This window comes from Lepisosteus platostomus, chromosome 13, assembly GCF_059453375.1.
Source record: "Lepisosteus platostomus isolate fLepPlt1 chromosome 13, fLepPlt1.hap1, whole genome shotgun sequence".
Taxonomy (NCBI): domain Eukaryota; kingdom Metazoa; phylum Chordata; class Actinopteri; order Semionotiformes; family Lepisosteidae; genus Lepisosteus; species Lepisosteus platostomus.
Genome location: NC_142623.1, coordinates 14106802 through 14165171, shown reverse-complemented (window position 1 = coordinate 14165171; position 58370 = coordinate 14106802). Strand labels below are relative to the sequence as shown.

Below are 58370 nucleotides of genomic sequence, written 5' to 3'. Positions count from 1 at the left end.
TAGAGGCGGCGAGCGGTCGCCGCGACAGACGGGAGGGTCAGGCTGCTTCTCTGCGGTCCCGTTTGAACTTCTCAATTAACTTAATTGATGTAATTACAGATATAATTACTGTTATTAACATTTTTTCAAGGTCTTGGGAAGCTGACAGCTTTAAGGATGAGCTCGATTCACGCAACAGCGGCCGTGAGATATTTCTGTTTCAGTCGGCACATAGATATGTCATGTTCTCTGTCGCCGCAGTACTGAACACTGCGCTGTGTGACTCAGAGCTCTACTGAACACTGCTGTGACTCACAGCTGTACTGAACACTGCGCTGTGTGGCTCAGTGTGTCAGAGCTGTGCTGAACACTGCACAGTGACTCACAGCTGTACTGAACACAGTGCTGTGACTCACAGCTGTACTGAGCACAGCGCAGTGTGACTCAGAGGTGTACTGAACACTGCGCTGTGTGGCTCAGTGTGTCAGAGCTGTACTGAACACTGCACTGTGACTCAGAGCTGTACTGAACACTGCACTGTGTGACTCAGGGCTGTACTGAACACTGCACTGTGTGGCTCACAGCTGTACTGAACACTAGGCTGTGATTCATAGCTGTACTGAACACTGCGCTGTGTGACAGAGCTCTACTGAACACTGCACTGTGACTCACAGCTGTACTGAACACTGCACTGTGTGGCTCCGTGTGTCAGAGCTGTACTGAACACTGCACTGTGTGACAGAGCTCTACTGAACACTGCGCTCTGATTCACAGCTGTACTGAACACTGCGCTGTGACTCACAGCTGTACTGAACACAGCGCTGTGTGACTCAGAGGTGTACTGAACACTGCGCTGTGTGACTCAGTGTGTCAGCTGTACTGAGCACTGCGCTGTGTGACTCAGTGTGTCATGGCTGTACTAAACATTGCTGTGTGTGTCAGAGCTGTACTGAACACAGTACTGTGTGACTCAGCTGTACTGAACGCAGTACTGTGTGACTCAGTGTGTGAGAGCTGTACTGAACACAGTGCTGTGTGACTCAGTGTGTCAGAGCTGTACTGAACACAGTGCTGTGTGACTCAGAACTGTACTGAACACTGCGCTGTGTGACTCAGTGTGTCAGAGCTGTACTGAACACTGCGCTGTGTGATTCGGAGCTGTACTGAACACTGCGCTGTATGATTCAGTGTGTCAGAGCTGTACTGAACACTGCACTGTGTGACTCACAAGGGGAGCTGTGTGTGTCCACCTCTGCTTTTTGAGAGACCTCTGGTCTTCCTAAGAGAGCACCAAGTCTATTAAAACATCCTATCTCCATGCACGCCCAGCCCCCGTCCACAATCTGTCTTCCTGTGAGGAGGGGCAGTGCAGATTAAAAAGCTGGCAGGCTCTGTTTCTGACTTGTGTTTTCTGCCAACCTGCACAGTTTCTGAGTTTCTGAGACCATTCAGCCACTGGGGCAGTTCATCACACTGATAAAAGTGCAGATAAGAAGACAGGGTGATGGATAAACAGAGGAGCAGGAGAGAGGGGAGTCCCGTCTGTCCTCATCACGGTGTGCGAGGAAGCAGGCCGGCTTTGTGCTTAGAAGCAGCAAAACTTTCCAGAGTAATCAGACCGCAATCAATCTACCGACAGCCAGCTATCGGTCCTGGACAGACACTGCTCTACTGAGCATCAGCAGAGAGCTGCCTTCCCTGTGTCTGTATCCTGTATCAGCAGAGGGGTGTAGGACTGTCTGTGTTCATACTGAATCAACAGAGGGGTGTAGGACTGTCTGTGTTCATACTGAATCAACAGAGGGGTGTAGTACTGTCTGTGTTCATACTGTATCAACAGAGGGGTGTAGTACTGTCTGTGTTCATACTGTATCAACAGAGGGGTGTAGTACTGTCTGTGTTCATACTGTATCAACAGAGAGGTGTAGTACTGTCTGTGTTCATACTGTATCAACAGAGAGGTGTAGGACTGTCTGTGTTCATACTGAATCAACAGAGAGGTGTAGTACTGTCTGTGTGCATACTGTATCAACAGAGGGGTGTAGGACTGTCTGTGTTCATACTGTATCAACAGAGGGGTGTAGGACTGTCTGTTCATACTGTATCAGCAGAGGGGTGTAGGACTGTCTGTGTTCATACTGTATCAACAGAGAGGTGTTGGACTGTCTGTGTTCATACTGTATCAACAGAGGGGTGTAGTACTGTCTGTGTACTCGTGTATTCTGTGTACTGTGTATTCATAGCTATACTATTGTCTTATGGCGTTAGTGTGTGTGTCTACACCTTGTATTCAATAAAAGAGCACTCTTCTCTCGCTGTCTCTCAAGTTCTGCTTGCTGTAGTAGTCTGTATGTCAATGTGCGTGCAGGTCAGCACATTCACAGATATCAACAGCAACTGTCCTACAAATGATGACCCAGCCAAAGGCCAACAAAAACAAAGTTCTACATTGTAGAAGCTCACCAAAATACTGAGTAAATTCCTCCATCCCCCTTCCCTTCCGCACTCCCTAGGCCCCCCTTGTTAATTCAGATTAATTAGCCCATGAAGCAATTAGGATAAATGCATCATGTAAATGTCTCTTCCCTCAGCCCAAATGTAAAAGCAGAGAGAAGCATTTTTTTCTTCTTGCAAGCTTGCAGTAACACAGTATAACGTCTGTTAAAACTACAGATGAGCTGGACTGAGTGTCTCTACAGTTACTCTACAGATCTGAGGATGATGATGATGGAGTGTTAATGTGAAGATACAGAGGAGCTGGACTGAGTGTCTCCACAGTTACTCTACAGATCTGAGGATGATGATGATGGAGTGTTAATGTGAAGATACAGAGGAGCTGGACTGAGTGTCTCTACAGTTACTCTACAGGTCTGAGGATGATGATGATGGGGTGTTACTGTGAAGATACAGAGGAGCTGGACTGAGTATCTCTACAGTTACTCTACAGGTCTGAGGATGATGATGATGGGGTGTTACTCTGAAGATACAGTGGAGCTGGACTGAGTATCTCTACAGTTACTCTACAGGTCTGAGGATGATGATGATGGAGTGTTAATGTGAAGATACAGAGGAGCTGGACTGAGTGTCTCTACAGTTACTCTACAGGTCTGAGGATGATGATGATGGAGTGTTAATGTGAAGATACAGAGGAGCTGGACTGAGTGTCTCTACAGTTACTCTACAGACCCGAGGATGATGATGATGGAGTGTTACTGTGAAGATACAGAGGAGCTGGACTGAGTGTCTCTACAGTTACTTTACAGACCTGAGGATGATGATGATGGAGTGTTAATGTGATGATACAGAGGAGCTGGATTGAGTGTATCTACAGTTACTCTACAGACCTGAGGATGATGATGATGGAGTGTTACTGTGAAGATACAGAGGAGCTGGACTGAGATCTAGATCTGATTATCATACTAATAGCAAGCCGTCCCTGTAAAACAGCTGTGCACAATGATAGAGTGTTAATGTGAAGATAGATACAACACTGCTTGTTCTGCATTATTTTGATCTTCTCTTGTAAAAGCCTGTGTGAGATATTAATTTAGTATATTTACAATATTTTTATTGTCTTCTGTTATTAATCCCCTATTACCCCATAAACTACTTATCCTGGGCTCTGCCGGTGTTTTGCTGTTGTATTACTGAAAAACGCCTTTCATTATCTTTTACCTCTGTTGCAATATTAGCTTCCGTCTGGCTCTTGGCAATTCTAATGTCTTCTCCAGCTGGGTCTGAGGCGCAGTGGACTCTTTTTCCATCGTGCAGCCATGAGCCCCTCACACAGCCTGAAGAAAAAGGCGTCTTTCCGATTGTTTGCTTAATTGCTCCGCGCCGCCTTCCCGGTCACGCTTCCCTGGACACGGGCTTGATTGTTTTCGGGATGAGTCTGTGTTTTCACGATCACTGCGACAAAGTCTGACCGCCCTCTGCTCCCGGTTCCTCCGCCGGTCAGGTCCACCTCCTGGCTTCACAGCCTGCTTCCGCGAAGTTAGAAACCTCTCCTTCTAGACGCCGGCTCTCAGGATTGAAACGATGCTGCAGAAGGAAGCTTAGAGCAGTCTGCATGTCCCTGTGATTTTCTCACACCTGCTCCCTTCAGTCTAGCCTGGTGGTCTGAAAAGAGCAGGTCTACGGGGCGGAGCGGTGGCTAAGGATCCGCGCCTGTGGCTGGAAGGTTGCCGGTTCAAATCCTGCAGCCGGCAGAGGAATCCTACTCTGTTGGGCCCCTGAGCAGGGCCAGGGGTTCTGTACAGTGGCTGACCCTGTGCTCTGACCCCATGCTCTTTCCCTGTCTGTGTGTCTCATGGAGAGCAGGCTGGGGTATGCGAAAAGATTATTCCTAATGCAAGAAATTGTAAAGGGTTAATAAAGTGATATTATTATTAAGAGCGTGTTCCCTGGCTGGTGTCTTTAAGCCACCCTTAAATGTCTCAGTCAATGCAGCACCCCAGTTTACGTGTAAACCCCTGAAATTCCCTGGCAATCTGTCATCGTCCCAAACTCACTAAGTCTGCCGAGTTTCCAGTGACACACACACGGCCTGCAGCCTGTAACCTGGGAGCTCACTGGGGCGACCTGGGTGGGGTACCTTTCTCAGGGGTGCACCAGCCACCACTGAACACTGCTACCCCGCCGTAATGCCAGCACCATCTTGCAAGCAAGTGCCATCATCGGGAAATTGTGGGAGGGTAACGCCAGGTGTGAGACATGCCATAACCCCCATTTTCCACTCCGAAGAGCCTGTGCCCCTGAGCTCCAGTTGGGTAGCCGGCAGGTTAGTCTCACACCACAGCCCTCCGCTCCCCCTCCTGTCTTCGCAAAAGAGGCGTCTGCGCCCGGCAGATTTCTATCAGCCCCGGTCGTACTCCAGTGTGCTCCCGACCAGAAGGGAGGCGTCGTCTACGGCTTCTGCTGCCGGATCCCACCCGCCTGCGGTGGTCTGCGGGCCTCTTGGTACCCCTCTGGTTCCAGCTCAGCTCGTCCGACCCGCACAGGCCCTGCTAGGTCCAGAGGGACCTCCCCACCTCCTGTGTCCCATCAGCTACCTGTTAGACCCCAGGATCTCTCATGCTTCCCTGTGCTGCATGTGAGATCAGTTGAGTTCCCGGGCAGATCCCTGTACACCTTGGTGCTCCTTGGTTCCCAAGCTAAACCCTTGAATCTGTTCTGCAGCCCAGGTCTTCCCACAAGTTTTCTCCAAGCACAGACCGTGACTGTCCACACGCTCCAGAAGGTCAGGAACCTGGGTGTCAGGTGGACAGGTGTCTGTACCCCACAAAACTGGGGTCCCCTTCTATCACTGCCTCCTTTTTCCTAGTGGTTCTGTACTCCTCGGTCTGTGCAGCACAAAGATGAGTCCTGTTTCCCTGGCAGTCTAACCCACTGTGGCCCACACGCGGCAGACCTGAAACCCATTTATAATAATATTAAGAAATAATTAAGCACCAATGATAATTGTGTGTAGCAGGATTTACTATCCTATATACTGAGCTAATCTGCATGCTGGCAGACTGGAATACTACATTTGCCAGGTTTGATCTACTTTGACTGCTGTGATTGTATGGTGGAATTAGGGAGATTATGTAGATTATAGTGCTATTTTACTTTTTATACTCTAAACTGTCCCCATATCTGTAACAGATATTCATAAGCAATGTAGAGCTTTAGAGAGAAAAGCTCTATAAATGCACAATTAATCAAAAAGTAAAAAGCATAGTTGTGCACACTCTGACCCAGCCTCCTGCCTCACACTATCCCTTTGTGTGAAACAGCTGTGCACACTGACCCCAGCCTCCTGCCTCTCTCTCCCTGTGCGTGACAGCTGTTCACTCTGACCCAGTCTCCTGCCTCTCTCTCTGTGCGTGTGACAGCTGTGCACACTGACCCCAGCCTCCTGCTTCTCTCTCCCTGTTAGACAGCTGTGCACACTGACCCAGCCTCCTGCCTCACTCTCTCTCTGTGAGACAGCTGTGCACACTGACCCAGCCTCCTGCCTCTCTCCCTGTGTGTGAGACAGCTGTGCACTCTGACCCAGCCTCCTGGCTCGCTCTTTCCCTGTGTGTGAGACAGCTGTGCACTCTGACCCAGCCTCCTGCCTCACTCTCCCTGTGTGTGAGACAGCTGTGCACACTGACCAAGCCTCCTGCCTCACTCTCCCTGTGTGTGACAGCTGTGCACACTGACCAAGCCTCCTGCCTCTCTCTCCATGTGTGTGAGACAGCTGTGCACACTGACCAAGCCTCCTGCCTCTCTCTCCATGTGTGTGAGACAGCTGTGCACACTGACCCAGCCTCCTGCCTCACTCTCCCTGTGTGAGACAGCTGTGCACACTGACCCAGCCGCCTGCCTCTCTCCCTGTGTGTGAGACAGCTGTGCACTCTGACCCAGCCTCCTGGCTCGCTCTTTCCCTGTGTGTGAGACAGCTGTGCACACTGACCCAGCCTCCTGCCTCTCTCGCTGTGTGCGAGACAGCTGTGCACACTAACCCAGTCTCCTGCCTCTCTCCCTGTGTGTGAGACAGCTGTGCACTCTGACCCAGCCTCCTGCCTCACTCTCCCTGTGTGTGAGACAGCTGTGCACACTGACCAAGTCTCCTGCCTCTCTCTCCATGTGTGTGAGACAGCTGTGCACACTGACCAAGCCTCCTGCCTCGCTCTTTCCCTGTGTGAGACAGCTGTGCACTCTGACCCAGCCTCCTGCCTCACTCTCCCTGTGTGTGAGACAGCTGTGCACACTGACCAAGTCTCCTGCCTCTCTCTCCATGTGTGTGAGACAGCTGTGCACACTGACCAAGCCTCCTGCCTCGCTCTTTCCCTGTGTGAGACAGCTGTGCACTCTGACCCAGCCTCCTGCCTCACTCTCCCTGTGTGAGACAGCTGTGCACTCTGACCCAGCCTCCTGCCTCACTTTCCCTGTGTGTGAGACAGCTGTGCACACTGACCAAGCCTCCTGCCTCTCTCTCCATGTGTGTGAGACAGCTGTGCACACTGACCAAGCCTCCTGCCTCACTCTCCCTGTGTGAGACAGCTGTGCACACTGACCAAGCCTCCTGCCTCACTTTCCCTGTGTGTGAGACAGCTGTGCACACTGACCAAGCCTCCTGCCTCTCTCTCCATGTGTGTGAGACAGCTGTGCACACTGACCCAGCCTCCTGCCTCACTCTCCCTGTGTGAGACAGCTGTGCACACTGACCCAGCCTCCTGCCTCTCTCCCTGTGTGTGAGACAGCTGTGCACTCTGACCCAGCCTCCTGGCTCGCTCTTTCCCTGTGTGTGAGACAGCTGTGCACACTGACCCAGCCTCCTGCCTCTCTCCCTGTGTGTGAAACAGCTGTGCACACTAACCCAGCCTCCTGCCCCTCTCCCTGTGTGTGAGACAGCTGTGCACACTGACCCAGCCTCCTGCCTCACTCTCCCTGTGTGAGACAGCTGTGCACTCTGACCCAGCCTCCTGCCTCACTCTCCCTGTGTGTGAGACAGCTGTGCACACTGACCAAGTCTCCTGCCCCTCTCTCCATTTGTGTGAGACAGCTGTGCACACTGACCAAGCCTCCTGCCTCGCTCTTTCCCTGTGTGAGACAGCTGTGCACTCTGACCCAGCCTCCTGCCTCACTCTCCCTGTGTGAGACAGCTGTGCACTCTGACCCAGCCTCCTGCCTCACTCTCCCTGTGTGTGAGACAGCTGTGCACACTGACCAAGCCTCCTGCCTCACTTTCCCTGTGTGTGAGACAGCTGTGCACACTGACCCAGCCTCCTGCCTCTCTCCCTGTGTGTGAGACAGCTGTGCACACTGACCCAGCCTCCTGCCTCTCTCCCTGTGTGTGAGACAGCTGTGCACACTGACCAAGCCTCCTGCCTCTCTCTCCATGTGTGTGAGACAGCTGTGCACACTGACCCAGCCTCCTGCCTCTCTCCCTGTGTGTGAGACAGCTGTGCACACTGACCCAGCCTCCTGGCTCGCTCTTTCCCTGTGTGTGAGACAGCTGTGCACTCTGACCCAGCCTCCTGCCTCACTCTCCCTGTGTGTGAGACAGCTGTGCACTCTGACCCCAGCCTCTTGCCTCTCTCTCCCTGTGTGTGAGACAGCTGTGCCCACTGACCCCAGCCTCCTGCCTCTCTTCCTGTGTGAGACAGCTGTGCACACTGACCAAGCCTCCTGCCTCGCTTTTTCCCTGTGTGTGAGACAGCTGTGCACACTGACCCAGCCTCCTGCCTCGCTCTTTCCCTGTGTGTGAGACAGCTGTGCACACTGACCCAGCCTCCTGCCTCACTCTCATTGTGTGTTAGACAGCTGTGCACTCTGACCCAGCCTCCTGCCTCACTCTTTCCCTTGGGGACGGGGCTCATTTTCATTTAAATGAGAATCGATCCCCATCTCTCACCATGCTGCCGTGGTTACCAGCCAGAGACCACTGCAGTGCACTGCCTCTCTCTACAGTTCCCCTCCCCCTCCACTTTCAGCCTCTGTCTGCCCCAGTCTGTCTGTCCAGCGCCAGTCCTTCAATCTTCATCTTCACTGCATCTCTCACCCTGTATTTACCCCCTTTCTTCCCTTCTACTCCCTCCGTTACTCTACAGATCTGAGGATGAAGATGATGGAGTGTTAATGTGAAGATACCGAGGAGCTGGACTGAGTATCTCTACAGTTACTCTACAGATCTGAGGATGATGATGATGGAGCGTTAATGTGAAGATACAGAGGAGTTGGACTGAGTGTCTCTACAGTTACTCTACAGGTCTGAGGATGATGATGATGGAGTGTTACTGTGAAGATACAGAGGAGCTGGACTGAGTGTCTACAGTTACTCTACAGGTCTGAGGATGAGGATGATGGGGTGTTAATATGAAGACATAGAGGAGCTGGACTGAGTGTCTCTACAGTTACTTTACAGGTCTGAGGATGATGATGGAGTGTCAATGTGAAGATTCAGAGGAGCTGGACTGAGTGTCTCTACAGGTCTGAGGATGATGATGATGGAGTGTCAATGTGAAGATACAGAGGAGCTGGACTGAGTGTCTCTACAGTTACTCTACAGATCTGAGGATGATGATGATGGAGCATTAATGTGAAGATACAGAGGAGTTGGACTGAGTGTCTCTACAGTTACTCTACAGGTCTGAGGATGATGATGATGGAGTGTTACTGTGAAGATACAGAGGAGCTGGACTGAGTGTCTACAGTTACTCTACAGGTCTGAGGATGATGATGATGGAGTGTTACTGTGACGATACAGAGGAGCTGGACTGAGTGTCTCTACAGTTACACTACAGATCTGAGGATGAGGATGATGGGGTGTTAATATGAAGATATAGAGGACCTGGACTGAGTGTCTCTACAGTTACTTTACAGGTCTGAGGATGATGATGATGGAGTGTTACTGTGAAGATACAGAGGAGCTGGACTGAGTGTCTCTACAGTTGCTGAGGCTGTGGCTGTGAGAAGAGTCAACAGCCCCCGTCGCCTTTCCTTTTCTACAACTAAAAACAGCTGCAGCTGCAAAGACACACTGACACAGATGGACAAAATCTGCACATATGGGTAGAAATGTAACAAGGATAGTCACACAGAGAAACTTGTGCCGACACACTCTTCACACACACACACAGATTTCTCCAGGCTCTTTGTACATCACATTAACATAACACAGGGGAGAGTGAGTCACTGGGACAATGTCAGAGCGCCGTTCTGCTTCAGTACCCCTGCTGAGAGCAAGAGGGAGGGAGGGAGGGGAAGAGAGGGATGAGGTCTGAGGAGCTGGTGGGGGTTCTCTGTGTATGAGGAGGTGTGCAGAGGCAGCGAGAGGAGGGGGCTGGAAGGAAAATGCAGAAAGACAGTCTGGGGACAGAAGGAGAGGAGAGCGGAGTGGGGGGCATGCTGGGATTGAGAGACGATGAGAGTGAGGGAGGAAGTGAAGGGAGTGAAAAGGGGTGGCAGGGGGGGAGGGGCAGCCCCACCACTGGTAAAGGTACAGGAGCTCCTGTAACTCCAAGTCCACGGAGGGGAAACACCCACACCACACACACACAGCAGCAGACAGGCCTGCGCTGAAAAACACAGACACACACGGCTGGCTGGGACCCTGGCCTTTCACAACAGGCAGCCCTGACAACGGGTCCACCCAGCACCGAGCACAGAGAGGAGCACGCTCCAACACCACGGGGCTGCAGGTCGGTTCACTGCGGACATGGTGGAGGAAGGCTAGAAAACACAGACAATGTAGCCTCTCTGCCAGCAGGAAAATAGGCTTTTCTGCTGAACTGACCCACCCTGAGCCCCTGCACCCCCCCACCTTGAGACCTTGCAGGCCGCAGAGGCCTTGCCCACCAGCTGATGACCAGTTGCACGTGCCCGAGGCAGGAAGAACATGCAGCATCCTCACACCGGGACAACATGCCAGGAATCCTGGGAGCAGGGCATGTGTGAGGCGTGGTGATGTTCCCATAGGAACTGAAATGCAGGAAGCTAGGAGCCTGGAAGAACTATGCCTGGAGCACAATAAATAATTAGGGTGACCATATATGATGGGAATGGGGGGCAGTCGAGCTGTAAGCAGGTTGGAAGCATTCTGGGATTCGTTCCCTTCGGCTTCAGGGCGAGACATCAAACATGGTTGGGAAGATAAGAGCAGGTGTAGACTCCCAGCCCTTCAGGGAAAAATCCTGAATGATCAGCAGAGCTCTGCACTTCCGCAGGGATCATACAGAGCCCTGCGCCTAGACAGACACTCACGGCAGCGCTTCAGGCTTCGCTGTGAGACACAAGAGGCCGAGAGGTCTGATGATGCTTCGGACTTGCTGCTCTCCTGACGGTCCGACTGCTCCACACCGCGATACTCATCCGGTTCTGTTGGGTACTGACCCACAGATCCCTCTCGCTGCCGCTTGGTGGAGGAGCACGGCCGGGCTTCCACAGGGCAGCCCCGGGTGGCACGGGCAGAGGGGTCTCTCACTCGCTCCAGCGGCGGCTCAGTCCTGTCTCCTGCCACAGACAGCTGCACCAGGAGAAAGTGAGGCTCGGACCCTGGGAAAGCGGCAACAACTGGGAATGAGAGCCCAGGGGCCCGTGGTTCTCGCACACCGGGCCAGGCTGGGCAGAACCCCCCAGCCTGCTTCAGAACCAACCAGACGCTCCTTTGGGATCCTCCTCTGCTCCCAGCAGGCACCACGCCCCTGGGCAGCTCCCCAGAACCCTGGTCACCTCCTCCTCCCCTCGCCAGCAGCTCTTACGGAAGGAAAACCTCAAACCCATCGCTGCAGGCCAAGCTCTCACGTACATGGAGCTGGTGCTGAGAAACTGTTCATCACCCTCAGCACATCCGCATATAACCTTGTTTCAGGCACAGGAGCCCAGACACCTGGCGAACTGTAACTTTCACACTCGGAGTAGTAAGATGAAGCAGGTTTAAATCTTCCCGTCAGCTTCTAGCGTGCGGACACCTCAACTAGGTACTTACTCACAATTCACATACATTTATCCGCGAGAGTGGCGACGGAATAAAGATCAAAGGGGAAAGTGGGAGCTAGGAGGCACAGAGGAGCAGAGAGAAATGTATGCAGGAGAGGAGTGTGTGCAGTACTGAGGAGGAGGAAGGATCGACAGAAGAAATACACTGCAAGAGGAAGGTGAGAAAGCGAAGGGGGAAGAGAGGGAGACTGAGTGAGCTGACAGCGTGTGGAGGGGATGGAGTCAGTTAGCCATGAGAGGCAGGGACAGGGGAGTGTGACAGAGACTGAGAGAGGGAGGTACATTCTGGCTATGCCTCCTTAAGCAGATAATTAATGTCCTGGCTCTCTTTGTCATGTATCATCTGGCATCTGAAAAACAGCGTGTGAGGACCGCTCTCTGCGCCTGGCGCTGTCACCCAGCTACAGCCCCGCTGTCCGCGCCCGGCTGTGTCCCACGGCTACAGCCCCGCTGTCCGCGCCGGCTGTGTCCATAAGCTACAGCCCCGCTGTCTTCACCCGCCTGTGTCCCACAGCTACAGCCCCGCTGTCTGCGCCCGGCTGTGTCACCCGGCAACAGCCCCGTTCTCCGCGCCGGACTGTGTCACACAGCTACAGCCCAGCTGTCCGCGCTGGACTGTGTTACCCGGCTGTGACCCACAGCTACAGCCCCGCTCTCTGTGCCTGGCTGTATCACCCGGCTGTGTCCCACAGCTACAGCCCCGCTCTCTGTGCCCAGCTGTGTCCCACAGCTACAGCCCCGCTGTCCGTGCCCCTCTAAGTCCTACGGCTACAGCCCTGCTCTCTGTGGCCGGCTGTATCACCCGGCTGTGTCCCACAGCTACAGCCCCGGTCTCTGTGCCTGGCTGTATCACCCGGCTGTGTCCCACAGCTACAGCCCCGGTCTCTGTGCCCGGCTGTATCACCCGGCTGTGTCCCACAGCTACAGCCCCGCTGTCCGTGCCCCTCTAAGTCCTACGGCTACAGCCCTGCTCTCTGTGGCCGGCTGTATCACCCGGCTGTGTCCCACAGCTACAGCCCCGGTCTCTGTGCCTGGCTGTATCACCCGGCTGTGTCCCACAGCTACAGCCCCGGTCTCTGTGCCCGGCTGTATCACCCGGCTGTGTCCCACAGCTACAGCCCCGCTGTCCGTGCCCCTCTAAGTCCTACGGCTACAGCCCTGCTCTCTGTGGCCGGCTGTATCACCCGGCTGTGTCCCACAGCTACTGTCCTGCTGTCCGTGCCCCCCAGTGTCCCACGGCTGCAGCCCCGCTCCCTGCGCCTGGCTGTGTGTCACCCGGCTGTGTCCCACAGCTACAACCCCGCTGTCTACACCCAGTGCTGGCATACTGTCCTAACAAATTGATGTATTTTATAATGACTTGGATTACAGCATTTCTGACCCCCTTAGAAAACATAGCGTTTGTTACACACCAATGCCCTCTAGTGGTTGATTAGGGAGACAACAGCTCATCAAAAGAAATAAGTGGATCAAAGGGAAGACTTATAAAAACCTCTTTCAACCTTTATATTAGTTAACCAAAATACAAAGACAAATAAAATTAAAACAATGAGAAGCGTTTAGAGACTAGTAAAGTCATGTAATGAATAATGCACCAGGACTACTCATTATCCTCATAGCAGAGATACCCCACTCCTGGGCCTGGAGGTTTCCAGTCTAGCTGGGCTCTTGATGAGCTGAATTGGACCAGTTTGATGACTTCAGGAGCAGCACTTTCAGAGAGACCTGCAGCACCCGGACTGTGTACCCCCAGGCCCAGAAGAGGGGACCCCTAACCAATTCGTTTTTAAAAAGCAGAGCCAGACCCACAGAGGCAGCTGAGGTTCTGATGACTTGGGAGATATCCCGTAAGGCGTAGTAACATTCCCGACAAACAATGGCGGGTGAAGCGTGCCAGTCGGCTGGGAAGCACGCTGGGAGGACTGAACACCAGTTTAGGGACACAGGCAGGCAGGTGAGACTTGGACCCGGGACAGAGCGTCTCTCGGTAACCTGCCATGCCACCCTCATCCACAGGGAGACAGGAGCCACTGCAGCGTCAGGTGGACATCAGGTGCTTGCAAGAGGCTGGGCACAAACCATGGCAGTCCCCACACCAGCTACTGAAATAATGAGCTGAGCTGTGCGAGAGCACCCCCTGCAGGCCAATGGACAAGGCAAGGTATAACGGTACAGATTACATTTACAGCGGCTCAGTCTTTCCCAGAGCTGCCAGTGTGACAATTCCAACACGCATCTGCAGGGACGTCACAGTTGGACTCCTCTAGCAAAGCAGGCCAATCCACTCCGGGTTTTTTTTTTTTTTACAACCTTTTCAAAGACGCCCAGCATTCAGCTCTCCCACCTCAGAGTCTGCACTGGTGTCAAGTGCAGTGGCTTAGCATTATCTGAATACTGTTCTGGTTGTACCAGGTGCAGGGCCCTTCTACAGAATCCAGCACCCGGTGCTGCAGGTTTACAGCTCGTAATCATATTCGGAGTGAATCTGCACAAAGCCCTTTAGTTCAGCTGGATTTCTGCTCAATCAGTTGTTTGCACGGGGAAGAAGCAGCTTCTAAAACCCGGAATGGATCGGACTGCTGCACAAAGGGAGTACAATCTACTTCGGCGCTACCAAGACAGCCTTCACACAGAACTAGGAACTGGGTCAGGCTCAGCTGAGGAGCTCTTGAACACTTTAAGAATCTTCTTGATGGGTGACTGTTCCAGGTCCCGGAATGCACTGGAAGCTGAAATAAAAAAAAAATATAAGTACATGAGTTTCTCAAAGCCGGAACAATCAACTCTATCTTTCAGAGTGAGTGTGTGTCTGTGTGCGCGCTGGCGTTGGTGTATTAATGACCAGCTCTCTCAGGGTGTTCAGGCTGGCGTTGGTGTATTAATGACCAGCTCTCTCAGGGTGTTCAGGCTGGCGTTGGTGTATTAATGACCAGCTCTCCTCGGGGTGTGTGAACTGGCATTGTTGTATTAATGACCAGCTCTCTCGGGGTGTGAGAGCTGGCGTTGGTGTATTAATGACCACCTCTCTCGGGGTGTGCGAGCTGGTGTTTGTGTATTAATGACCAGCTCTCTCAGGGTGTGCGAGCTGGCGTTGGGGTATTAATGACCAGCTCTCTCAGGGTGTTCAGGCTGGCATTGAGTTATTAATGACCTGCTCTCTCAGGGTGTTCAGGCTGGCGTTGGGGTATTAATGACCAGCTCTCTCAGGGTGTTCAGGCTGGCGTTGGGGTATTAATGACCAGCTCTCTCGGGGTGTGTGAGCTGTTGTTGGTGTATTAATGCTAATCCTTGGATTATAATCCAATTCTTGTCACTCCTGCTTGCTTTTCCGTTTAGCACGGTCCTTTTCTGACATCACTCTTCACAGCCATTTTGAGATCATCTCCTAGGTCAGCTCATTCTTAAGCGGCACACTGGCCCAACCTGAATAGCTGCTACATAGCAGTAACTCGAACCCGGGCACAAGCCTTGTTCAGGACAATGCTATATTATTCTCCCGCTGTGCCACTGCAGGGGTGGGTTCAGCGATCCGCTTAGCAAATCTGGCACCAACCTCTTTAGGCCAGTTCGGCCTGAATTCTCACAGCATCAGAATTAGAAACATCATTTACACCAGCAATGAGAAGCATCAGAAAAAGAAACGACCGAAAGTGCCCCAGTCCCCCCTCAGGCGGAGAGCTCTCACTTAGTTTTGCGCTGGCCTTCTTCAGAAAGCCCTCTGCTTCCTGCTGGAAGGACAGCAACATCTGGTTGAGCTTGCAGTGATTGTCCACCTGCAGAGGAACAAGAGTCCAGTCAGCACGAATATCTCTCCCAGAGAAACGGGACGAACTGGGAAACTCTAATATCTCCACACGAGAACGAAAATACAGGACGCGGGAATTCTTCAAGCCACAGCGAGGTGACAGCTGTGCCCAGGGGAACTGTAAAAACAGGACCGTCCTGTGGAAAGGGCACTAACATCGCTATTGGTTTTGTGAGGATATGAATGATGAGCACAGGGGATGTCAGAGTCCTCCGGCATTTCATGTTTCCACATGGCCCTGATCTGCCATTGCTCTGCCTTCACCCTACAGATATCTAAACAGCCCAGCTAACATTGCATGTAGTGTCATGGGAAGTAAGGCTACGTCTGGTACAGCTGCCCTACAGCTCTTCTGATTTAAGCTCACCAGCAGCTCCATGAACTGCAGTGCTGGGGTCTGCCTCTGGAGGACGCTGCGGTAGTCAGGCTTGCCGAGAATGACTTTACTCTGGGAAGACTGGGAGAGCAGGCCCGGGTCCAGAGGAACGCCGTGCTCCTTCCCCTCCGACACACGCCTGGAGAGAGAGGGAGGGACACACGGTTGGCACGAGAGAGGAAAAGAAACACCAAGGCAGGAAAAGAGATGAGAGAGAGAAGAAGAGGATGAGAGAGAGAGCTGAGCTGTCCAGGTCCCTCAGACAGAGAGAGCAGAGCCGAACAGATCACTGACCTGGCCATCTCCTCGGCTCGGCAGCGGTGCTTCTGCAGCAGTGACTCCCAGGCTGAGCACTCTGCAGTCAGGCTGGAGGAAAACCAAAGACATGGCACAGTCGCACAAGAGTGGTCACAGAACCTCACACAAGAATTCATACTCTGAAAGTATGCAAAAGAAAAGGCAAAAATAAGACCAAACGCAAGCCTTACATCTCAATGGATCTCTTCATTTCCTCCACAGTCTGGGACGCCTCTGGCTTTTGGGGATTACTAAGGGATACATGAGCTGGCATTAGGCACTTTACTACAACAGCTGTCTTCCCTCCCCCAGGAACTCCAACGAAAGTGAAAGAGAAACTCAGGATTTCCACACACAAGGGGGCTGCCAACCAGTGAAGGCGTTTGCTCTAGACCAGACCTTACTGGTTCGAGCCTATGTTGTGCAACTGGTCCCCAACAGCCAGGAGATACAGCCGAGCGCTGCTGGGGATTGGCTTGGAAACAGCTCCCCCTTGTGGCTGGCCGAGGAACAGCGTAGGCTTCCAGTTATGAGTCTCTACGAGCTCAGCCTGCTGTCGGCACGGGGCTCACAGGGCAGGAGGGTGGCTCAATCCAATCGAGACAACGAGAAAAGATACACGCACAGGCTCACCTTTCAGATAATAATCTCACCAAGACAGGAGTCCCCCAAGGCAAACTCCAGGGAAAGGGACAGAGAGATGGAGACAAAGACGGGCGTGCGATGCAGAAGCTGAGAAAGGCAGCAGGTGAGGTGGCGATGAAGACCAACAAGCCGTGGGGCTGCGAAGTGGAGAGAGGCCAAGCTTACCTGTCAGGGGGCTTGGTGTCCACAGAGGGTCCCTCCTGACTCGGCCCAGCGGAGCGCAGCAGGCTCACCTCCTCGCACACAGAGGACACTGGAGGGCAGAGGGCAGAACGGAGTGAGACTGGTGCACAGACCAGCAGGCCGCACTGCTCCTTCACCGGGGAGAAGCTCACCTTCAGACTGCAAGAGCTCCAGGTCCGCCCCCGGCACGTGTAGGAGAGACTGCTGCAGCTTCGTCAGCGCAAACTGCAGGCAGACGACACCAGAATGTACAACAACATGCTAGACTTCAAGAAGCGCAAGGACACTAAATACCTGACCCTCTCCTCTCACGCTCCCCCTGAATTCACACACTGACTGGACTGGAGACACTGCTGTCCCTCTCCTCTCACACTCCCCCTGAATTCACACACTGACACACCCCTGACTGGACTGGAGACACTGCTGTCCCTCTCCTCTCACACTCCCCCTGAATTCACACACTGACACACACCTGACTGGACTGGAGACACTGCTAGAGACACTGCTGTCCCTCTCCTCTCACACTCCCCCTGAATTCACACACTGACACACCCCTGACTGGACTGGAGACACTGCTGTCCCTCTCCTCTCACACTCCCCCTGAATTCACACACTGACACACCCCTGACTGGACTGGAGACACAACAGAACTCGTGAATTCATGGGGAGATGTACCTTGACTGAAGCCTCCAGCAGTTTTGTGAGTCTCTCGTTTTCAGGGAGATCTTTACTGATCTCTTTGCACAGCCCTGTGGAGAGGAAGCAAGCGAGAGGGGGGTGGAAGGACAGTTAGAGGGTGGCTGAGGGTTAGAGAAGGCAGCGTATGAAACGACAATCATGGCAGGAGACAAAATGAAACCAGGTTCAGTTTCATGATCCACTCCAGGTTTTACAGCAGTCGGGCCGCTGTAAAACCTGGAGTGGATCAGGCTGCTGTGACCTAGGAGTGAGTGACAATGCATAAGAGCTGGAGTGGATCAGACTGCTGTACTGACCATCAGACTCTGTGGGGAGGGCAGGCAGCGACTTCCGTCCTCTCGCCGATTTTCTCCATGATTTCCGGCGGCTGAAAGGACTCAGGGCCTGGCTCCCCCTGGCTGTTGCCCCTTCGTGCTCCCTGGCGCCTGGATCCTCGCCCCCCACACCTGCATCTTCCAGAGGGGGCAGCCCTACAGGGGAGAGAGAGGTGCGGGGGGACTTCGACTGGGGCTCCCTGGGGCTGGGGCTCCTACAGGGAGCTCTCTTCACCCCCCTTGGGGTATCTTCTGTGGGGGGCAAGCGGTGACCCTCTGGGTTGGGGTCTGACAGGACCTGGACAAGGGGAACCTAGAGGAGATACAGAGGAGACATTACTGCTTCAGGACCTGTTTCAATACAAATCCAAGTTCTCTGGATTAAGTGCACCAGCTGGAATGTTGGAATGGAGCTCCTCTTGTCCACAGCCCGGCAAATCATAAACTGAAAGCACAGCGAGATGACTAACAGGAACAATACTTTGCAGACAGGCTATGTTGGTTTTTCCAAACGCTTTAGAAAAACAAACATGATTTTTTTAAACAGGACTGTCTACAGTTGCTCTTGAACTGGTTTCTGGAAAAGCCCACAAAGGTCTGAGCAAAGAGGTGCTGTAAACCAAGGTACCATGTCGATTCTCAAATGCAAGAAACGGAAACAGCCTTGCATCTTAAGGACAGTATTTCCAACAATCTGTCCTTTAGACCTCTGCTTAATGTCTCATATGACATCTCCTACAGCGCAGTGTCTCCAAGCACCAGCTTGGTGCATTAGCTGTGGAAACTGTGATCGTGGGGAAAGACCGCCACCTACTGGTCCACCAGCACCACTGCCTGTACTGATCAGGCCCCGACGTACTGAGTTAAACGAGGTCAGTGCTCTGATCATTTGATCAAAGAGATCCCCAGCGCAAGCAGGCCTCAGCTATTGAATACATAACTGATCACCATTAAAGGGGAACTGCAGTCCCAGTTTCTCAGACCAGTTAGTTTGTTACGGGCAGGTAACAAAATAAATTCACTGACGGTATGGAAAGAAATTTTGAATTAAGCAAAAAGTCATGAACTTTGTGAAAGTACTCCAAGTCGCCATGTTGTCGCAAAATGAATACAGGCTGTGCAGCAGACACCCCCTGCAGAAATGTTTCGACGTGATCTGGACAGAGTTAACAAGTACGGTTTGACGGCAAGACTGTCTCGAACCCGAGAGCAATATTTCTATTGGATTAAAAGAGCTGGATTCACAGGCCTGCTTGTTTACAATGTGACAGGGCTGCACACCTCACTGGAAGTTCTGTGGCCTCGTTCTGAATCACAGAACATGGCGCTGCTCATACCTGGAAATATTGTGATGTAAATCGGATATTTCACAAGTTGCTATGTACATTTTACTGCGCTTTGAAATGCACTCCTCAGTGCCGATTCTTTCTAACCCTGAAATATAAAAATAGCATTGCGGTTCCCCTTTAAGTAAAATGTTCCAATATAAACACCACCGCGTGCTCCTGATTTATTCCCATAAATTACCAGTCACCGCGGAGATGGGCAGGTCCAGTCGGTGCATTGATCACAGGCACACCCACCTCCTGGAAACCTATGGTCCCCTGGTGGATCAGAACCAGCTCGGAACCTCGTCTTACCTCCCCGTCCTGGACCCGGTCGTCCCGCTGTTGCCCGCACCTTCGGGAAAACCGAGAGAAAAGAGACATCAAGACAGCGGACAGACGAGGAAAGAACATCAGCTCCCGGTTCCTGCTGTAAGCCAGGGCAGCTGCCCAGTCAGTCACCCGGAGAGCACCTTCTTTGGCGCTGGCAGAGTCCGAGGCAGGGGGGATTAATGACAGTTTTCCCACTTCTCGATTCCCAATCCATGATTGCAAATGAAAAAGTGGAAAAGAACTGAAGAGAAGCACAAGATCCACATTTGACGTCCCGATCTCCCGTAACGGTCTGTAGTTGTGAAGAAGGGTGACTGGCTGGGGGTAAGGAGAGACCACAGCAGTGAACTGTTACCCGCCCCCCCCGCACACACACCAGCACCCTATTAGTGCTCTCCGGACTCCAGCCCCCTTTCAGCACCCCATTCCAGGCTCCGAAACGCCCTTTCCATTCTAGCTCCCAGTGCCACGGACTCACCGCCCCGATCACCCCAACCTGACGCGACGGACTTATTGGACAGCACCTACCAGTCCGACGACCCTGTACTGCGCAAGGCGCACTATAAATATAACATTAAAAATAAAGAGCAAACACTGCTGGGGTGCAGCTGAGTGGAGGTCTGAAATGAGGTTTAATTTGTTCTGAGGACACTTGAGAAGATACACACACAAGGTGCATCTCCTGTGGTGCTCTGAGTCCAGGCAGCTCTGGAGGATGTTTTATAGTCTGATTACAGCTCCAGTCACTCTCTGTGATTACCATGAGTGGGTGTTCAAAAGTGATCATTGCATATGCTTTAGGACTATATAAGAGACTCCCACACATGGTACAGTGTCTGTTTCTGATAGGGTCATCCCTGAAAATGTCTTCCTGAAATGTCACGGTCAGAGATCAGGTCCGACGCCTTGGTTGCTGCGGTACCACCACCAGAAGCCGGTCCCACACCGTGATTACTAACAGGAGGAATGGAGTAACCGTTCTCGGTCAGACTGAGTCGCCCACTCGACTAACCGGTCTAAACGACACAATGCTGTCGCGATTAAAACCTAACGAGCGCAGTAGCGCCGTTTCTTACTCCGTGCTCTGCGGTTCACAGCTCAGTCTGCCTGTGCGCGAATCCGGCGGCCTGCCTGTGCGCGAATCCGGCGGCCTGCCTGTGCGCGAATCCGGCGGCCTGCCTGTGCGCGAATCCGGCGGCCTGCCTGTCCGTGTACCGTCCATTCCTGTCAGCACCTAACGCACACACTCAGAAGAAGGAACTCAAGTTCACTGTTTTGAAGTTGCTCTAATCCTGTCGGTCCGTGACGTTCACAACCCTGCTATTCGAAACGGGGACGAGAGCCTCACAAGCACTTTCCTTGACATGCTATCTTAGAAAGATAATCCCCTCCACTCTGGCTGTATCTACTTTTAAAGTGAGATTTTAAACCGAAACGAAACAGACGAGAAGGTTACCTTTTCCCGTCATCAACGGGCAATCCCTGCCCATCCTGTAATAAATCGGACGCCACAACACTTTCCGCCATTTTCCCCCCCGAGTTTGTTTTTTAAATTCTTCCCGCCCGGCGCGGCAGGGCGAGGAATTCGGCGCATGCGTAAAATCACAAGCGCGCAACGAGTCACTGGGAAGTGTAGTTTTGTCATTCCAGGTGCAGAACGAAGCGTACGCTGTGCGCAGGCGCGTCCGACTAAAGCGTATGTGGCGGTGGTTCGGGGGGAGGAATCATGGGATTTGAAGTTTTTGGAGTTAACTTCCTGCAGCAGTATCGAGCGAAGACTCAAATTCGTCCAAGCACTAGAAGCCGGGCAGAGTGCGTTCTCACGAAAGATCATATCTGTGAATTAATTCCGTGGGTTCCGCGTGTCAGAGTGAGTCTTTCTCTTTTCGTTGGTGGTGGTTAATGAAATAAATAAAGTCTAGATCTTGGTTGAAGAAGCGAGTGATCTTAGTTCCTGTTGCTGAACAGGTAACAGCCGAAAACTTCGTGTGGAAAAACTGGCTCAGGACTGGGAAGTCTGGCGTTTCCTTGATAACTGTTTAATACGAGTTTCTAACTAAAGAGACTAGTTCGTGACACCAGGGGGTTTGAAGAGTTTAGGGACTCGCTTTGCTGGAGCGTTATGAACTATTTTGTTCTGGGTGAGGTGTGTATCGTGACGCACGCAGGTGCCGCACCGTGCAGTAAAAATACTGCCGTTTGTTGTAATTTTTCCGACATGGAGCTCGCCTGGGCACGGTGGCCTGAAATACGGAGACGCAGTTTAATTCAGCACTGGAACCTTTCCTAGAAGTAATTGAACTTGCTCAACTGCATGTAACCTGGTGCTTTTGAAAGACGTTTCTCTGCCGGTTTGAGCGTGCTGGACCGGTCCGAGCGTGCTGGACCGGTCCATACCGTTTCAGTGCGTCACCGCTGGAGTCTCTCCTGCTCCTGCCCCAGGCGGCCAGGCGTGAGAGCACACACTGGAACCAGCTAACCAGAAAGACTCCCACGACCCATTTCGACGTCTGCTGCAGAATTCTACTATTTACCATAATCCTTACACAGGAAGTCCTCCTCCGTCCATAGTCTTGCCGGTTCCTCCAATCAATTCGGGGTCACGGGGGAGCCAGAGCCTACCCAGCAAGCAGCGGGCACAAGGTGGGGTACACGCTGGACGGGACGCCGGTCCATCGCAGGACGCACACAGACACACACTCGCACCAGGGCCAATGCTCCCAGAAGCCACTAGTTAGCCCACTAGTGTGTCTCTGGACCGTGGGAGGAGTCCGGAGCATCTGGAAAACCCATGTGAACCGGGGACGAGCGCACACGCTCTGCACTATTGGAGCGCAGAAAGCAGGAATTGCAGCCGGAGCTCCCGCTGCATGCTGGGATGGTAGGCTCCGGCTCCTCCATGACCCCGGCCCTGATAAAGCAGTGAGAGGAGGGTGGATGAATTGATGAGAATACCGCTGACTGCCCCGCCCTCCTGCTGTGCCCTTTCCCGCAGATGTCGTTCCCGGTGCAAGCCCCGCCCACGCCCCCTGTCATGGCAGTGGCCTGGACCTCCAGCGCGAACACGTGTCCCCCGGAGTTCAGACTGGTAAGACTGGGGCTCAGCCTGCTGGAATCCCGGGCTGCACGGCTCTTCACCGGCCCCCGCAGAGGCCCCTAGGAGGGTGTGGCCCGGTCCAAAGGGCCGTGGTGCTGGAGGAGGGACTGGCGCACAGCTCGTCTGTCTGCTTGGCTGCACGTTGGCGCCCCCTGGTGTGTACCGCCAGGCAGGCCTGCTGAGCTGCACGTTGGCGCCCCCTGGTGTGTACTTCCCAATGGGCTCAGACTCACCAGGTTTAATTCCTCTACACTGCAGTTGAGGGGGGTAACCAGAGCCACGGTGGGAACCCTACCCTGTACTTCCATATGTCTATGTGCTAGTCCATACTGCTGATCTGTAACTCCTGTATTCTGATTCAGTACATCTATGAACTGTATCCTGGTCCTCTATAGCCTGTACACTCTGCCCCCTCTATCCTGGTCCTCTATACCCTGTACACTCTGTCCCCTCTATCCTGGTCCTCTATACCCTGTACACTCTGTCCCCTCTATCCTGGTCCTCTATACCCTGTACACTCTGTCCCCTCTATCCTGGTCCTCTATACCCTGTACACTCTGTCCCCTCTATCCTGGTCCTCTATACCCTGTACACTCTGTCCCCTCTATCCTGGTCCTCTATACCCTGTACACTCTGTCCCTCTATCCTGGTCCTCTATACCCTGTACACTCTGTCCCTCTATTCTGGTCCTCTATACCCTGTTTTCTGTCCTCTATATTCTGGTCTATACCCTGTAGACTCTACACCCTCTCCCCTATACCCTGGTCTATACCCTGTAGACTCTACACCCTCTCCCCTTTACCCTGGTCTATACCCTGTAAAATCTATACTCTATCCCCTATACGCTGGTCCCCACTATCCTATATTCTCTGTACCCCATATCCTTATTATACGTACTGTAGCTGTGGTCCCCTATACCTTATACAATCCATACCTCAATTAGTGATGTCCGTATTTTGTCTTCTACACACCCCTGATCGATTCACCCCAAGAAACCTGGTGCCTCTCTCCTCGGCCTTTCTCCCGGCAGATCACCATGACGCACGAGGGGTCGGCGGCCCACTTCGCCAAGGGGTTCGGGCTGAAGTCGGGGTACTACCTGTGCTTCAGCACGGTGAGGAGCCAGGCGGATATCTCCGGGAGAGTTGTTCGCGCCCTCTTCCGAACTCCTGGGAGCTCCATGCTGAAAGATCTGGCGTTCGTTTTTGGAGATAGTCTGTCTCTTCATATTATTATTATTATTATTATTGTTGTTTTTATTATTAATAATAGTAAGTCCTTACTCTTATATAGCGCTTTTCTGGACACTCCACTCAAAGCTCTTTACAGGTAGTGTGAACTCCTCTCCACCACCACCAGTGTCCAGCCCCACCTTAATGATGTGCCAGAATGCTCACCACACACCAGCTAGCAGTGGGGAGGAGAACAGAGTGATGTAGCCAGTTCAGACATGGGGGTTATTAGGAGGCCAGTGGGGGACATTTGTCCCGGGCACCGGGGTTACACCCCTACTCTTTTTGAGAAAGACCCTGGGATTTTTAATGACCATAGAGAGTCAGGACCTCGGTTTTACGTCTCATGTGAAGGATGGCACCTTTTTACAGTATAGTGTCCCCGTCACTATACTGGGGCATTAGGACCCACACAGACAGCAGTGTGAGCGCCTCCTGCTGGCCCCACTAACACCACTTCCAGCAGCAGACTTGGCTTTCCCAGGAGTCTCCCACCCAGGTACTGGCCAGACTCACACCTGCTGAGCTACAGCGGGCTGCCTGCTGTGAGCTGCAGGGTGATAGAGCTGTGGGCCATGTGCCCTGCGGTATGTGGGTTGTAAGGAGCCTGGTCCAGATTCTCACTGCCCGTACCAGCTTTCTGACTTATCGGTATTGTACACGGACATAACGATCTAGATGGGCCATATGGCCTCCTGTTATCTGTCACCTTTCCTGCGTTCTTATGGGGAATCTTAACATTAAGAAGCTGAACTTGGATTCAAACCCCATGTCTCTCTCCCTCTCTCCGGCAGAGCATGACTGCAAGTATGGTGGTGCAGGACATTCGGATTGTCTTGGACAAGGAGACCATCCCTCATGGGTACTGCTACATCCCAGAGTACCTGGATAACAGTGAGTTCTCCACAGCAGCAGGGGGCGATAGGGGATTGCTACAGAACCCTAAACAGAAAGTACACACTAGCTGAATGCCTGACCAGGAAACAGCAAAGTGAAACAGACCCTGAAGAAGGACAGGCTCAATTACCACAATCTGGCCATAGAAACTGGACACAGGCAGACCTGGCTGCCTAGAGGGGACAGGCTCAGTGATACTAGCCAGGCCATAGAAACTGGACACAGGTAGACATAGCTGTCCAGAGAGGAGAAGTTCAGTGATACCACCTTGGCCATAGAAGCTGACCTGACTGCCAAACAAAGACAGGCTATGCTCCCACTGACAGCAAAGAAAAACAAAGACAGAGATGCACAGTGAGAAATACTCTGCGATTAGACCAATATTATTCCCCCAAATAACAAATCTAATCCCAGAATTCCCACATCTGCCAGAATCAGAACAGGTCCCAATCCTACTGGGAGAGGGAGAGTCATCTCCTGTCACAGCCTGAGGAGCAGCGAGCCTGTCTCTCAGTAGTGTTCTTGTGTTGTATGTTGTATGTAAATGTCCCATGATGTGTTTATGTTGTCATCTACATGTCTGTAGACGTTGTATTGAATGTATCTGCTTTGGCAACACTGTAGTTCATCGGTCATGCCAATAAAACTGAATTAGAAATTTAAGAGGACAGTAAGCACCCCCAAGCACCAGGGGGCGATAGAGAGCAGTAAGCACTCCAAAGCACCAGTGGGTGATGGAAGCAAATAAATACTTTCGAGTACCATGGGGCAGTAGAGAGAGGGCAGTGAGTTACTGTGGTATGTGATGGAGAAAATTGTCCTCTGTGACCTTATTTTACTGAATTACTTTTACGATTATTTTTTTCGGAAATAGTGATTAAAGTTCTGCTTGTTTAAAACACGGTGAGCTGTCTCTGACCTCTGTCCGTCCCTCTGTCCAGAAGTGTCAGTGCTGAAGAAGAAGCGACTGTGTGTCAAGACTGTGCCGTGGGGCAGCACAGACACGGCTGTCCTGGACATCAAGCTGACGAGCAAGAGCAGAGTAATTCTGCCACACTACACCTGCCTGGGGTACGAGTCACCCCACTCCTCCCTCTCTCAGTACAGTGTTAATGTACTGTAGTGTCCAGTCAGTGTGTCTGTATTAACCCCTCTCTCTCTCAGTGCAGTTTTAATGTACTGTAGTGTCCAGTCAGTCAGTGTGTGTGTATGAACCCCTCTCTCTCAGTGCAGTGTTAATGTACTGTAGTGTCCAGTGTGTCTGTATGAACCCCTCGCTCTCAGTGCAGTGTTAATGTACTGTAGTGTCCAGTCAGTCAGTGTGTCTGTATGAACCCCTCTCTCTCAGTGCAGTGTAAATGTACTGGAGTGTCCAGTCAGTGTGTCTGTATGAACCCCTCTCTCTCAGTGCAGTGTTAATGTACTGGAGTGTCCAGTCAGTGTGTCTGTATGAACCCCTCTCTCTCAGTGCAGTGTTAATGTACTGGAGTGTCCAGTCAGTCAGTGTGTCTGTATGAACCCCTCTCTCTCAGTGCAGTGTTAATGTACTGTAGTGTCCAGTCAGTCAGTGTGTCTGTATTAACCCCTCTCTCTCAGTGCAGTGTTAATGTACTGTAGTGTCCAGTCAGTGTGTCTGTATGAACCCCTCTCTCTCAGTGCAGTGTTAATGTACTGTAGTGTCCAGTCAGTGTCTCTGTATTAACTGTTCTCCTTGTGTTCTGTGCAGTGACATGCATGGCTATGTACTGTGGTGTAAGAAGGGACCATTCAACTCTCCTGGCCCCCAGGTCAAACCACGCAGCATCAGTGTAGACATGGGAAAATTGTTGCTGGACGAGAACTCTTCTGCAGAGCCCCTGCACCAGAGGTAACCCTCTCAGCCTCCGGCCTACACACCACTCACTGCCCTGCAGGCTCCCTGTAGATCTGCACTGAGTGTCTCTAGAGGTTACTCTATAGACGATGATTGAGTGTGAAGATACAGAGGAGCTGGACTGAGTGTCTCTACAGTTACTCTACAGATCTGAGGATGATGATGATGAAGTGTTAATGCGCAGTGGCCCAGAAGTGAAAAACAAAAATAAAAATGTGTTCAAAACTGAAACAGGTTCTCACGACGGACATGACGTTGTTGTTAGGTGAGAGGTCAGTGCTGAGTGGAGTGCACATGTTGAGTTCTTGATGCGGCGTTTTTGTGAATTTTCTAAAATCTTCAAAAACCCCACGACAGTGGGATGTGCTGTCCTTGTTGTGGAGGGTAGATTCGTGAAAACCATCCGTTTTACCCACATTGTGGCAAATCTGTAGGATTTCTGCTTCACTAAACCCTCGACAGGGCTCCAGGTCGTTGTGCTGGTGCGCTATAATCTGCAGCAGTATATATTGAAATGCTGTACAGTAAATAGTATAGAAGAAGTACTTCACAACCTTTCTTTTTTCTGCTAGATGAAGGGAAAACCTCTACACTTTCCCAGTTCACACACTTCAGAGACCAAACGAGACAAGAAAGACCTCAGTGGTCTACATCCAACGGGAAAAGCATGAAATCAATGAAATCAAGTCATTCTAAAGGTCTTGCTTTGTCCTTGTTGCCTGTCGTGTCCCTCCCTCTCTCTGCATGCAGGAACTCGAGCCATGGCCACCCCTTGGGCAAGTTAACTCGTCGCCGCAGCAACCTGGAGGTGATAGACACGCCCATTTACGACACCAGCAACATCTACGGCATCTCAGGTGGGCAGCGGTGTGGCCACGCCCCCTGCCCCGCCCCTGCAGGGCAGGCACGCATTCATACACTGGGGGCCCTGTGACGAGGAGGGGCGTCAACCCGGGAGTCAATGTGGCGGGGGCACAACACTAAGCACAAAAGGGAGCAGACGCAAGCACGCTGACGCAGACGCTTCAGCGGGAGGCTGTTGGTCACACAAACAGACTAGCTAACAGTCCAACACGGCGGTCCTTGGGCTTTAGAGGCATGACTGCCCTTTGAAAAAAGTGGCCGGTGGTTCATTTAGCTGAGAAAATGCAGGTGTGCCTCACGATCTTTTAACTGAACTGTGACCGAAAAGGAAGGACAGGAGCTGGCGCCTTGCCGCCTGATCTCGCCAGGTGAGCGAGAGCTCAGCCCCTTTCCTTCCTGGTCCCCATCGCTGCGTGTTGCGGTGGTGTGCGCCCTGGTTCTGGGGGGGCGCGAGTGAACTGGCAGGCTGCTGCACTTGTCTGACTGCGCCCCTCTGCTCTCCCTCAGCCATGGACGGGGTGCCGTTCGCTCTGCATCCCAAGTTTGACACCCAGATGGACGGCGCTGTGAGTATCTGTTTCTCCCCAGATACAAGTAGTGTCCAGTCAGTGTGTCTGTATGAACCCCTCTCTCTCAGTGCAGTGTTAATGTACTGTAGTGTCCAGTCAGTGTGTCTGTATGAACCCCTCTCTCTCAGTGCAGTGTTAATGTACTGTAGTGTCCAGTCAGTCAGTGTGTCTGTATGAACCCCTCTCTCTCAGTGCAGTGTTAATGTACTGTAGTGTCCAGTCAGTGTGTCTGTATGAACCCCTCTCTCTCAGTGCAGTGTTAATGTACTGTAGTGTCCAGTCAGTCAGTGTGTCTGCATGAACCCCTCTCTCTCAGTGCAGTGTTAATGTACTGTAGTGTCCAGTCAGTGTGTCTGTATGAACCCCTCTCAGTGCAGTGTTAATGTACTGTAGTGTCAGTGTGTCTGTATTAACACACCTCTCTCTTTCAGTGTAGTGTTAATGTACAGCTGACCAAACTAAACAACATCCGTATCAAGTCTCTCCAGGACATTGAGAACGAGGTGAGTGTTGTGTTACAGCTGTCACATGCACATTTCATGCCTGTATTGGTGTCCTTCTGCAGTTTTGTTACAGTGTTGTCTTGTTGTGTTGCAGTACGACTACACCTTCAGTGTGGAGAAATCTGCCGCCAGCCGGACCAGTCCTATGCTGTCACAGGCCTAGAGCACAGCGCGAGGGCCATGTTTGTTACGCACACTACCCATCTACCTTTACCAGGAGAACAAGCCCAACCTCCTAGTGCACTGCAGTCTGTTCCACTCCAGGTTTTACCATCTGTAAACCTCCTGCATAGAAGTGACACCTAAACCGGAACATTTCTGGCTTGTCATGGAACTTGGAGTGACTATGCACGGATGTGTGCGATTAAATTAAAAATACAGCCTATATTATTCTGTTTCCTTGCACCAGCAAAGCTTTTACAGCACCCTCCTGCCATTGATAAAACCTGGAGCGGATTAGGCTGCTACGCACTAAGAGTCTGATTCTCACAGTTGTGAAAACCTGCTGAGAACATTTTTGGAATTCCGTGCAAAGAAGAGGTAGAGATGGAAGGGGTAGTTCTCAGTGGAGTTAGAATATAAAAAGCAGGCCTGCACAGCTAGTTTCTGTCTAGAACAGTTGATGCTGGGGCTGTGTGAAACCCAATCCTGACCTCCTGTTACAGCCCCCTGTCACAGCCCCCTTACTCTTTCTGTGCCCGGGACCCTATTCTCCCCTTCCCAGCTGATGGCTGCTGCTCGATGGCATGCCCGGGTCGGATGGTGCATCAAATTCTGTTTCGAGTCTCAGGACGCCGCTGTCCCCCAGCCTGCCGGGCCCACGTGGGGGTGTGGGCTGATCCCCTCATGAGACTCCTGCCCCCCCCCCCCATCCCAATCAGGGTCTCCTGGAGGGATGAGTATCTCCCCTATTAGCCTCTTCGGCATCGTGCTTCCCTTTGCCGGTTTTCCAGATGGTTTTTAAAGTCGCTCTACCTGCGCCCCTGCTACTCGGCTCCTGCAGCCAGGAACGATTTGCAATTTTGCCCCCCTCCCTCGAGCCAAACGCTAGGAAGTAGCTGCACTGCTGGGATCCAGTCAAGTCCGATCCCAGCCTGTCTGCATCCTGGACCGATAGCAGTGCAGCTGGTCCTGTTCAGAACTGGTTTGTGTAGAAGTGCCAGTGAGACCATTGCACTCCGAGTTCTGGGCACCCTGTGCAACAGACAGCGCAGCAGGCAGAACCCGAGACTTGAGGCCCGTCATGCTGGCCCATCTGCCCTGATCTGTAGTTAACATCTAATTGATCTGAGGATCTCCAGTCATTTCATATAGGAAACTGGGCAAGTTTGTACCACACTCCCACAACTCTTTGTGTAAAGAAAAGCCTCCTGTTTTCAGCTGGAACAGGTGCTGTTTGTCAAAAGTATGACAGTTGTTTTATTATTTAAAAATGGGAACATAAGTTAATTTTTGTCTTCATGAAGTTGTTTTAACCTGCAGTCAAGAGAGTGTTTCTGCAATGTATCCTTATATACGTTAGATTTCTATTGTATAGAATTTACTTGTATTTCACTTTGAGGTTTTCGGAACTCAAGCTAAAATAAGTGTTTTAACAGGTAAGAATTTAGTTACTGGTATTTAAACTAGTCTTTACTGGTTATAAAACTATTGGAAAATGAAGGAGTTAAACCTGGTTCTTTCAGTGAAGTAGCAGACGGAGTATGCACTGGCCTGTACCCTTTGTGCTGACCCTAGACGCAGAAGGATTAGATGGGCTGTGATGTCATTGTGATGCACGTTCTGTCCGTAGCAATACGGCCGCCCTGCGCCAGACAATGTGTTGCTACACTGCTAAGGAAACACCACAGCGAAATGACATCACCAGCTCCCATCTGGTCTATCTGTGTCTACAGTCCTGCTCCTCTGGTCTCTGTCTTTTCAATGTAAATACAGCTTGTTCTGGGGTTAATAAAGTTGCATAGACCAAGCAGAGTGGTGCCTCTCTCTCTCTCTATATTTTCCCCACATCGTGACCTCTGCGCACGCACATGCACACACGCACACTTGATAACTCGGACTGAAAGGAGTAGACGCTCGGCGCCAGTGCCCCTCCTATACGGACAGTGGGTATCGGCAACCCCTTGGGTAGAAATATAACTGGTCATCATACCACTCCCGGCCCAGGGGCCACAGAGGCCAGGGCTTCAAAAAAACCCAGCAGCTGCCACCCCCTTGGTTCCACAGCTCAACCAGCTGTTCCTTCCGGGCTTTCGCTCAGTTTTCTTAAATAGAACTATTCAAGCAGCTACAGTCGAGTAACCCCCCAGTGCCCCCCGCCCAGAATCCCAGCACATCCCCGAGGGCCTAGGGAAGGCCAGGTGAACGGAGGAAGCAGACGCGCGGACGCCAGCCCAGTTCTTTTTCTCCTTTATATTCTCTGCGGTCACAGTTCTGTCTTTACAAAAACAAGTGTTAAAAAAGTCTTCGGTTCTGGGTGAAACACTTGAGGACGTGCGCTGGAGCCCTCGGGTTCACCACACGCAATACTCTCCTGCGGTCTTGGCTCATGGTCAGGGGCGAGAGAGGAGGGGGAGACGTGATGGGAGAGGAGACGGGAGAGGGAGAGATGGGAGAGGAGACGAGAGAGGGAGAGATGGCGGAGACTGAGGAAGAAGAAGGGATGGGAGAGGGTTTGTGTCACAGAAGGGAAACGGGGACAGGCGCGGCAGAGGGCAGGCGGTCAGTTAACAGGTCCGTCTCAAGACTGCTGCTTGAAGTTGGACGCCACCACCTCCTCATGCTGCCCCCCTCTGCTCCGGGCCAGGTCCCTGCAGGCCCCGCTGCATGGCTGCCAGGCATTGCTCAGCAAGGCATCCTCAATGCCCCCTTGCCCAGCAGGAACTGCAGTATTCTGTCCACCAGCAGGGCGGCGACAAAATCCAGTACTAGGACCTGGGCTATCACCAGCTTGAACTGGGCAAGAGGGAAAGAGAGGGATAAGCAGGTTAATGCGATCAGGCCTCCTGCCTCTCAACTTCACCCCCTCCTGACTCCCGCTCATCCTCTCCTACCTCAGTTGGAATGTCCACCAGCGCAAACTGCTCATTGAACTCGGGAGAGGAGCCGGACAGCAGCCCTGCGATAGCCAGGCCAGACAGTACCAGACTCCACAGTAGCGGCCTGTTCTCTGACAGAGACTCCATGAAGGGATGACCCTGTGAGAGCAAGGGAGAGGTGAATCTGCAGGCTGGACAGTACAGTGTGCTGGCAGACAGACAGGGTGAGAGAGAGAGGTGAATCTGCAGGCTGGACAGTACAGTGTGCTGGCAGACAGACAGGGTGTGAGAGAGGTGAATCTGCAGGCTGGACAGTACAGTGTGCTGGCAGACAGACAGGGTGAGAGAGAGGTGAATCTGCAGGCTGGACAGTACAGTGTGCTGGCAGACAGACAGGGTGAGAGAGAGAGGTGAATCTGTGCAGGCTGGACAGTACAGTGTGCTGGCAGACAGACAGGGTGAGAGAGAGGTGAATCTGTGCAGGCTGGACAGTACAGTGTGCTGGCAGACAGACAGGGTGTGAGAGAGGTGAATCTGCAGGCTGGACAGTACAGTGTGCTGGCAGACAGACAGGGTGAGAGAGAGGTGAATCTGTGCAGGCTGGACAGTACAGTGTGCTGGCAGACAGACAGGGTGAGAGAGAGAGGTGAATCTGTGCAGGCTGGACAGTACAGTGTGCTGGCAGACAGACAGGGTGAGAGAGAGGTGAATCTGTGCAGGCTGGACAGTACAGTGTGCTGGCAGACAGACAGGGTGTGAGAGAGGTGAATCTGCAGGCTGGACAGTACAGTGTGCTGGCAGACAGACAGGGTGAGAGAGAGGTGAATCTGCAGGCTGGACAGTACAGTGTGCTGGCAGACAGACAGGGTGAGAGAGAGGTGAATCTGCAGGCTGGACAGTACAGTGTGCTGGCAGACAGACAGGGTGAGAGAGAGGTGAATCTGCAGGCTGGACAGTACAGTGTGCTGGCAGACAGACAGGGTGAGAGAGAGAGGTGAATCTGTGCAGGCTGGACAGTACAGTGTGCTGGCAGACAGACAGGGTGAGAGAGAGGTGAATCTGTGCAGGCTGGACAGTACAGTGTGCTGGCAGACAGACAGGGTGAGAGAGAGAGGTGAATCTGTGCAGGCTGGACAGTACAGTGTGCTGGCAGACAGACAGGGTGAGAGAGAGGTGAATCTGTGCAGGCTGGACAGTACAGTGTGCTGGCAGACAGACAGGGTGAGAGAGAGATGAATCTGTGCAGGAGGGACAGTACAGCATGCACTCTGTGAAGTACCTTGTAATTAATGGCGAAGGTGGCCATCTGCATGGCCATGGACATGATGTAGACCGTGCTGTTGACCAGGCTGGGCTCGAACTCCTTGTACAGATCCACAAACTGCTCCTGCCTGGCCGGGGAGAGAGCGAGACCGTGTTCACACTGAGTCGTCAGCTGGCTGTGCTGTGGGTAGGCAGTGTGTATGGACTCTGTGTTTGGGCAGAGCGCTGTGCGTGGATAGTGTGTGCACTGCACAGAGCTAACAGCTCATTGCTCAGAGCTCTGTGTTGTGTGTGGACAGTGTGCTGTGCATGGGCAGTGTGCGGAGTGCTGTGTGTGGACTTTGCATGTGAGTAGTGTATGGAGTGTTGTGTGTGTGGACAGTGTATGGTGTTGTGTGTGTGTGTGTGTGTGTGGAGTGGTGTATGGTGTGGGTGTGCTGTGTGTGGAAAGTGTATGGAGTGTTGTGTGTGTGGAGTGGTGTATGGTGTGTGGGTGTGCCGTGTGTGTGTGGAGTGGTGTATGGTGTGTGGGTGTGCCGTGTGTGTGTGGAGTGGTGTATGGTGTGTGGGTGTGCCGTGTGTGTGTGGAGTGGTGTATGGTGTGTGGGTGTGCTGTGTGTGTGTGGAGTGGTGTATGGTGTGTGGGTGTGCTGTGTGTGGAGTGGTGTGCTGTGTGTGGGTGTGCTGTGTGTGGAGTGGTGTACGGTGTGTGGGTGTGCTGTGTGTGTGTGGAGTGGTGTACGGTGTGTGGGTGTGCTGTGTGTGTGTGGAGTGGTGTACGGTGTGTGGGTGTGCTGTGTGTGTGTGGAGTGGTGTACGGTGTGTGGGTGTGCTGTGTGTGTGGAGTGGTGTATGGTGTGTGGGTGTGCTGTGTGTGTGTGGAGTGGTGTACGGTGTGTGGGTGTGCTGTGTGTGGAGTGGTGTACGGTGTGTGGGTGTGCTGTGTGTGTGTGGAGTGGTGTACGGTGTGTGGGTGTGCTGTGTGTGTGTGGAGTGGTGTATGGTGTGTGGGTGTGCTGTGTGTGGAGTGGTGTACGGTGTGTGGGTGTGCTGTGTGTGTGTGGAGTGGTGTACGGTGTGTGGGTGTGCTGTGTGTGTGTGGAGTGGTGTATGGTGTGTGGGTGTGCTGTGTGTGGAGTGGTGTATGGTGTGTGGGTGTGCTGTGTGTGGAGTGGTGTATGGTGTGTGGGTGTGCTGTGTGTGGAGTGGTGTATGGTGTGTGGGTGTGCCGTGTGTGTGTGGAGTGGTGTATGGTGTGTGGGTGTGCTGTGTGTGTGTGGAGTGGTGTATGGTGTGTGTCTGTGCTGTGTGTGTGTGGAGTGGTGTATGGTGTGTGGGTGTGCTGTGTGTGTGTGGAGTGGTGTATGGTGTGTGGGTGTGCTGTGTGTGGAGTGGTGTATGGTGTGGGGGTGTGCTGTGTGTGTGTGGAGTGGTGTATGGTGTGTGGGTGTGCTGTGTGTGGAGTGGTGTATGGTGTGTGGGTGTGCCGTGTGTGTGGAGTGGTGTATGGTGTGTGGGTGTGCTGTGTGTGTGTGGAGTGGTGTATGGTGTGGGTGTGCTGTGTGTGTGTGGAGTGGTGTACGGTGTGTGGGTGTGCTGTGTGTGTGTGGAGTGGTGTACGGTGTGTGGGTGTGCTGTGTGTGTGTGGAGTGGTGTACGGTGTGTGGGTGTGCTGTGTGTGTGTGGAGTGGTGTACGGTGTGTGGGTGTGCTGTGTGTGTGTGGAGTGGTGTACGGTGTGTGGGTGTGCTGTGTGTGGAGTGGTGTATGGTGTGTGGGTGTGCTGTGTGTGTGTGGAGTGGTGTATGGTGTGTGGGTGTGCTGTGTGTGGAGTGGTGTATGGTGTGTGGGTGTGCTGTGTGTGGAGTGGTGTATGGTGTGTGGGTGTGCTGTGTGTGGAGTGGTGTATGGTGTGTGGGTGTGCTGTGTGTGGAGTGGTGTATGGTGTGTGGGTGTGCTGTGTGTGGAGTGGTGTATGGTGTGTGGGTGTGCTGTGTGTGGAGTGGTGTATGGTGTGGGTGTGCTGTGTGTGTGGAGTGGTGTATGGTGTGTGGGTGTGCTGTGTGTGGAGTGGTGTATGGTGTGTGGGTGTGCTGTGTGTGTGTGTGGAGTGGTGTATGGTGTGTGGGTGTGCTGTGTGTGGAGTGGTGTATGGTGTGTGGGTGTGCTGTGTGTGGAGTGGTGTATGGTGTGGGTGTGCTGTGTGTGTGTGGAGTGGTGTATGGTGTGTGGGTGTGCTGTGTGTGTGTGGAGTGGTGTATGGTGTGTGGGTGTGCTGTGTGTGGAGTGGTGTATGGTGTGGGTGTGCTGTGTGTGTGTGGAGTGGTGTATGGTGTGTGGGTGTGCTGTGTGTGTGTGGAGTGGTGTATGGTGTGTGGGTGTGCTGTGTGTGGAGTGGTGTATGGTGTGGGTGTGCTGTGTGTGGAGTGGTGTATGGTGTGGGTGTGCTGTGTGTGTGTGGAGTGGTGTATGGTGTGGGTGTGCTGTGTGTGTGTGGAGTGGTGTATGGTGTGTGGGTGTGCTGTGTGTGGAGTGGTGTATGGTGTGTGGGTGTGCTGTGTGTGGAGTGGTGTATGGTGTGTGGGTGTGCTGTGTGTGGAGTGGTGTATGGTGTGGGTGTGCTGTGTCTGGACTTTGCATGTGGGTAGTGTATGGAGTGTTGTGTGTGTGGGCAGTGTGTGCTGTGTGTGGACAGTGTGCGGAGTGCTGTGTGTGTGGAGTGGTGTATGGTGGGGGTGTGCTGTGTGTGTGTGGAGTGGTGTATGGTGTGTGGGTGTGCTGTGTGTGGAGTGGTGTATGGTGTGTGGGTGTGCTGTGTGTGGAGTGGTGTATGGTGTGTGGGTGTGCTGTGTGTGGAGTGGTGTATGGTGTGGGTGTGCTGTGTCTGGACTTTGCATGTGGGTAGTGTATGGAGTGTTGTGTGTGTGGGCAGTGTGTGCTGTGTGTGGACAGTGTGCGGAGTGCTGTGTGTGTGGAGTGGTGTATGGTGGGGGTGTGGACAGTGTGTGGAATGTTGTGTGTGTGGGCAGTGTGTGTTGTGTGCTAATCAGGTGTGGACCTGACGAAAAGAGTAGGGGTGTAACCCCGGTGTCCTGGCCAAATTTCCCATTGGCCCTTACCAATCATGGCCACCTAATAATCACCCTCTATGAATTGGCTTCATTACTCTGCTCTCCTCCCCACTGAGAGCTGATGTGTGGTGAGTGTACTGGTGCACTATGGCTGCCATTGCATCATCCAGGTGGATGCTGCACATTGGTGGTGGTGGAGAGGAGTCCCCATTATCTGTAAAGCACTCTGAGTGGAGTGTCCAGAAAAGCGCTTTATAAGTGTAAGCAATTGTTAATAATAATAATAATAATAATAATAATAATATTACCTGGGAGGGCTGCGGACCTGCGCTCCTCTGTACAGGTACACCAGGCTGCAGAAGTGCACCAGGAACTGCAGCAGCACTGTCAGCACAGTGTACAGGTTGAAGATGTTGGGCAGGGGGCGCTCTTTCGACAGGCTCTTCAGTGGCTGGGCAGGACAAGCACAGGGGGTCACTGAGCTGAGCAACAAGAGGTCTAGGACTCTGACCTTCAAAGAGAAAACTCCCCCCCCATCCTCCTCCTTCAGCACCGCCTTGCGCTCTGCTCTGTGTCTCTGCCCCTTCCACTCCTCTCTCTCTCTCCCTCTCCCATCCCTCCCTCTCTCCCTCCTTCCTCACCTTGGAGCGAGAGATGAAGAGGAAGCAGCCGGCCAGCAACAGGCCCTGAAGGGTGGCCTGAAAGTCGCTGAACTTGACTCCCTCCAGGTACAGCACGCTCTGGCTGTAGGCCAGCACCAGCGCGTTCAGGGCCAGGATCTTGAACATCTGCAGAGTGGTGACCAGCGTGCAGCGCCCCTGCTTGATCACATGGCAGACTGGGAGAGAGGGAGTGGAGGAAGGGTTGACAGCCGCATCACTGTGCACTCAAAATGCTTACAAAGCCTGTTAGTGACACTGATGTTGCTGAAGTGCTGTTATCAGTGTGCAGTGCTCTCTCTCTGGTTGTTGCACTGCACAGAGGACAGAGACACTCACTGCACTGCACAGAGGACAGCGACACTCACTGCACTGCACAGAGGACAGCAACACTCACTGCACTGCACAGAGGACAGAGACACTCACTATACTGTACTGACACTTACTGCACTGCACAGAGGACAGCGACACTCACTGCACTGCACAGAGGACAGAGACACTCACTATACTGTACTGACACTTACTGCACTGCACAGAGGACAGCGACACTCACTGCACTGCACAGAGGACAGCGACACTCACTGCACTGCACAGAGGACAGTGACACTCACTATACTGTACTGACACTCACTGCACTGCACAGAGGACAGCGACACTCACTGCACTGCACAGAGGACAGCGACACTCACTGCACTGCACAGAGGACAGTGACACTCACTGCACAGAGGACAGTGACACTCACTGCACAGAGGACAGTGACACTCACTGCACAGAGGACAGTGACACTCACTGCACTGTACTGACACTCACTGCACATCACACAGGACAGCTGCACCCACTGAACACAGGACAGCGACACTCACTGCACTGCACAGAGGACAGCCAAACTCAGCCAACTGCAGAGCACACTTCACTGTATAGAGCTCAGCTATACTCACTGAATAGGGGACAGTTATATTCACTGTATAGAGCACAGCTATACTCACTGTACAGGGGGCAGATGTACTCACTGTACAGAGAACAGCTAGGCTCACTGCACAGAGGACAGCTATACTCACTGCACTGTATGGAGGACAGTTTGGAGGTGAAGGGGGCGGCAATAGAGGCGTCTCCCAGTTTGACCACCTGGACCTGGTCCTCCTCCAGCTCCCTGAGCACCTGGCTGATCCGCTCCTGGAAACACACCAGCTCGCAATGACTCACAGCAATACGCCAAACACAGCAGTACAGTGCACAGCCAGAGGGCGCCAACACCACGCACGTGCACCAGGGGGCGCGGTACCAGCGTCCCCGCCGGCCCGCTGGTGTGCTGGGGTGTGTCCGATGGCACACCAGCTCTCGGGGGAATCCGGCGTCTCGTGGACTGGGGGACACCCACGCCAGCACCGGGGCACCCCGCGGACAGCGCTCACCTTCTGTGCGGCCAGCTGCTCCTCCCTCTGCGCCAGCACCCTCTGCCGCGCCCCCCGCGAGCTCAGCTTGGCCCCCCCGCTGCCCGAGAGGGGGGGGGCGCGCAGCTCGCCGCTGGGGCGGGGCTCCCTCTCCTCCCGGCCTCTCTTCCGGCGCTCCGGCATCCTCTCCGGAGCGTTCGCCAGGAGAGCCACACCTGGACCGCGAGCGGGAGGGAGAGGGACACTGATCGATTATCGATTGATTAGGTATCGACAACCAGTCTAACAGTGGCGACTTGTGGCGATTAGCTACCGATTAATCATGGTGTAACAACGAGGCGCCTTGAAATGATCAATGAAGTATTAGATACTGGAAAGCAGCGTTTAGATAAGGACTTTATCAATGAGCTATTGACCAGCTACCAGTTCCATAATGATCATCTATCGCTTAGCAGCAGCAAACGATGGGTCGTGCTCAGACGAGCGTTAGTGAGGCAGAGGAGGGGCGGCAGGTGCTCTCACCGATGTGGGCGTGTTTCAGCGCTCCCACGTCATTGGTCCCATCGCCACACATGAGCGTGATGAAGCCCAGCCCCTTCAGGCTGGTGATCACGCACTCCTGGGAGACGGGAGAGAGGGGAGAGAGGGGAAGCACAGGGGGAGAGTGAGGGGAGGGATGTGAAGGAGAAACGGGAGAGACTGGATCAGTAAGGGAGAAATCAGACTCAGTGTCGCAGCAGTAACAGCTACAGAGGAGCATTACGCCTGTTCTGCAGGACTGTCTCTACAGAGCTGCCGCTGCAAGTGCGCGCTGCTGAGGGGGGGCTTGGCCACCTCTCACTCGCAGCCTCTTGTTCAGTTTAAGAATTTTTAAATAACCTTAAACCTCCAGAAAGTCTTTATTATTTCACATCAAGCCAATCTGCAGAGTCTCTATGCCTCAGCTCATGGCAACGGTCCCTGTACCCCCAAGACAGCCAGAGGAAGCACAGATAGGTTCCGCCCCTTCGCCAGGTCATGCTACTGCAAGCCTGCAAGGAGCCCGTGAACCTGCAGGGGTCGCTGTTTCGTCAGGAGCCAAGACCAGAGGAGACCAATTCCAGCCTGTCGCTTGCTGGGAGACATGATGGCGATAGCGATGACTGTGATCAGGGTACAAATTATATCAGCAGTACAAACCTTCTGTTTGGGGCTGACTCTGGCAAAGACACGGATGTGGGGCAGCAGGATGTTCAGCAGCTGGGGTTCGAGGGTCAGCCTGGACAGCCCCTCCCCCGTCACACAGAGGTCGTACTGAGTGACCAGGGTGTGCATGGAGGTTGGGTAGAGTTGCAGGGACACACTGCCATCTATGGACACCCACTGCCAATGCGCACCTGCGACATGCACATCAAGAGAGAGTACAGCTCAGTCAAATGCCGCACTGTCAAACACTGCACAATCAAATGCCGCATAGTAAAACACAGCACAATCACAACATGGCCAACAGGGACTCTAGGCTCTCTGACACTGTGCTTTAGTCTAACAGTTAATCCTCACAGATCTGGGAATCAGGTGCTGACCGTTGTGAGTTAAAGGTTACTAGAAGACAGATTTATTTTCTTTGCAGAGGCTGTGAGAAAACTGATGATGCTCATGCATGTATTGTAGCTCCCGACTGTGCCAAAATACCAGAGACTTACAAATCAGAGCATTCAAATATAGAGACAGGTGAGTGAGATGCAAGAGGGGCGGGGGAAACACACAGGAAGGGGCGGAGAGATGCGAGAGGGGCGGGGAGATGTGAGAGGGGTGGGGAAACACACAGGAAGGGGCAGAGAGATGTGAGAGGGGTGGGGAAACACAGGGAGGCGGAGGAATGCGGGAATGGGTGGAGAAACACACGGAGGTGCGAGAGGGGCGGGGAAACACACAGGAAGGGGTATAGATGCGAGAGGGGCGGGGAAACACACAGGAAGGGGCGGGCAGAGTGACTTTACCGGAGCACCGCGTCTGCTGCAGGATAAGGGTGTGCTCCCTCTGGATGAAGTGCAGCTCTCTCGCCACATGGCACGCTGTCAGGGGGTTATCACCTGTGATCATCACCACCTGCGAGAGAGGGGGCGAGGGGGCGAGCGTGAGAGCGGGGCCGGGTCCAGAGAGAGCGCAGACTGGCGGGAGCGAGCGCGTGCGTACTGACGTGATGAGAGGCGTTCTGAATCTCTCGGATCACAGCCTTGGAATCGCTCTTCAGGGGGCAGGAAACGACCATGAAGCCCACGAACTGCAGGGAGCACTCCAAGGTCTCCCGCATCACCTCACGCACCTGCCAAAACACAACACAGTCCTATAACAACGCCCAGGTCCTCCCCACGCACAGAGACAACACAATGGAGAAGGGCTGGAGGTAGCCGGCTGTGGGCAGAATTTAAAGAGAATATGAACACTAAGTAAAGCACGAGTAAGGAATGAGTTTGTGCAGGGTGTAGTACCTGTTGGTGGGTGAGGTGACCCATCTCCTTGTAGCCCAGTGCCAGAACACGTGCCCCCTCCCTCGACATTTCCCTGTGGACCTCGTCATAGCTGTCTGGGCACTGAGAGAACTGCAACACACACAGTAGGAGAGTGTCTCAGGTATTACAATGTACCATGCTGTGCAGTGTCTGTGCTCCACAGTGCACACGACAGTGTCTCAGAAGTTACCGTACCATGCTGCGCAGTGTCTCTGGTGCCCCTTTCACAGTGGAGACGTAGCACAGTTCACTGGAGCCCTGTCGCTCATACGAGGCCAAAACAGACATCCTCTTCAGAGCACTGGCAAAGTGAAACCGCTGGTGGATCTTCAGTCCCTGAGTCTTTATACTGCGGGAGAACACTTTCTCATCTGGAACAGATCAATGAAGAAATCAATAGTCAAAACACAGCTCCTGAGCCTGAGGCTTTTTACTGTGAAGGAAATACCTGAGACAGATAAATAAAGAAATCCATAATCAAAACTCAGGCCTGGAGTCCTTACACTGGGGAGGCCATGCCTAACCAACACAGATCAATATGGATATCAATAACCAATAATCAATACCCCTGAGTCCTCAATTGATCCAAGCTTAACGTTTGACCCACATCTAGTGCATACTGTCAAAATATCAGAAATATCACCCGATTACATCGCTAACAGTTGCCGAAAAGCTGGTCAACACTTTCATTTTTTCCCAAATTGACTACAGTAATGCCTTACCCGCTGGGGCATCTAAATCCACATAGAACAAACTACAGTATGTCCAGAAATCAGCATCCAGAATCCTGACCAGGTCAAGTTAAAGCGATCACATTACTTCTGTCCTGGAGTCCTTGTACTGACTTATTATCAGCTTTTGAGTCGACTTCAAAATCCTCAAGCTCACCTATAAGGCTCCCCATGGCTTGGTACCTCAGTATCTGTCTGACTTACTATCATCCTGCTCCCCACCTCGCAACTTTCTTTTCTCTAGTTCCGGTCTCCTGTCTGACCCCCAAGCCCGTCTACACTCTATGGGTGACGGGGCCTTTTCCTGCTCTGCCCCAGAGCACTGGAAGATGCTACGCAATAATAAATTGTATGACTGTTGGCGTTGGTGCTAGTGTTAGCTAGGCTGCAGTACCTTTGGTCAGGCTCCAGTCAGCTGCGGTCAGCATGGCCTTTTCCAGAGGGTCTCCAACCAGCTGCCCGTCATCCATGGTGACCAGGGAGTGGCAGGTCGCCACGACACGATGCGTTTCCACGGGGATCTCCGACACGGGCGTCAGCTCCTTCCCCTCCCTGTCTCACACACAGACAGATCGCAGAGACTCAGAGACCGCAGGTTCAGAGGGGCCGAGGCAGGGAGCTGCCACTGAGCACTGGGCTCTCTCTGGCCACACTAGAGCGCCGACACTTTGGATCTGAGATGAGCCCAGGTCCTTCACCGCAGCATGGAAACACTCCCATCATATCACTATGAGAACTGTAACCATAGAGGCACTCAGTCCAGCTCCTCTGTATCTTCACATTAACACTCCATCATCATCATCATCCTCAGACCTGTAGAGTAACTGTAGAGACACTCAGTCAAGCTCCTCTGTATCTTCACATTAACACTCCAACATCATCATCCTCAGATCTGTAGAGTAACTGTAGAGACACTCAGGCCAGCTCCTCTACATCTCTGTCAGACACATACAGTAAACACACCTGCCCTCCACTCGTTGCTCAGCTGGTCTAGTATGTCAGCTCCAGACAGAGCGAGAGGGAAGGTGTGCAGGAGAGAGAATACACGCAGAGACACAGAGAGAGCCTTACTGTGAGTGACAGAGAAGAGCAGGAAGACGGGAGGGAGAGGCATGCGTCTGAGAGAGAGAGAGAGAGAGAGAGAGAGAGAGAGAGAGAGAGAGAGAGAGAGAGAGAGAGAGAGAGAGAGAGAGAGAGAGAGAGAGAGAGAGAGAGAGAGAGAGAGAGAGTACCTGAGTCCAGCCACCCCCTGGACCAGCAGGCTGTCGCTGGTCAGAGTCCCTGTCTTGTCGAAGCAGCACACCTCCACCTTCCCTGCAAAGGGGATCCGGAAGGGCTCTGTACAGAAGACATCTGAGAGGGGGAGAGGGAGAGACAGTGAGAGGGGAGACATAGAGACAGAAAAGCAGACACAGAGAGAATGAGACTGACACACATACAGGCAATGAAAGAGACAGTGAGACAGTGAGGGGGGAGAGGGAGAGACAGTGAGACAGTGAGGGGGGAGACAGAAAAGCAGACACAGAGATAATGAGACTGACACACATACAGGCAATGAAAGAGACAGTGAGACAGTAAGGGAGGAGACAGGGGGACAGAAAAGCAGACACAGAAAGGCACATACTGGCAAATGAAAGAGACAGTGAGACACAGCCAGAGGCAGACAGGAGACCCGGACTCACAGAGCTTGGCCAGGGCGATGAGGGAGGTGTTGACAGCCAGCGACAGCTCGATGGGCAGTTCGGGCGGCACCACGGAGGTGAGGATCAGTGTGCACTCCAGAAACAACTTGTACCTGTTCCTGCTGGTGTCCTTCGTACCTGGGACAGACAGAAGCAGAGTGTCCACCCGTCAGGGTCAGTGTGTCAGTCACCAGCGTGTCCACCCGTCGGGATCAGTGTGTCGGTCAGCGGAGTGTCCACCCGTCGGGGTCAGTGTGTCGGTCAGCGGAGTGTCCACCCTTCGGGGTCAGTGTGTCAGTCAGCAGAGTGTGTCCACCCGTCGGGATCAGTGTGTCAGTCAGCAGAGTGTGTCCACCCGTCGGGGTCAGTGTGTCAGTCAGCAGAGTGTGTCCACCCGTCGGGGTCAGTGTGTCAGTCAGAAGAGTGTGTCCACCCGTCAGGGTCAGTGTGTCGGTCACCAGCGTGTCCACCCGTCGAGGTCAGTGTGTCAGTCAGTGGAGTGCGTGCACCGTCGGGGTCAGTGTGTCGGTCAGCAGTGTGTCCACCTGCAGGGTCAGTGTGTCGGTCACCAGCATGTCCACCCATCGGGGTCAGTGTGTCGGTCAGCGGAGTGTCATCCCGTCGGGGTCAGTGTGTCGGTCAGCGGAGTGTCATCCCGTCGGGGTCAGTGTGTCGGTCAGCGGAGTGTGTCCACCCTTCGGGGTCAGTGTGTCGGTCAGCGGAGTGTGTCCACCCGTCGGGGTCAGTGTGTCAGTCAGCGGAGTGTCCACCTGTTGGGGTCAGTGTGTCGGTCACCAGCATGTCAGAGTCTCACCTTCCACCCAGACATAAGAGGCGGCAGCGATGGCGAAGATGAGCAGGAACAAGATGAAGATGAAGGTCTCCAGGTTATTGGCTGTCACTCTCTTCACCCCAAACAGGATCGTCCGCAGCAACTTCCCCTGATAGCAGAGAGAGGGGTGGGTGCAGTGCACGCCCCAAGCACGCCAATGAGCCCCAATACTGTAGGACACACAGAGAGATGGACAGACACACAGAGAGAGAGGACGGGTGCACACAGATAGACACAGCTGCAGTTCAGCGGCCTCACCTGAGAGGTGTAGAAGCCGGTCCTCAGCACGTACGCCACACAGCCATTGTCCACAGCTGTGGAGGGAGAGAAGGTGAAGGTGAGTTTGTGCCTGTGCTCCAGAGCGGCTCGGCCAGGACTCCCACAAGCACCATGTCGGGAGGGTGCACCTGCACTGGCACAGCTGGAGCAGGTCTGGAGAGGCCCTGACGTCACAGCAAGGGGCACAGCTGGACTAGACCCAGAGAGGCCCTGACGTCACGGCAAGGGGCACAGCTGGACTAGACCCAGAGAGGCCCTGACGTCACAGCAAGGGGCACAGCTGGACTAGACCAGGAGAGGCCCTGACGTCACAGCAAGGGGCACAGCTGGACTAGACCCAGAGAGGCCCTGACGTCACAGCAAGGGGCACAGCTGGACTAGACCCAGAGAGGCCCTGACGTCACAGCAAGGGGCACAGCTGGACAAGACCAGGAGAGGCCCTGACGTCACAGCAAGGGGCACAGCTGGACTAGACCCAGAGAGGCCCTGACGTCACAGCAAGGGGCACAGCTGGACTAGACCCAGAGAGGCCCTGACGTCACAGCAAGGGGCACAGCTGGACTAGACCCAGAGAGGCCCTGACGTCACAGCAAGGGGCACAGCTGGACTAGACCCAGAGAGGCCCTGACGTCACAGCAAGGGGCACAGCTGGACTAGACCCAGAGAGGCCCTGACGTCACAGCAAGGGGCACAGCTGGACAAGACCAGGAGAGGCCCTGACGTCACAGCAAGGGGCACAGCTGGACAAGACCAGGAGAGGCCCTGACGTCACAGCAAGGGGCACAGCTTGACAAGACCAGGTGAGGCACTGACTTCACGGCAAGGGGCACAGCTGGACAAGACCAGGTGAGGCACTGACTTCACGGCAAGGGGCACACAGAGTAGCCGGCTCGTGCCCGACGCAGTCAGGGGGCACACAGAGCAGCAGGCTCCTGCCCAACACGGTGAGGGGGCAGCCTACTAAAGGACACTGGGTTCACCCAGCACAGGTTACTGCAACGTCCAAGGGGAAACACTACTCTTGTTCCTACCACCAGAGTGACGTGTGGGAAGGAAGCTATGCAGGGCCCCCTGGGAACTCTCACCCCTCGTACTGAAATATGTTGACGATGCATCACGGCTATTCCGGTCCTGTCGCAGGGCATGTCTTCAGATTTTAGTTTATGAGACAAAAACCAGAGGGTTGAGGTACTGGGACCATGCACCAGTGATTGGTCCACGGTGGGTGGGTGAGTTATTGGACCTGCTACGCGTTTTAATTATCCAAAGGAGGAACTAGCGAAGAAGTTAGTGAGGAAGGGAGAGAAAAAGAGAAGATGACCATGCAAGCTAGGAAGAGTGAAAGAGTGATAGAGTGGGAAATGTGAATCAGTGTCGCCCCCTAGCAGCGGAGGGGTGTACTGACGTTTGAGCCCGGCCGAGGCCCGGTGGGGTGGGCTGTGCTGAACCACCTTGGTTCCGCCCGAAATGACGTGGAGTCGTGAGTCAGTCTGCAGGTCCAGGACTCGGGATGGGTCCAGGTCCTCAACTGGTTCCTACAACACAGACACACCAGGTTAACCCGGGCCAGTTCATGCAATAGAGCCCGACTCGCAGTGCACACTGTCTACACGTCTACAGGTCTATAGCACAGCAACAGTCTAGAGCAGAGCAGCACAGTACAGTGGAGTTAAGGACAGTACATTATAACATTGAACAGAATCCTACGGCAGGCTGTAGTAATGTACAGAATGATCTGTCTAGTAAATTATAGCACACAGTCCAATTCAGTGTCGCACAGACTGTAATCAGTGAGAGGAAGATCCTTCCATTATTCAGTTATTCACACTCCTTTTTTCAGAAGCACCCACTAACTGCAGCAGCAAATCCTCATCTGTGCCCAATTTTACATTTCAAATCAAAACCGGATTCTGAACCTGAGTTGGCTTTCAAACGCTTGCAGAGTACACCGTATTGTTATGGCAAGGTAGTACTGTGCTATAGTGTAGTGCAGAATAGCATAGAACAGAGCAGCACACTACAACACAGTCCAGAAGAGCGATACGGAGTGTAATAAGGCATGATAATACCACGGTACAGTATTGAGCTCTATTAGCCCAACTAACCTTCATCTGAGGTACAGACTCCCCGGTCAGCATGGCCTCGTCCACTATACAGCGCCCTCGGAGGAGAAGCACGTCGCAGGGGACCAGGTTCTCCTGGGGAGAGCGGCCTGGCAAACCGACACATGGACAAGCTGCACAAACTGCACTCTCACACCCTGCACCAACACATTACAACTCTACACAAACTGCACTCTCACACCCTGCACCAACACATTACAACTCTACACAAACTGCACTCTCACACCCTGCACCAACACATTACCACTCTACACAAACTGCACTCTCACACCCTGCACCAACACATTACCCCTCTGCACAAACTGCACTCTCACACCCTGCACCAACACATTACAACTCTACACAAACTGCACTCTCACACCCTGCACCAACACATTACAACTCTACACAAACTGCACTCTCACACCCTGCACCAACACATTACAACTCTACACAAACTGCACTCTCACACCCTGCACCAACACATTACCCCTCTACACAAACTGCACACTCTCACACCCTGCACCAACACATTACAACTCTACACAAACTGCACTCTCACACCCTGCACCAACACATTACCCCTCTACACAAACTGCACTCTCACACCCTGCACCAACACATTACAACTCTACACAAACTGCACTCTCACACCCTGCACCAACACATTACCACTCTACATAAACTGCACTCTCACACCCTGCACCAACACATTACCACTCTACACAAACTGCACTCTCACACCCTGCACCAACACATTACCCCTCTACACAAACTGCACTCTCACACCCTGCACCAACACATTACCACTCTACACAAACTGCACTCTCACACCCTGCACCAACACATTACCCCTCTACACAAACTGCACTCTCACACCCTGCACCAACACATTACCACTCTACACAAACTGCACTCTCACACCCTGCACCAACACATTACCCCTCTACACAAACTGCACTCTCACACCCTGCACCAACACATTACCACTCTACACAAACTGCACTCTCACACCCTGCACCAACACATTACCCCTCTACACAAACTGCACTCTCACACCCTGCACCAACACATTACCCCTCTACACAAACTGTACTCTCACACCCTGCACCAACACATTACCCCTCTACACAAACTGCACACTATCACACCCTGCACCAATAAACTACCACTCTACACAAACTGCACACTCTCACACTCTACACAAACTGCACCCTCTCACACTCTACACAAACTGCACACTCTCACACCCTGCACCAATAAACTACCACTCTACACAAACTGCACCCTCTCACACTCTACACAAACTGCACACTCTCACACCCTGCACCAATAAACTACCACTCTACACAAACTGCACACTCTCACACTCTACACAAACTGCACACTCTCACACCCTTCACCAATACACTACCGCTCTACACAAACTGCACACTCTCACACTCTGCACTGATATGCTAACACTCTGATTTAACTGTGCACCCATACGCACACACTGCACAAACTACACTGACACTCTATGTCCCTCTATCAGCACACAGGCATCGCCGTTCTGGTCTCGTTTGCATCATCCTCTAAGTGAGGAAAAGCAACGGAACTGTACCTATGGAGACAACGTCCCCAGGGACAAGTTCATCGCTGGACACCGGCCTCCATTTCCTGTTCCTGTACACCTGTAAAAATGGAGAGAATCTTAAGTGTCAATCTGAAGTGACTGTTTAACTGAAATTACTTTTACAGTTTCTTTACTGAGTTTTGCAAGTCTGTTGCAAACCCATGGTAAAAGATTTGTAAGCATTCACTAAAAGTGCTATACAAATGCTGTAAAACTGTTATAGGAGTGTTATAAGCATGCCATAAACTTGTTATAAGAGTATTATAAGCTAAATACGTTGTGGGAGTGTCACAAGCATGCTGTAAACTTGTTATAGGGATCTTCTATAACAAATTTACAGCAGTAAACACACTGAAATGTTGTTTCTTTTCTTCTCTTTTTAACATGGAATAAACCTTTACTTGTTCCTTTGCAGTCTTTGTATGCTGACACGGCTCCCTACTTGTGTTATAAGCACACTTTAAACCTGCTGTAGGAGTATTACAAGCATGCTGCAAATGTTTTATAGGAGTGTTATAATCATGCTGTAAACCTATTAATACAATGTTATAAGCATGCCACAAGCCTACTGCAGGGTTATATGCATGATGCAAATCTGCTGTATAAGTGTTCACAGTGTGTTTATTACTTGTTATAGGAACATAATAAGCATACTGTAAACCTACTGTAAAAGTGTTATAAGCGTGGTGTACAACTGCTGGAGGAATGTCATAGGCATTCTGTAAACTTGTTGCAGGAGTGCTATAAACACGCTGTAAACCTGTTGTATGAGCATTACAAGAATGCTGTAAGACTGTTATAAATGTATGGTAAGAGAGCATTAAACATGTTGTACAAATGATGCAACTGGGATCCAGGAACTGTCCGCACGTCTGCTCACCTGGATCATGTATGGCTTGTTCCCCATCCTGCGGATCTCAGACATGTTCCTCATCTGCTGCTGAACCAGAGAGGCCTCGAAAGCCACCAGCATGAACAACGTGAAGACGCTGTAATACCAATATTCATCCAGACACCACAGCCCCACGCAGAACACCTGCACAGGTAAGACAGAGAGAGAATATACACACCTGCAGAGATAAGGCAGAAAGAGAAGATACACACCTGCACAGGCAAGACACGGGCACTGATCCTACACACCTGCACAGATAAGACACGGACACTGATCCTGCACACCTGCACAGATAAGACACGGACACTGATCCTGCACACCTGCACAGGTAAGACACAGACACTGATTCTAGAAGACAGGAGACAGGACAGATACATGTGCAGTGCATCCTCACCTGGAAGACGAAGAAGGGTGCAGTGGCCCTCTCCTTGAAGAGCTCCAGGAATTCTGGCACCACCATCTCTGCCCTAGTAGCACAACACAGAGATCAGCACGGTTGGCCAACAGGACACAGTCACACTGTCTGCTCCGGGTTTTACTTTCCAGAGTTTGAATTCATCTATGGATAAATACACCAGTTTGAAACACCACACAAAGTATGATGCGTTTCAGCTACTTTGTGTGCTGCAAGTCTTGCCAAATGTGCAGTCCACTCCCACACCATCCATTTTCTAACCACTTTATCCAGTAGAACATCATGGGGTGGCTGGAGCCTGTCCCAGCAAGCAGCGGGCACAAGGCAGGGTACACCCTGGATGGGACGCCAGTCCAGTGCAGGACACTCACAGACACAAACACACTGACACCAGGGGTAACGTTCCCAGAAGCCAATTAAGCTACCAGGAAATTTTTGGACAGTGGGAGGAAACCCGGCACCCGGAGCAAACCCACGTAAACACGGAGGAATATATAAGCCCCTCACAGACAGCACCCCGGTAACCCGTGGCCCCAGCGATGTGAGGAAGCCATGCTAACCACTGCGCCGCCGTGTCCCACCCCCCCTTTGGAATTAGACATTTCCAGCTGCTACTCAGCAAGCAGTCTTCTCTGGATTGCAAACACATAACAGCTTAATAGACATGACTGCTCATAATCAGGACAAGGCAGCAAACCTGAACTCCCCAGCCCCTGGTGTCGGCTTCTAGAAAAGGGCACTGTGGTTGGTAAAATATGAAGCGGATCAGACTGCTTTTCACTTGGAGCCTGACCTATACGGTAAAATCTGAAATGGATCAGACTACTGTGCACTGGGGACCAGAATGATATTGTTAAACGTGGACCTAATCAGCCTTCTGCGAACGTGGAGCCTGGGCGATTCTGTAAACTCGGCAGTGGTTAGGACTGCTACGCACTTGGAGTCTGACCAACAGGTGTAAAACCCCAGAGAGGACCAGAGCGCCGCGGAACAGGGGTCTGATCCGTCTTCGCCCCCCAGCCTTGCCGAGGAGCCCCACGCCGCGGGCCCGGGCCCGGCACCGACCTGTTGGAGCCGAATCTCTTCTCGGCGGCGCGCAGCTCGGTCTCCTCCTGGTAGCCCTTCCAGTTCTGGAAGAAGCCCAGCGGCTGGCTGGTGGGGAACGCCACGGGCGCGAAGCGCTTCTTCTCCCCGCCCGCGAACACGTAGCGGATCTTCTGGAACTCGAACGAGATCACCTCCCGGCCGTCCTCGTCCTGGGCCACGCAAGCAAAGCAGCAGATCAAACGCCCGCCCCCGCCCCTGCAGATCCCGGACCGGTCTCTTCTCCCCCCAGAACCTCACTCCCAGCACACGGCGTGACCTGGTGTGGATCTACAGGGGTGTTTGACAGTGTGGATCGCAGGGCTGTGCAACGGGAATCTGACCCTTCTCCTCCCAGGGAAGAAGGCACTGCTCTGCACAACCCCTAATACAAGTCCTGCTGTTGACTTGACTTTATCGTCACTGCTGCCATGCAAGGACACATGCTGTATTTTATAAGGAGTGTCCGGCAGGGACAAGCCAGAGGCACTGAATCTCTTCACCAGTGAACAGACAAGGGGGGCCTGATTCAAGCATTCAGATTCTCAAAGACCTTAAAGTCAACCGACTGGCCTTCTTCAGAGTCAAAGGAAACACACAAACCAGAGTACAGCAGACACTTTCTTACACAAAGGGTGGTGGGAGTGTGGTTTATGCAACCACGGTGAGGAAGCTGAGACCATGGAATCCTTCAAGAAACAGCCTGATGAAATCTTCGATCAATTAACTAATGAACCCTAAACAAGCTCCTCAAATGCATAACGTTTCCTGGGTTCTCTCACCGTGTCTCTCTGCAGGGGCACCAGCTCCGGTGAGCCATTGTTGGGCATGGGGACAACCTTCGCTAGGGTGGCCTTGGTTGGGTCTGGCTCCTGAGAAACACACACACAGGTCAGAATCAGGACAGCTGACCACAGCACAACATCTCCACTGTCACACACACACACAGCTCAGAATCAGGACAGCTGACCACAGCACAACATCTCCACTGTCACACACACACAGCTCAGAAACAGGACAGCTGACCACAGCACAACATCTCCACTGTCACACACAGCTCAGAATCAGGACAGCTGACCACAGCACAACATCTCCACTGTCACACACACACAGCTCAGAATCAGGACAGCTGACCACAGCACAACATCTCCACTGTCACACACACACAGCTCAGAATCAGGACAGCTGACCACAGCACAACATCTCCACTGTCACACACACACAGCTCAGAATCAGGACAGCTGACCACAGCACAACATCTCCACTGTCACACACAGCTCAGAATCAGAACAGCTGACCACAGCACAACATCTCCACTATCACACACAGCTCCGAATCAGGACAGCTGACCACTGCACAACATCTCCACTGTCACACACACACACAGCTCCGAATCAGGACAGCTGACAACTGCACAACATCTCCACTGTCACACACACACACAGCTCAGAATCAGGACAGCTGACCACAGCCCAGCATCTCCACTGTCACACACACACACAGCTCAGAATCAGGACAGCTGACGACTGCACAACATCTCCACTGTCACACACACACACAGCTCAGAATCAGGACAGCTGACCACAGCCCAGCATCTCCACTGTCACACACACAGCTCAGAATCAGGACAGCTGACCACAGCACAACATCTCCACTGTCACACACAGCTCAGAATCAGAACAGCTGACCACTGCACAACATCTCCACTGTCACACACAGCTCAGAATCAGGACAGCTGACCACTGCACAACATCTCCACTGTCACACACACACACAGCTCAGAATCAGGACAGCTGACCACTGCACAACATCTCCACTGTCACACACAGCTCAGAATCAGGACAGCTGACCACAGCACAACATCTCCACTGTCACACACACACAGCTCAGAATCAGGACAGCTGACCACAGCACAACATCTCCACTGTCACACACACACACACAGCTCAGAATCAGGACAGCTGACCACTGCACAACATCTCCACTGTCACACACACACACAGCTCAGAATCAGGACAGCTGACCACAGCACACCATCTCCACTGTCACACACACACAGCTCAGAATCAGGACAGCTGACCACAGCACAACATCTCCACTGTCACACACACACAGCTCAGAATCAGGACAGCTGACCACAGCCCAGCATCTCCACTGTCACACACACACAGCTCAGAATCAGGACAGCTGACCACAGCCCAGCATCTCCACTGTCACACACACACAGCTCAGAATCAGGACAGCTGACCACTGCACAACATCTCCACTGTCACACACACACAGCTCAGAATCAGGACAGCTGACCACTGCACATCTCCACTGTCACACACACACAGCTCAGAATCAGGACAGCTGACCACTGCACAACATCTCCACTGTCACACACACAGCTCAGAATCAGGACAGCTGACCACTGCACAACAACTCCACTGTCACAGGTTCACCGACACACACAGCACAGTACTGACACGCAGGGAACCCACACAGGACACAGTAAAGACTTGTGCAGCAGAGAAGAACCAGTGTACTATAATACAGTGCACACACCCACGTGCAGTACAGAGCCCACAGACACCAGAGACAGTCGAGCCCAGACACAGCACTGCGAGTGAACACAAGCGGCAGACGGTGTAGCAGAGAAGGATGCAGTACAGGCACAGCAGAGAAACGGGAAGGTGCAGCACGGACACACTGTCGCACAGCAAGGTGCAGGCACACAGACCCCAGCCTCACCGTGGCGCAGGTGAGCCAGCAGTGCGCGTGCACGGACCAGTGCCCCGACAGCACGGTGAGGACGTGCGCAATCCCGATGGCGGCGAGCGCGATGAGGCCGGCCTCCGGGTAGTCGGCGGCGCCGTACACGGCGAGCCACAGGTAAAGCCACGCCGGGTACAGCAGCCCGAAGAACGGCAGCACCGTGCCGTGCAGGAACCGAGGCCGTCGGCGGTAGAGGGACACGGAGCGGACCAGCTCGTCCGCTGGCTCAGGCACCCCTCCAGCCCCCGCAGCGCCTGCTGTAGTCGCGCCAACATCGTTGTCCGAGGCACCGACCGGCTTCCCCAGCTGCCCGGCTCCGTCCGCGGCCATGTCTCTACGGGGTTTTTACCTTCTTTTCACACAGTCTCTCTCTAGTCCTGATCTCGACCCCCCCTCCTCCTCCCCGTCGCACCCGGTGTCGTGCACAAATCTCTCTCCAGGCTGCGGCACAGCGGCAACGGAGCACACATTCGCTTCCGCTTACGACAGCACGTTGACGCGCTGATACGTGACGTGCCCACGCAGGCTGAACGGAGGTGGGAAGTTGTTGCCACGGCAACTCAGCGGTCTGACGCTTGCTATAGCCGTCGCGTTTTATGGAAGAGAATAAAAAAGGCGAGTTGTACGGGGGAGTGGGACCGTAGTCTGCTGTTAATCTAATGTAGTACTTTACTGAGAAAAAAAAGCATAATTCAAAACGAAGCAAAGACACCTACACAGGTAACACAGAGCTATCTATATCCATACAGTTTTTATTGGAGAAAAGAGAACCAAAACCATGAGCACCGCAGAATAAAAAGAAAGATTTTCACAGGACAAAAGCCATAAGAAACGAAGAAACTGTTTGTGGGAAAATGAAAGATGCAGGAATTAACCGTTGGTGCCTTTAAGAGACGAATTGACCTAGGAAATGTAACCTTTACAGGCTAAGATTGACATCCTGAGCAACCAGTAAAATTTGAGCAAGAGCCTTTTTTTCCTGGTTTAGTCTTTGCTTTTCGACCAATCGGGGCTGGCGAAAGGCGGGGTTTATATCGAGACGGAGCGGCAGTTTAACCTTCACGTGTGTAATGTGACAAGATACCCAATCACCAATAAATCGGCTCAGAAATGTAAGTATACATAGATGTTGTGTAGTGGTTTATTGTACGTTAGGAGCTGTGATGTATAATTACACAACACTACGACTACTGCTTATAATAATAAGAGGAATACATATTAGCCAGCAGCCATATCACCCTGCAATTCACAACTGGCAGCCCACTGAAGCTCAGCAGGTGCGAGCCTGGTCAGTACCTGGATAGGAGACCTCCTAAGAAAAACTAAGGTTGCTGCTGGAAGAGGTGTTAGTGGGGCCAGCAGGGGGCGCTCACTCTGCGGTCCATGTGGGTCCTAATGCCCCAGTACAGGGACGGGGACACTATACTGTAAAAAGGCGCGGTCCTTCGGATGAGACGTAAAACCGAGGTCCTGACTCTGTGGTCATTAAAAATCCCAGGGCGTTTCTCGAAAATAGTAGGGGTGTAACCCTGGTGTTCTGGCCAAATCTCCCATTGGCCCTTACCAATCATGGCCTCCTAATAATCCCCATCTCTGAACTGGCTTCATCGCTCTGTTCTCCTCCCCACTGATAGCTGGTGTGTGGTGAGGGCACTGGTGCACTATGGCTGCTGTCACATCATCCAGGTGGGGCTGCACACTGGTGGTGGTGGAGGGGATCCCCATTACTTGTTAAGTGCTCTGAGAGTCCAGAAAAGCTATATAAGTGTAAGCAATTAATTATTATTAAATTGCAATTACAATATTGTGTACCAGAATGCTATGCTATCTATCAGTGGGCTGCTAATTTCAGGAACAGTGTTTCTCACCCTCACAGCGATGCTCAGGTAGAGTGGCACACTAAAATATAATGTTATATGTTTAGCACAGATTTAAACCACAAAACAACACATTACAGAGTAACGGCAGCATTGTGTAATAAATATACTATAAATAATATACTATGGAAAACTGTAGTATACTGTAATAACCTAGAACACACTATAGAGACCGTGCTATGCTGATGTGCACACTGGTTTATAGCAGTATAGCAGGCCTGTACTGTACACACTGTGCTGTTCATGTTTCACTCGCAGGCAGGCTGCCATGGAGATCACCGCGCGGTACTGCCGCAGAGAGATGGAGGAGTACGGCATGTGTGTGGCCTCCAACCCATCGTCATGGCAACAGGAGTGCCACGCGCTGAAGATGAAAGTGGCGCAGTGTACGTCCTCCCAGTGAGTGTAGGCTTGGTTTCTGGAGGAGGGGAGGGTGCTTGTCAATCACTGATCAATAACTCATCACTTATCAGTCACAGTACAGTCAATCCAGTCCAGCCTGGAGAGTCTCAGACTGCTCGGTCAGTGGAGTCTGATTATAATCTCAGTAACTAATCCAGCTCACAGTACAGTCAGTCTAGTCCAGCCTGGAAAGTCTCAGACTGCTCGGTCAGTGGAGTCTGATTATAATCTCAGTTAGTAATTTATCCAGCTCACAGTACAGTCAGTCCAGTCCAGTACAGTATGGAGGACAGCTCTGTTAGTAACAGTATGAGTCTGATTTTAATCTCAGTAACTAATCCAGCTCACAGTACAGTCGGTCCAGTGTAGTAAAGTCTGCTTTACTCTGACTCAGGCTCAGTCAGGATCAGCAGAGGGCTGTCAGGTTGGCAGTTTGTTATCCAGGCCAGTGTTTCCATCCTCTCTCTCTGCTCTGTAGCCCGGTGATCCAGCAGATCCGCTCGGAGTGCGCCTCTCCGTTCTCCGCCTTTGAGCGGTGCCTGCGGGAGAACCAGGACTCGGCCGCCAGTTGCTCACCCCACGTGTCCCGCTTCCTGGCCTGCGCAGAGACGGTGAAGCTCAGCGGGCTGGGTGAGACTCCCATTACTGCCTGTCTGTCTAATCTGTTTGTCTGTGTGTCCGTCTCTGGTCAGCCTGTCTGTGTGTCAATCTGACAGGGAAGGGATAACCTTGTCTATAAGAGACAGCACTGCAGTCGCTATGAATCATGGGAGTGTGACTATTTATTATCTCTGGTGGTTTCCCAGCTCAACATACAGGAAGAGCAGCTCCATAGCTACTGATTTTGACTATGTGAAGCAGAATTAGACGTCTGTTTTCCAGCACTGTGAAACGTCCATAGCCAATTAATATCCACATTTCCGTAATCCACACCCGCCTGTTAACCGTCTGTCTGTGCATCCGTATGTCCTGTTCTGTTGCTCAGCCGAAGGCAGTTCAAACGGATCAAAATGAACTGAATCTAATCAATAACTGCCGTCTCTCTCTTCCTCCTCAGCAGAGGCTGTCCCTCAGCCCTCCTAGGCCAGCAGAGGTCACCTCCCCTGACCCCTGGTGCTGAAGATCCAATTCCCTTACTCCTCTGTATTTCCTTGCCATGCCGCCTGGCGAAGGCACCATTCCCGATCTGAGAAGGCTCAAGCCCCATCTTCCCTCTTCCTCATGGACACTGTGCCCAGAGCAGGGCGGGGCGCGGGGGGGTCTGTTTCGCTCTGTTTTCTTTCCTTTCTTGAGCCCTGCTGGGGTTTTCATTTTTGATCTGGAATAAAGACGTTTGGATTTCTAGAACACGTGTCAGGGGATTGACACACCGCTGAGGCATGCTTCTCTCAGGAAGACCCTGGATCTGTTCGAATGGAATTCTACCGCCATGCCATGAGCAATCCCACAATGCTCAGGGGAGTCGCTCAAGTCTGCTGCTGTGCAGGCGTGTCAGTCAGAGGTCGACGTGATGATGTGTGATGGCTGCTCTTGTGTCGCGGCAACAGCAGTGCAGTTATGATGTTGTGCTGCTCTCCAGAGCCTGTGGCCTCCCTGTCAGCCACCCAGCGCTTCAATAAACCGCTGTTTAGCGTGAGCTTAATTTAAGGAGCTGTGATCTGGGGATCGAGGGCCGCTCTCTCCTCCGTTTCCTGCTCTCGGCGCTCAGCAGCCACTGCTCCCCTAAAGCCAATAGCGAGGAGCGGGATTTTTATTGAATGGCGCTGTGTGTGTCTGGAGTGCTGCTCCCCTCTATGCATCTGAACTGCACCCAGGGTTTGCAGCGTGTGTAGGTGGGTTCACCTGTGCACACACAGGCATTACTGTCTTTTTTTCCCCTTTCCTCTTTTGTTTCCTCACTCTTCTCTTATTTTCTGGCCCCTCTCCTGTCCTCCTCCTCCTCCTCCCTTTGTTCTTCCTCTCTGCTGCTCTTTCCTGGCGGTAAAACATTAATCGCAGGAATGTGGTCGTATCTCGCTTTCCATCTTCACCCGCTGGTGAGCAGCTGCCTTTGGTGAAGGAGGGAGGGAGAGGAGGACAGGGGGAGCATGCTGAGTTATGAGCTCTCTGACTACAGACTAGAAAATGAATCTATTTTCTGGATCAGATATTAAAGGAGAGATGCCGAGGGATGGAGACCACAGTGTGTGATTATTTTCCCACCCCTGTGTTAACCCTGACATGGCTGTGCCTGCAAAAATCCACTGATCCTCCTGCTCTGCTCTAGTTCTGGTGTCCCCTAGAAACCCTATGAAAGTGACCATCAATGTGAGTGGACAGGTGTGGGACTGTGCGCAGGTGTGTGTGTGAGTGGACAGGTGTGGGACTGTGCAAGTGTGTAGGTGCGAGTGTGTGCGGGAGTGGGACTGTAGGTACGAGTGTGTGTGCAGGAGTGGGACTGTAGGTGCAAGTGTGTGAGCAGGAGTGGGACTGTAGGTGCGAGTGTGTGTGTGAGCAGGAGTGGGACTGTAGGTGCGAGTGTGTGTGTGTGCGCGGGTGTGACTGTAGGGGTGAGAGGGTGTGTGTGCGGGTGTGTGTGAGCAGGAGTGGGACTGTAGGTGCAAGTGTGTGTGTGCGCAGGTGTGTGACTGTAGGTGCGAGAGGGTGTGTGCGCGGGTGTGTGACTAGGTGCGAGTGTGTGTGTGTGTGCAGGTGTGTGAGCAGACATTAGTGTCTGCATAGGTGTGAGTGCATGCTTTTTAAAGCAGGGAAAGGCACTGAGCAAGGCACCCCAAAACACTCACCCTTGTCCCCCTGAAACACCCGTTTCTGCAGCCGACCGGACACCAGTCAGGAGAAGAACCACAGGAGTGCTGGGTTGGGTTTGAGTGTGTATTTGAGAACTAACATCACAGCACATCAGCAGAGGCGGAACGGCAGCTAAGCAGTCACAAGGGAGAGAGCTACAGTACAGCACACATGTTCCCACAGAAATACTTCAACACTCACAGAGGGCTCAGAACACCTACAAGGTGGCTTCTGCCATGGTGGTGTTTTTTACTATTTACCAAGAGGATAAATATACATAGTGAACCAGGACAAACCTTGACCCTAATTAAATTATTTTTTGTTGGTTCCCTTGTGTGACATTATTTAATGTGTGTGTGTATTTCATAATTCACAGTTTTGGAAAAAAACTTGGACTGTACCCTGTGACTTGCGGGGCTCATCAAGGACCTGGACCCCGAGTGACCCTCCCATGCTGCAGAGGTCTACTGTGCTTTGTGGAGGAGGAGAAGAGCGTGCCCCCCCAGTCACTGAAAGAAACAGAGATTCGAACCCAGGGCCAGA

At 52.7% G+C, this 58370-nt stretch overlaps 4 protein-coding genes across 11 annotated transcripts; 2 read left to right on the top strand and 2 right to left on the bottom strand.

Annotated features, from left to right (window-relative positions):
• Positions 1–12930: 12930 nt before the first annotated feature.
• dsn1 (DSN1 component of MIS12 kinetochore complex) lies at positions 12931–21018 on the bottom strand. Of its 2 annotated transcripts, none has more exons than XM_088603332.1 (11): positions 20882–21018; positions 19351–19447; positions 17750–18080; positions 17430–17503; positions 16907–16979; positions 16737–16824; positions 16118–16177; positions 15924–15995; positions 15621–15768; positions 15134–15221; positions 12931–14177 (listed from the first exon to the last, which is right to left on the bottom strand). In XM_088603332.1, the coding sequence occupies exons 1-11, from the start codon at positions 20950–20952 to the stop codon at positions 14074–14076; spliced, it is 1206 nt and encodes a 401-aa protein (XP_088459458.1). In that variant the 5' UTR covers positions 20953–21018; the 3' UTR covers positions 12931–14073. The 2 variants fall into 2 exon arrangements, with proteins under 2 accessions (XP_088459458.1, XP_088459459.1); XM_088603333.1 differs by having other exon boundaries at positions 19408–19447; positions 20882–21016.
• A 116-nt stretch (positions 21019–21134) lies between these two features.
• On the top strand, positions 21135–30430 carry mvb12a (multivesicular body subunit 12A). 2 transcript variants are annotated; one of them, XM_088603337.1, is made up of 10 exons: positions 21135–21295; positions 22421–22513; positions 23553–23636; positions 24549–24648; positions 25593–25722; positions 26378–26518; positions 27275–27381; positions 27896–27954; positions 28389–28460; positions 28555–30430. In XM_088603337.1, exons 1-10 carry the CDS (start codon positions 21152–21154, stop codon positions 28621–28623), a joined length of 999 nt encoding a protein of 332 aa, XP_088459463.1. In that variant the 5' UTR covers positions 21135–21151; the 3' UTR covers positions 28624–30430. The 2 variants fall into 2 exon arrangements, with proteins under 2 accessions (XP_088459463.1, XP_088459465.1); XM_088603339.1 differs by lacking the exon at positions 21135–21295 and adding an exon at positions 21325–22068.
• A 425-nt stretch (positions 30431–30855) lies between these two features.
• On the bottom strand, positions 30856–53240 carry atp13a1 (ATPase 13A1). 2 transcript variants are annotated; one of them, XM_088603330.1, is made up of 26 exons: positions 52738–53240; positions 50787–50876; positions 49987–50177; positions 48901–48973; positions 48495–48650; positions 47603–47672; positions 46003–46109; positions 45303–45432; positions 43877–43932; positions 43601–43727; positions 42787–42924; positions 42337–42457; positions 41499–41656; positions 40569–40744; positions 40353–40463; positions 40061–40186; positions 39861–39969; positions 39061–39257; positions 38404–38500; positions 37903–38096; positions 37549–37663; positions 36473–36669; positions 36140–36282; positions 32778–32889; positions 31514–31657; positions 30856–31415 (listed from the first exon to the last, which is right to left on the bottom strand). In XM_088603330.1, exons 1-26 carry the CDS (start codon positions 53089–53091, stop codon positions 31305–31307), a joined length of 3603 nt encoding a protein of 1200 aa, XP_088459456.1. In that variant the 5' UTR covers positions 53092–53240; the 3' UTR covers positions 30856–31304. The 2 variants fall into 2 exon arrangements, with proteins under 2 accessions (XP_088459456.1, XP_088459457.1); XM_088603331.1 differs by lacking the exon at positions 50787–50876.
• Positions 53241–53277: 37 nt separating this feature from the next.
• chchd5 (coiled-coil-helix-coiled-coil-helix domain containing 5) lies at positions 53278–57211 on the top strand. Of its 5 annotated transcripts, none has more exons than XM_088603341.1 (5): positions 53278–53376; positions 53750–53873; positions 54897–55037; positions 55519–55670; positions 56098–57211. In XM_088603341.1, coding segments are annotated over exons 2-5 (321 nt in total). In that variant the 5' UTR covers positions 53278–53376; positions 53750–53871; the 3' UTR covers positions 56124–57211. The 5 variants fall into 5 exon arrangements, 4 of the variants coding, with proteins under 4 accessions (XP_088459467.1, XP_088459469.1, XP_088459466.1 ...); XR_015925996.1 differs by lacking the exon at positions 53278–53376 and having other exon boundaries at positions 53399–53873; positions 56098–56676; positions 56711–57211; XM_088603342.1 differs by lacking the exon at positions 53278–53376 and adding an exon at positions 53463–53481.
• The last annotated feature ends 1159 nt before the right edge of the window (positions 57212–58370 follow it).

Coding starts and splice junctions, on each gene's coding strand:
- dsn1 (XM_088603332.1), bottom strand. CDS start 20,952: ATGGCGGAAAGTGTTGTGGCGTCCGATTTATTACAGGATGGGCAGGGA. Junction 16,980..17,429: donor TGCTGGAGGCTTCAGTCAAG/GTACATCTCCCC, acceptor GTCTGCCTGCAG/TTTGCGCTGACGAAGCTGCA. Junction 16,178..16,736: donor GACACCAAGCCCCCTGACAG/GTAAGCTTGGCC, acceptor TGTATCCCTTAG/TAATCCCCAAAAGCCAGAGG.
- mvb12a (XM_088603337.1), top strand. CDS start 21,152: ATGGGATTTGAAGTTTTTGGAGTTAACTTCCTGCAGCAGTATCGAGCG. Junction 23,637..24,548: donor ACTACCTGTGCTTCAGCACG/GTGAGGAGCCAG, acceptor TCTCTCCGGCAG/AGCATGACTGCAAGTATGGT. Junction 27,955..28,388: donor ACACCCAGATGGACGGCGCT/GTGAGTATCTGT, acceptor TCTCTCTTTCAG/TGTAGTGTTAATGTACAGCT.
- chchd5 (XM_088603341.1), top strand. Junction 55,038..55,518: donor GCGCAGTGTACGTCCTCCCA/GTGAGTGTAGGC, acceptor TCTGCTCTGTAG/CCCGGTGATCCAGCAGATCC. Junction 55,671..56,097: donor GGTGAAGCTCAGCGGGCTGG/GTGAGACTCCCA, acceptor CTTCCTCCTCAG/CAGAGGCTGTCCCTCAGCCC.
- atp13a1 (XM_088603330.1), bottom strand. CDS start 53,091: ATGGCCGCGGACGGAGCCGGGCAGCTGGGGAAGCCGGTCGGTGCCTCG. Junction 39,970..40,060: donor TTCAGAACGCCTCTCATCAC/GTCAGTACGCAC, acceptor CCTCTCTCGCAG/GTGGTGATGATCACAGGTGA. Junction 31,658..32,777: donor CCTTCGCCATTAATTACAAG/GTACTTCACAGA, acceptor TTGCTCTCACAG/GGTCATCCCTTCATGGAGTC.